This window comes from Mya arenaria, chromosome 3 (assembly GCF_026914265.1).
Source record: "Mya arenaria isolate MELC-2E11 chromosome 3, ASM2691426v1".
Classification (NCBI taxonomy): Eukaryota; Metazoa; Mollusca; class Bivalvia; order Myida; family Myidae; genus Mya; species Mya arenaria.
This window is the reverse complement of record NC_069124.1, coordinates 32009583-32079130: the sequence shown is the minus strand read 5'-3', so window position 1 is coordinate 32079130 and position 69548 is coordinate 32009583. Positions and strand designations below refer to the sequence as shown.

Here is a 69548-nt window from a genome sequence, read left to right as displayed (position 1 = left end):
TCCCAGACAGACCGTACCAAGTTTTGTCAACAGACTTGTTTCATTTGGACGGCAGAGACTATCTACTTACGATTGATCATTATTCAAGATTTTTTGAAGTTGACCATTTGACAAATACACGATCTAGTACGATTGTTCACAAACTGCAGGCACATTTTGCTCGCAATGGAATTTGCGATGTTTTACATAGTGATAATGGGCCTCAATTTTCGAGCTCAGAATTCGCTGATTTTGCAAAATCATGGAATTTCAAACATCAAACGTCTTCACCTCTTCATCCCCAGGGTAACTGCTTGGCTGAACGCGGAGTAGGTATTGCGAAGAAAATTATGAAAAAAGCAAGAGATAGTGGTCAAAATGTATACCTTGCTTTATTAGAATATAGAAATACGCCACTAGATTGTGGATACACCCCTGTTCAACTACTTTGTAGTTGCAGAACCAAATCAGTTTTGCCAATCACAAACAAAGCTCTATTGCCCCAAATAGTGAATGCTAGCAAGGTGAAACAGACGGCTATTCATACAAAATCGAAGCAAAAGCAGCATCACGATTCATCATCAAGGCAATTAAAGCCCATATCCATTAATGACTCTGTTAGAGTTCAAACAGGAAAAATTTGGGTTCCTGCAAAAGTCGCGCAACAAAATGGACCGAGGTCATTCACTGTACAAACACGAGATGGAAAAATTTACCGCCGAAATCGCAAAGTTCTACATAAAACAAATGAAATTGTGTCAGACATCCTGCCTTTAGATTACAACATTTCGGCTAGCTCTCCGATTTCCCCAGATGCGCCCCAGTCGGTCAGCTCAGGTCAAATTCCGACTTCAAGCAATTCAAACAGTGAATCAGGCTCCCCTTATGTAACACGGTCTGGCAGATTTGTGAGAAGGAATGTGCGCAACTATGATCAGAACTGGGTTAACCACTAATCAGCGATCAAATGCTGATAAGCACATTTTCCTTTACCTGTGCTTTGAACAATGTAGGAGCAGTGGTTAACTAGCACGATTTATTGTTTTTACATGTAATGTATACAACTAATCCACATTGGTATAAGCATCTCATTTTGTAATGCAATAACTTATTTTATTCCAGAACGAGGAAGATGTTCTATATCTATGGAACGGACTATAGATAGACTGACCACGTGATTGGCCAGAGCCCGCGGAGCCCGGCACGCTCCAGCGTCAGTCATTAACTATAGCTCGATAGGATAACATGCAACTGTAGATTGTGTATTAAACTGTTAAATAGACATAGCCTTTTGTACTTGCCTTCACCCTTGTGTTGACTTTACATTAGCACTACTACAAATATAAAACAGTAAGAATCGCTATCAAAAAGACTCCCCCGCAAAATTAAAAAAATAATCAAATTTTGTGTACAAGACGAGACATCAAGGTCTGAAAAGCATTGGAAATTACAACATCTTTCTTGTGTGATATTCTAGATCGAGAGAACACGTGCTGTAAAACAGGTTTATATCACATATAATATTACTATAATCCGTGTGTTCATAACAACATACTAACGTTGACAAACAGACGTAAGGGTACATTTTTATTGCCGGATTAGCATTCCATTTTCGGAAACAAAAGTGACAAATGACATGTGTTTATTCAAGCCAGACTCTTGTTTACTACATCGTTAATCAGCCATTTTGACACATTTCTGAAACATGACCTGTGACATCATTTGCACGTGATCAATAGGATATTATTATGGCTTATTCCACACTTGTGGTGAAAAATTGGGTATTCCACAACTTTGTTGTTTTTTTTAAGTTAATGAATACTATTAGTCTATCCTACATTAGATAAGTATGTTACAAATAGATCAGAGAGATAAATAAACATAACTTATAACAAATACCGATTTTTTTATTTTTTTTATTTGAAATTTGTGTTACAGATATTGTTGAATTTTGCGACCTAAAATGGGACAAAACAGTGGTAAGTGTGTTGTATGTATGTATGTGTTTCTTCAGACCTTGCGGTCAAGGATAACCCGTGAAAGTGCAAGCACTTATTTCCAACGGGGTCCTTTGTTTTTTGCTGAAGGGACAGCACGCTGAAGAGACAGTGGTGGGATACAAGGAAGTCCAGGTGCGATACCCTAGCTCTTTTTCGAAGAGACCCCTTGGTTCTTTTACGTGCTTGGTGTAAAGCACCGATACACGGGGTACAACTTTCCTGGGTTAAACCAGTACTGAGTACACCACTTTTCCAAGCACTACCCTTTAAATGCCAAGCGCCAGGCAAGGGAGCTACTTGTACCAATTTTTAACGTCTTTTGGTATGGGCCAGGGATCGAACCCACGACCTCCCGCTCCGTAGGCGGACGCTTAACCACTAGGCCACGGAGACGGTAATCTGTGGACTATTATTCTACCTTTTTTGGCTGAATGTGTGATATAAATCGAATAATTTGATGTAGAAGAAGGGAGTAATCTAAATGCAATTAACCAAATCATTTGAAATGGTTTGAAAAAAAATGGTTTGAAAATACACGTATCGCTCGTTACCAGCGTGTCATGTCAGAAGTAAAAGCTGTCAACACATTAATGAAGCATAAACAACAATCACAGAATTGTTTTTTACATATACTCGGATAAATAGTTATTCTCTTTCAATATGAATAACTTCATTGAAACCTGTGCGGGAATTCACTTCTTTTGCGTCAAAAAGAAAAATCCGATATTTTCGCGTCCTTTCTGTAACGATCGTTCAAGCGGCTATATTTATCCGGTGCAGAATGGTATGCGGTTTAGACCTTATCGCAAAACAAGGTGAGTACACATTTATTGATGACGTATTACACCGACTGTCTTCTGCATGTAAACATGGCCGACGAAGACGATGATAGCTTCAGGTCCAAAACTGTAACGCGTGTGACAGGTAACGAGAGACCGTATATAACCGATGAATACTTGCATTATACGGGAGATGATTTTTTTATCACATGGTATTATGTTGTAGAAGGTCTCTTTTAAAAAATAATGAATTATTCAAGTATTTAGACGCAGCAGTTTATGACAACTTTAACTGACTTTACTGAATCGGACACGAAGTTGGGTAAGGATCGTTACCACTAGACACGAATCTTCGTAGTCCACTCAGAATTGTAACGATCGTTAGTACGAGTGGTAAATATCCCATGTAGGAGTAGCGTAAATTAAATCAGTTTTCATAATGTAAACAAGTTGAATATTTCCGACAACATTATGATTTATTTTAAGATTGAAATGCAATAAAACTTGGTAAACCGTTTATTTAAGAACACTTGTTACCGTGGGACACCAACAAATTATGTCACCTTGTTACATGAGACACTGAAATGGGTAAAATATGATGATCGTTTTGAACAAAGCATCTATAAGATGTTTTTTCTTTTCTTTCGTGCTGTACTGTGGGTGCATTTACATTATTGTGTAAATATCTTCGTTATAAACTTTCAAACTGCAGATAAAACTGTTTAACAGTTCATTATTGATGTTTTTCGTAACACTTGTTACACTTGGAAACCGATAACTTTGAACTCCTGTTACCCTGGACACTAAATGCTGATCGATTGTGACCGTTTTACTTGTATTTAATAAACTTATTAATCTCAGTGGTGGTAATTGTTTGTTTTTTGCCTAGATTAAAGTATTTTGTAATATTATGTGAATGGTTATAGTTTAAAAATAATTGTTTAGACTTTACAGGGTTTCAAAGTGCTTAATTTCCATTATTCATAATCACTGTTACATATGGACCCCATGTTTGTAAATTCTGTGTTACAGCGGACACCAAACATCGACAAAAGTAACATGTGTAACACAAACTTGACAAATTAAGGATTGTTTGTTTGTGCAATGATGCATTCATGTAGATCTATTGGCATTTTTAGGAAACTGTTGGTTTTTGAAACTCGTCTTTTTGACTTTTTAAACAGAAAAAACACAAAGTTTTATGAGAATAAATCTGCGATCTGAAGTGCGGTCTACTAGCAAGGGAAAGACGACTAGTTACAATGGTTCGGAAGAAAAATTGGAAAAGTCATGTACCAGTATGTCGAGTAAAGAAAGAATGAGAAAGTATAGGCAAAGAATGAAAGAACAGCCTGAAGTGTATGAAGCATACAGGCAATTCAAAAATGCAAAAAACAGAGATTATAGAAAGAACCTAGGTGGAAATCAAAAAGCAGCCAATAAAGAGAAAACCAGATTACGTGTACAGAAATGGAGGAAAAAAAAGGCACGCAAATTGAAAGAGGGTGTTGAAATGCCTAATGTAAGGAAAACCCCAAAAGCAAAAACCAGACACCAGTGCCAAAAGTTGAAAGATCAGTGGCGACTGAGTAAACAGAATCAGAGAGCCAGTATGTCGGCACAGAAAAGAAGAATAAATGAAAAAAGGAGAGAGTCATATGCCAAGTTAAAGGTCGTAAAACGACAGAAAGTTAGCATTATGAAGGAAGTTCAAGAAACGGCAAGCAGCTACAAATCACAGGATGCAGAAAGAAAAGCAGTGTACAGAGCGAAGCAATCCATCCCGTCCACTCCTCCAAAATATGCAAAGGTCGTCGCAACACTTGCCACAAGAGCAACACCAAGGAAACGTAAAGCAATGGAAGATTTAGGTCTAGTTGTCATGACTCCATCAAAAAAGAAGAGAATAGATCAGTATGAGGACAACATGAAGAACTTGAGTGAAGAGATGCACAGCACAAGAAAGAAGAGATCCAGATTACATCTACAAAGGAGAAGGCTAATGACAAAATTAATACCTTGGGGTAATTCAAATGGTAGAAGTGAAAGGACTCAGTGTGGAGTCAGCTGGAAATTTTTAGCAAAGGCCTCCAAAATTGAAGGGGTTTGGGAAGCTCCCGATATAAAAAGACAAGATGGACTAAGTGAAGAGACCATAGAAAAAGTGGAAAACTTCTTTAAGTCACCAGGAGTGTCTGTCTGCCTGCCTGACAAGAAACACGTTCAGACTAAAACAATGGAACCAAAGCATGTTTTAGAAAAGAGCCTGCATATGACTTATGAAGAGTTCAAAGAACAAAACCCCCAATGTCAGGTAGGTTTCAGCAAGTTTGCTGCACTGAGACCCAAGTCAGTTAAAACCATGAAAAGCAATTACTTCAACAACTGCCTCTTTGAGTACTGTACTAATATTGAACTGAAAGTCACAGCTGTAAATAACTCAATTCAAGCGAAGTCAAGAGGAGATTTGGCTGTTCTGAACAGGTACAAATTGTCTGAGAAATCACTCTGCTCTAAACCGGAAGGTTCGTGGGTTTACAGCAAAGCTTGCATCATCCGGAACTGTAGAAAGTGTGGCGTGAAAAGACTTGGGAATACCATTAAAAAAGCATTGGCAGGTGAAAAAAGAGCATTGGCAGGTGAAAAAAGTATCAGCTGGCACAGATGGGAAAGTCAGACGTACACTGATACAAAAAAGGGAACAAAGAAGCAAAGAAAGATGCTTCGTTTGAAAACAGAATCCGTCAACATCTTTGATGAAGAAATGATGAATGAAGCTGATGTATTCAGTTTACATCTTCACAATGCAATGTGGCAGCATGAGCAGTTCAGCATCATGTTCCGATGAACTGGGTAGTTCTGTGTATGGACTACGCAGAAAACTACACCTGCACATACCAAGATGAGGCACAAAGTGCTCATTGGTCCCATGAGTAGACTACCTTGTTTTCAATTGTAGCATACTACAGATGCAAGGAGTGCAATGAGATGGCACATGAAAGCCTGATCTTTGTTTCTAATGATAAAATGCACGACTGCCATGGAGTACATCATTTTGTAACTGTAGCCAACAGCCACCTAATCAACAAATGCCAGTTAACAATTGAACATGAAGTTCATTTTTCCGATGGAGCAGCCAGCCAGTTCAAATCAAAGACGCCATTTGCAGATGTAGCTGCAAGCTCCACTGACTACGGATTTCCCTGTGAAAAGCACTTTTTTGGAAGTCGACAAGGAAAAGGTCCTTGCGACGGCGAATTTGGTGTGGTGAAGCGGACTGTCTCACAAGGGGTTCCTGCAAGACAAGCAATAGTTAGTGATGCAAAAGAGTTCCACGACTACGCCAAAGCTAAACTGTCAAAACTGAAAGATGCAAAGGAGGCATCATGCTCTGACCACAAGATGCGGACATTTTTCTATGTTGAAGGATCTGAGGTTGAAAGGCAGCGATTTGATTGCATCAATGCCAAACCAATACCAGAAACAAGAAAACTCCATGCAGTGAAGCCATGTTCCGAGGGCACATTGGGGGTTGCAACCCGAAATTTGAGTTGCTTTTGCCTGTATTGTACTGGTTCACAGTCTTCAGAATCGTCTTGTCAGTCCATAGATCAAGGAGATGACTGGAAGCCTCAGGTAATCAAGAAAACACCTTCTAAGGGAACTGCAAAAACCTCAAAGAAGAGCAAGAAAACTCCCTCAAAGTCAAACAAGAGAAGTGCCAAACCCTCTAAGACAATCAAAAGAAGATATCCAAAGTCCAGTGAGGGAACTGCAAATTCTTCAAAGAAGTCCAAGGCAGCATTCTGTCCCACGGCACAATTAAATATTGAGGTAAATGAGATGACCAGATTAGAATATTTCAGGAAAGTGTTGGTCGAGCTGCAGTCCTTTGATACATTTGAAGAGCTACAAGACAAATGCAAAATACTTCTTAATGACCCAAACTATGAAGAATATAAGATTGAAACAGATGACAGCATCAACATAGTGGATCATCAACTTGCAGCCGATCGATTCGCATACAACATTCTCCCGAAACAGAAACTTCCCCAAGATTTCTGCAGAAGACTTCCAGTTAGAGTTTATGCAGAAGGAAATTGCCTGCCAAGATCATTAAGCGTTGCTTGCTTTGGCCATGAAGATGCGCACGTTGAAATGCAAGTCTGCATTGTAGTAGAAATGTGTACTAATTGTGACGTTTACACAGACAATGAATATCTGAACAAAGGAATTGTGTTGCCACAGAATGAAGCACGCAGCTTATTGAAGAGCTACACAATGTTTTTAGATGAGTATACCCCAGGTGACAAGATAACACGATCTGTTGCTCGTAGAATCTTTGAGGCAGAAGCTATGTCAGTTGTTAAAGATGTTTCGTACATGGGAATTTGGCAATTGTTTTGCAGTGCATCAGTTGCTGGGGTGAAAATTTTGTCAGTTTACCCAGATCTTGGAGACAGGTTGCCAAAGTTATTGTTACACAGGACAATCATGCCCCAGGTGTTTAGGACCTATCAGTCTGAAATCCTGATCATGTGGACTTCTACACGTGAAGACCTTCATCCTGATGGTCATAATTGGATACCAAACCATTTTGTGCCACTTATGCCTCAGACTGGGGATTCAGAGCTTTTAATTGACATTGATGATGTTGATGATGACTATGCAAGCATATCTTTAGATGACAGCCTGATTGATCACATTGTTCAATCTGTACTGCAGTAAGTTTATTGATTAACAGTTTAGAAAAAATTGAAACAAAAGGCTTGCTAATGTTGTTGAAAAGTAAAAAAGAAGGTCACAGGTGCAGGACACAACAAACAGCCACCCCAATAGCACTTAAAATTCTTCTTACTTCATTAACATTGCTGATGGTAATGTATCAGTAATGTGTCAGTAATGCAAGTTTAGATTCTGATAAAAAACAACACTTTTTATATATTGAAATTCATTGATTAAGTGTTGATTGCATTGAGTGAGTTCATTTAACCTAAGCTGCTAGCCTATAGATCTGAATATGCTATAGAAGTACTTTATAAATTTCATAGTAAAATATGAGTCATTTACATAATAAAGTGTGATTTGAGATGATGAGTCTGGTGAATGAACAACAAGAATTAGTTTAATTGCTTTTATTAATGAACTCAGGTTCGGAGAAGATTTTTTAAGTTTTCACAATAACACATATAGAGAAAACCCATCAGCCCCGGGGTGTGGCCAATTTTGACCCCAGGGCCATAATTTGAACAAACTTTGTAGAGGTCCACTAGACGATGAATCATGCCAAATATCTAAGCTCTAAGCCACGTAAGTTCAGAGGAGATGATTTTTGAAGTTTTCACTATAAACATATAGAGAAAACCCATGACCCCCCAGGGGGCGGGGCCAATTTTGACCCCAAGGCCATAATTTGAACAATCTTTGTAGAGGTCCACTAGACGATGAATCATTCCAAATATCTAAGCTCTAGTCCAAGTAAGTTCAGAGGAGAAGATTTTTGAAGTTTTAACTATAAACATATAGAGAATACCCTAACCCCCCGGGGCGGGGCCAATTTTGACCCCAAGGCCATAATTTGAACAATCTTTGTAGAGGTCCACTAGACGATGAATCATGCCAAATATCTAAGCTCTAAGCAACGTAAGTTCAGAGGAGATTTTTTATTTTTTTTACTATAAACATATAGAGAAAACCCATGACCCCCCGGGGGCGGGGCCAATTTTGACCCCAGGGCCATAATTTGAACAATCTTGGTAGAGGACCATTTGGTGATGCTACCTACCAAATATCAACGGCCTAAGCCTTGTGGTTTGGGAGAAGAGGTTTTTCCTTTTGGTTGCCATGGCAACCAGAGTTCTGCATGGAATTGAATTCTTTGAACAACTTTGATAGAAGACCACCCAAGGGACATCCCTATGAAGTTTTATTAATATTGGCCCAGCGGTTAAGGAGGAGATGTCTTTTAAGTAAATTGTTGACGGACGACGCACGACGGACAAAAGGCGATCACAAATTCAATTAGTTAATAATCACTTGGCCACGAATTCCTACATTCTGAATATTCATGAAGTAAATGATCAGGGATCCGACAGAATGAATACATGTTTGACACTTTTTCATTTTATTCCAGTGCAGAACCAGAGCTGCTAGCTGATGCCAAACCTGAGCTACATGTAGCAAAACTGGAGCTGTATCCAGATGCCAAACCCAAGCTATCATCTGCTACACTGTCTAATCCAGACCATTTCACCATTTTTTTCTGAAGAGCCAGTATCAGCCTGAAATCAACATCAGAAAAAAAAATGACAAAAGCTTGTTACTGTTTGTAAGCACAGGCATTTTTTTACATCGAAATCTGAGGGAAAAAAGTGTGCCTTATAACCAGTCTTTTACGTTACTCTATGTCCTTATATGCAGCATTCCATAGTAAACAAACACTTAGTGTGACCTTGACCTTTTAGGTAGGGACACCGGTCTTTCATGCGACACGACGTCTTGGTATGCCAAACACATGTGGCAAGTTATTTTAAAATCTGTTCAGTTATTTTAAAATCTGTTTATACAAGAGAAAGTTACATCCTGGACATCACCACCTAGGCAATTAGGAGTCAGATGGACTCCTCTTAAAGTCTTAGTGTCAAATGCTGGACTTCTGAATATGTGACCTCTACCAGCGTTCTTTGTGGTATCGGACTCATATATCTTTGACAATGGTTTAGAGGTTACAGTCGACCAAATTTTTAAATATTTATGATGTGCTGTTCAAGTTAGTTTTTAGTCTTGCATGGCTGTCACAAAGGTCATTCCTGATATTGTACCATGTGTCAAGGCTAGCGTTGTTTTGTTAGAGCCTTTGCCAGGTCTGAGTCTAGTGCAAGCTCCCATACATATGTAGGTTTGTGCTAGTTCCAGCTATTGAACAACTGTTAGATTCAACATCTGTGAACAGTTTTCATATTTTACATTTTTGAGCTTTGTTGATGCTCAACCCAGCTGTCTTATGACCAACGGGATTTTATGTCACACTGGGGCCAAAACTTCCTACTTATTACTTCTTAATAAATATAGACCATACATGTCTAAGGATTTTCCATTAATAAAACAGTACAGTTGTAAATATTTTGTTGATTTTATTTCGCATGATATAAATAAGATATGAAACATAATAACGACTCAATTACAATTCAACATTTAAGAGTGGTGAGAGTGTATTTATACATAAAACTTTTCAACAAAGACAAAAGGACAAATGAAATTATAAGTTAACCTAAAATTATTTATGGCATTGTTCAAATATTAGTTTAGTGGCGTTTAACCATGTCAGCAGTTAGCTCCCGCTTAAATTATTGCCTCAGCCAATCACCTTTCAGCTTGATCTCACGTTGCACCTAACAGACAATCATTATGCGTTGTAGCCTTTAGTGATAAATTCTAATTTTGGTGAAAGCCTGGTCATTTCAAGTTTTAGCAAAGATTAAAAACATTGGTAAATAAAGTTTTGGTAGGAAGTGAGAATTGGCTAAGTTTACATGTACGCATCACTTTCCATGGTTTAGGTAACACACCATGTGAAGTACAAATATTCACGGCTTGGCTTTATTTACACGCCATGCTTTTCAAGTGCTTCAAATTATACACCCTGTTCTTCAAACTATCCACAGTTGATTCATCTTACATTATTCATGCCACTGGCTCTGATTTAATAAAAGCTTTCAACAATGACCATTTTCAATACCTGCCATATGAAGGCATTTTTTTACTTTGTAACGTACATTTCATCAATGACTGGGCTCAGCCATATTTTATGAACCTATTATACAGTAAAACTGTCGCCAGGGACCGAAACAAAATCTCGAGGGAACCGATGTTTCGAGCGACCCGATTTTCAATTTTCCAGTTTGAAATGAAATATCTTTCAGTGTATTTTAAGTCGTCAAACAGACTGTTTACTAAGACACCGATTCTTTCCTGTCAAGGACGTGAGTGGGCGTGTTGGTGTCTTGGTATAAGTAATGGGTCCTTCATTAGATTTCTCAGGTGTTTGACAATTATTTTCTTTCATTTGGGTGTGACATTTTGAAAGTAAGGAACCCGATCTAGCTATCCCCCCAGTCATGGGTCCTTCACTAGATTGCTCAGGTGTTCGACAATTTGTAAGTTCTTTCTCATTTGCCATATTGCAAAGCAAAGTGACAAGAAGGAATTCTTTTCAGAGATTCCGATGTTGGATCGATATGGTAGTGTTTAATCATATTTTTATTACTCATTTAAATTTCTCACAATCAACTTCTCGTCATTAACTTGTCATAATTATCATCCCAAATGCCCATATCAATTAATATCGGTCATGCGTTAACAGTGATAAACGGTTTTTCACGCCTTATTAAATTGCCTTTTAACTGTCATTGCAATTTTTACAACTTGCGAAAATTTTAACACCTGGCAATTGTTTGTTTACACGCGTTCGGGAAAAAATGTGAAATTATGACCTCGAGGGAGCCATAAGGTTTTGTGCACGATTTGTGTACTTGGGACCGAGGATATTGCTCGACTGCTCGACATAATTAGGTTTCGAGGCAGCGTGGGTATATTTTATATGAAAATAGAAGGAAAAAAGTTCGGGACCTAGCTCAGACCTCGAGGGAACGCCGGTTCTCGAGCGACCGCTTGTTCGAGGGAACGCAGTTTCACTGTAATTGAATTTGGAAACCCTATTTGGTGTTTTCCATTTTTCAACATTTTCCTTAACTGCTCCTTTCAGACTAAACCTGCTAACAAATTAGGAAAAGCGACGACTAAATGCTTTTCCAGTTTTTCCTGCCAGAACCACAAAAATGTGAAACATACTTCTGTTCGAAAGATTGTCCAGCCCCAATATACTTCAGCTGTTTACCATGACACTGCCACCTATTTTCTATACATGCATTTTAGTTTTAGGGCATACCAATAAACCGTGTTCTGTTCGAATTTCATGTCACAGAAGACTTGAAAAAGAAAAACACTTAGTTACAATCGAAGGACCAACTGAAGGAAACCAGCTACCATGGTTCAAATACTGGTAAAAGAAATAAACCGTTAAAAAAAATGTAATGAGAGAGAAGATCAAATTGGATGAGGAAAAACAACAAGAATAATAAACAAAGTACACTCAAGCCATGGATCAGAAACATTCTGTAATTCAAAACCTAGTAGAAGAAAAACTTAAAAAAAAGCATTTCTTCTTACTTCATTATTCTGTTAATGTGTACTTTAATTGCTAGTAGGACTGCGTGTTTTTCATACGTAAAAATATTGACTATCATGATTACTTTGTGATTATCTGTCAACTTGTATTATATATTGTATTATCAAAATAAATACTGGTTAAACCAATACCAGGAAGTAACAATAACATCAAGTGTTGGTCATGGCAACTTAATTGATAAAAAAATACTATAAATCCACACTTTATAATGCTTCTGTTCTTGACGTGAAAAACAACTTCTGCAGCATGAGCCAACAAAAAAGGTTAGTTCTTGGATAAGAAGGAAAAGGGTGGCCATATCAATATGCTATCCTCAAGTGACAGTCCCAGAGATAGAAACCAACAGTACAATTTAATCAGGAAAATGAAAGTTAGACATATCTTTTAAGAAATACAGGGTCAGTTATCCAGATGAACTTAATAAAACTAATAGCAGACAAGGACTCAGGAAAAAATATAGACTTCATTTCATTCAAAAGAACAAAGGATACATCCATATACATTTGCAATGACTGATACTGCTGTTTCTTGGACACAAACATTTTGTGATCCTTCAAGCACCTCAAAGTCACGAGTGAAAATAACAAGACCAGAATGTAAAAGGTTTGAAATTATTTATTTTATTTTTTATATATTATTTATTTTTATTTAAGGATGATTTTTGTCCCCAACAAGGAGACAGAACAAATTCCAGGGTATTTTCCCCCCACTGGAGGATATGGCATGTATGTGCTATTATTTTATATCTGGGAGTAGCAATAACATCAGGTGTTGGCAACGGCAACGCCATCAATCAGAAAAGACTTTATGTACGCACTGTATGTGGATGTGAGAAACTGAAACATGTGGCATCAAAAGGGCAGTCTTTGCCCCTTTTCACCACATATTTGAGTTTCTCACATCATGACATCTACATTAAGTCAACAGAAGTAGCAAACTAGAGCTGTCACAGGAGTGACGAATACCCCCAAATGCCGCCTGGACACAGGAATGGCAAACCATTCCTTTGAAAAGAGGCCATAACTCCAAGGTTACTGCACACTGCATCTTCTTTTATCATGCATGTATTGTTTGTCCGGAAACCGTTTTTCTATTTTCGTAACAGTGCACAAAAACCTTTACTCCACTGGCCCCATTTTCAATCACAAGCATTGTCTTCACAGAGGCTGCCTATACAGCAAGTTTCATCACAATATCTCATGCCCAATTAAAGTTATGAAGCAGAAACCATTTTTCTATTTTTAGTAACAGTGACCTTGACCCCACCAGCCCCAATATCAAACTCATTTCTGTATCTTCTGAAATGTACACCTTTGTACCAAAAATGTTCAAATCTGTCAAGCCTTTCAGGAGTTATCGTCCGGAAACCATTCTTCTATTTTTAGTAACAGTGACCTTGACCCCACCAGCCCCAATATCGAACTTGATCTGTATCTTCTGATGTTACACCTGTGTACCAAAAATTGTTCAAATCCTTTTAGCCTTTCATGAGTTATCGTCCAGAAACCGTTTTTCTATTTTAAGTATCAGTGACCTTGACCTTGGCCCCACCAGCCCCAATATCGAACTTGACCTGTATCTTCTGATGTTACACCTGTGTACCAAAAATTTTTCAAATCTGTCAAGCTTTTCATGAGTTATCGTCCGGAAACCGTTTTTCTATTTTAGTAACAGTGTCCTTGACCTTCGCCCCACCAGCCCCAATATCGAACTTGACCTGTATCTTCTGATGTTACACCTGTGTACCCAAAATTTTTCAAATCTGTCAAGCCTTTCATGAGTTATCGTCCGGAAACCATTTTTCTATTTTTAGTAACAGTGACCTTGACCTTGGCCCCACCAGCCCCAATATCGAACTTGACCTGTATCTTCTGTTGTTACACCTGTGTACCAAAATTTTTTCAAATCTGTCTAGCCTTTCATGAGTTATCGTCCGGAAACCGTTTTTCTATTTTTAGTAACAGTGACCTTGACCTTGGCCCCACCAGCCCCAATATCGAACTTGACCTGTATCTTCTGATGTTACACCTGTGTACCAAAATTTTTTCAAATCTGTCTAGCCTTTCATGAGTTATCGTCCGGAAACCGTTTTTCTATTTTTAGTAACAGTGACCTTGACCTTGGCCCCACCAGCCCCAATATCGAACTTGACCTGTATCTTCTGATGTTACACCTGTGTACCAAAATTTTTTCAAATCTGTCTAGCCTTTCATGAGTTATCGTCCGGAAACCATGAAAACCGACAGACCGACCGACAAGCTCACTCCTATATACCCCCTCAAACTTCGTTTGTGGGGCTTGTACTTCCAAAAGTTTTATTTCGATGATCGAGGAACCAATGCTCTACTTCTTGAAAAACAGATGAGGTAAAAATTAGAATAACATCTAGCAACAAGCAACAGTAAACTGGAACAGTAACAAGATCATGCAAGGTGATAACTGTTTCCACTAACTTGTGTCCCTTATCACAGTCAAATATCTAACACACTGTCAAATTCAAGTGTCCAAATGCATCACATAACTTGGAATTGCACTTAAGTTTTGAACACAAATAGTGTTACAATGCCGTATTCCTAGTTGTCAAACTGCGTCAAAGTGCTGAGGGCTGGTCCTTTCCGGATAAGGTCTTCAGGTCGGATAGTATCCGGTTTACTCTGTCCTCAAGGCTGTCAGTGTTTCCTAAATAGACTGGAAATATACGAGACATATGTCAAGGGACTTATCTCAAGAAATATGTTTACAGAGTTACGGCACAAGCCTGTCAAATGCACTTTGTCATTATAAGGCCAAAAGGTGTTAAAGTAATCTTCTCTATAAAGCTTTAAAGGTTTTAAAGTATATATTAAAACAGGTATTTAAAAAAATATATATATATACATTTTTTTTTGTTTTGTTATTTAACTGGCGCCTATTTAATAGGTAGAGTCGGGTTTACCTCAAACCAAATGTATTTTTTTTATGCCTTAAAAAGAGAACAAAGTTTCATGTTAACAGGTTTTAAGCAAGGTTTTGAACAAGGATGGCATAACAGAAATGCTAAGGAAAAACTATTTGCTTTAAAAACAGCCGAAAGAAGATCGAATCAAGGTTCCATATTAAATCAACAGCCTTGACTAAAACTTAATTTTATCAATTTTACATGTTTTATTTACTTAGTCTTAGCAAATATTTCTCAACGAAAACTAGTCTAAACTAACATTAACAGCTATATTACCGAACTTTTTTGCAAACTAGAACAAGTCAACTCCAACACAGAAAGGAACTTGTATAAGCATTTAAATCTTCTTTGCACGAGATTGACAAATAAGCTCAACACATAACAAACCTATATCTTCTTGGTCACTGATGGCTTCCATGTGTTTCTCGTGCAATGGCCAGACATACTGCTCGAAGTAGCCAGGTACATCTGGTGGGTCGTAGTCCCTGTATCTGGAATTAAACGAAAAAAAACTCATATGGTTGGCTGATCCTTGGGAAAAACTGTTGTTGTTTTTATGATTTTTGATTTCGAAAGTATTACCGACATAACTGAAAAACTATTATAGCCACAGTAATAGAACTGGCTAGAAACATATATTACCTCATTTGCATCACATTTATCATGTTTCTTCATTGATTTTCGACTTTGCCAATTTCGAATAAATTACAAAATATTGTACTTCGAATATAATATGTAAAATTATATAAAAATTCCTTCAATTATTATTTCAACTGCTTATAAGCAATTTGAAGAATATATTTTTCTTAGCTTAACTATTCAGCGGTAAAACATACTGGCGTCTATTCCAACATGTCTCCTTGTCCACCATGAGGAAATACTTCAGGTCAAACAGACTAGATAACGGTCTGAAATAGATTTTATAAGGTAACAACTATATTTACATTTTATGTACATGGATTTCTAAATCCCTAGCCGATTTCATTAGAAATGCATCTTAGGCCTAAAAATAATGTATCTTTGTTTAAGGCAAAGGTCTCAAAAAAAAGATAAGGTACAGTAGGGCCATTTTAAAGTCTGTCAAAGCTGCAAAATTGCAAACAAATCATGACATTTCAATATGTTTAAACTGGATCTGAACTACTTTACATAATGAGCATTCATGCACAAATCAGATCCAATTTTTTTTCATAGGTCTAGAAAAACTGTTGTAGGTGTCCGGCAACCTGACCTTTCCTACGAAAGACGAGTGAAATTATCTCTTCTGAATCTAAGATGCGAGTGAATACCTCCATCCAAATATTGAGAATCCCTCAATGAACACGTAAGCCTGTCCCTCTTCTGTATTCTGTAGCGTCGAGACGAGCGTCTTCACATCATTTACCATCCGGTCCATCTCTAGGGAGCGGTAATCTGAAGAGTTATATATCTAGATTAGAGGTGTAACGATTTGCTCCAATGAATTGAAAAATTGTTTTTTTACTTACAGATTCGATTTTATACGGAAACCCAAATTTTTTATTCCATCTGATACATGCATGCTACAAAATGATGCATTCTAAACATGTCGACTTTTGCTGTAAAGGTATGCAAGACATTCATGACAGAATAGCCATACTGGAAAGTATACAGTCATCGAAATTGGACTTCCAAGATAAACATGCACCAGTGCTTGACATCCAAATCTTTCAACAAGCTCTGATACATAAAATCTAGATTTCAAGTAAGCCCAGAAAACATTTGACCAGTACAGGGCTTACGGGCTTGTGCTTATTTCGAACACTGGGTATACATGCATGGTTCAATGCATGTAGCATTCTTAAACATTGTATGATTTCCAAATAATAAATATTTGAATGCAGGCATTGGCATGGCATGATGGTATCATATCGGACACAATTAAAAGCAGTTGCATGCATTTACAACCCAGAATGACAAGATGTCCATGCAAAGCATTGACAACCACCAAGAATGATAACATAAATGTTCAAACCTTCCCAGTTGTGGTGATTTAGTTTCTCTATGTATATGGGAGCCAGTCTCTGGTCCCCTGGGGGTAGGTAGTAATAGTCTTGACACACATGGTGGCTCCGGGGAATCAGCTGAACCAGTTTACTCGCCACTGTGGACTTGCCGCTGTTTGTAGTCCTATGATAAAAGAGTGTTCAATGTCATTGTAAAGTATACAGTCTACTTTCATAAAGAATACTAAAATACAAGGCTTGTCCCAAAATTTTGTAGAAAAAACAGTCTCAAAGTTCATTGAATATGTTAGAAAAATTGATATTTTGCAATTATTATAATTCAAATAATGGACACACTTATCCTCTTGCCACCATAGGACCTGCTTAGCTCAAAAAAGAAACAAATTGAAGTACTTCAAGACAAGAATACTGCAGAGCAAATGCCAATGCTCGTTTTGGGGGTTTTTTTAAGTATAAAAGGGGCATAACTCAACATTTAGTTAAGCCAGAGTTATGGGCCTTGCTGTACATGTGTGTTTTGTACATACTGTCTTTGACAATATGTTTACTAAGTTTTTAGCGAAAGTAATTTAGTTTTTGCACTAACGTAACGACCATGGCACAAAGGCTATTACAATAACTTGACTATTTTACTTTGAGAAACACACAGGCTAATAAGTGTAAGCATACCCGCTGATCCCAACCACAAGCACTTTTCTACATTGGGTAAACATTGAGGAATCTGTGTTCTGCAAAAGAAAAATAAGCATTTAATGCTGACTTCATGACAAAAAATCATAAAATTTCATAAAAATTTAGTCGCTATAAGAGCTTTATAAAGCTATATAAGACTTATGAAAAAGAAAGTAGAACCATCATTTTGAAATGAATGTGGAAATTAAGGATATAATTTGTAGTATATATATATATATATATATATATATATATATATATATATATATATATCAACGTATCATACGTAATACCGAGTTTTCAAAGGTGACAGTTTTGGATTTTAAGAATATTGTCAAATGGCACATGAAATTGACTTGGTGCTCAGTCTTTAAATATGTGTAAATATATATATAAGACACTTTAAGACAACATACTGAAAACAACAGTGATTTTAGGACAACATTTAGAATAATGTCATGTAAATGAACTGTCAAATACTGAAACACCGGTAGCTGCAATAGAATGTAATTTTTTGTTACAGAGCAAAGGATGCAACACAAAATATTATGTTAGGTAACTGGTTGCAAAGCTCGTAAAGATCTTGGCTTATAAAACAAAAAGTTTAAAACGATGGAATTGTGATTGTTGTGAAAAGTTTTGGATGGATGAGTAAGCAGGGTTTCCGCCAGCCCGGAACGCCTTCCCGTGGAGATGCTAATTACCGACATGTGTTAATTGTACTGACATGCCTTAATCCCGCAGCATGGAGCCTTATCAAAACAGTAATAAATATTGACAATACACAGCTTAGATTTTCGTAAGTTTTTATCAAAAAAGTTATTTAGAAATTAATGTCATTTTCTTGTCAGATCACATCAGTTATGACCCGAGGTGACCATTATGAGAAGTCACGTGATTCCTCACACTGACATTGCAATTGAGTATCAGAAATCAAGAATGCTAATTTAATTTCAACATGTCTAAATGTGAACTCCTGATGCTTCCTATGAGTACAGTTATCTCATTGTTTGTCAAAAGTGGTGGGTATTAACCCAGTTGCCTTCCCAAGTTATCTGAAGCTCTGCTTATTGTATCGATTATTACAATTAGCTTGTGAAACTTCCACAATCCGCTAATTTTGTAAGTTTTGTAAGTCAATCAATGTTAACTTCGAAAATACTTCTGAAATTTTCTTTTTTTTATCACATTCACAATGCATTAGTATAATTGGTGTGCCAAAATTGGCAGAATGAAAAACAAAGCATAAAATGTGACAATATTGTGGGAGTTTATATAGCCTCAGGATTAAATAATTTTATATTACTTTAAAATATTTAGCAAATGTCATCATATTGATTTTTTAAAAATATAAGGACTTGTAAGTTAAGATAGTTCGACGATTTCCATTCCAGTTCAACTGTTAAAACAAGTTCAAATAACTAGTGGCATTTATAAGTAACATAGATTAATTCAAAGAAACTTCTGAGAAATGGTTTGATAAATTACAATGCACTGGCTGGTCTTCCCAATCGTCTGCCTCCTCCGACGAAGAAGAGTTACCCACCCCTGTTTGATTTATTTTGTTCAAGAAAGCCGATAAAAGCTGTTTGTTTAAATGGTCTGTCTGTGTTGTTTCGCGAACTGGTTGATCAGATACGCTTAAAGATTCAATAGTCACACCAGGCGCGTTCTCGTTGGAATTTCTATTGGTGTTTTCAGTGTTTTCTTGTTCCACATCTATTTTAACGTTTTCCGCCATATTAACGTCATGCACCTAAAATGTCGAAGCTTTATGTCAGCATCGGCAAAGGTTATTTACTACTAAACTCAATGCGAATAAATAAATAATATTCTTGTGCGCTGCATATTTTTGTTTGAAAACTCATGCTTTAGTCACTAGATCTTGTATTTTATAAATTAATCGCTCATCCCTTATGGCATAACCTTCGACAAGGTTCTACATAAACTAGACCATTATGGGGTACCGTAAAGAAAAATGTCAACTCCTGCATAGATACACTCGTTCCTCTGAAACCGGAACCCAGCAAATCGTTCTTGATGGTGAAAAATGAAAAATCAGATACAGCCAGTGTTCTCTCCGGCGTACCACAGGGTAGAGTTCTTGGCCCATTGCTATTTCAGCCTACATAAATAACCTCCCTGAGTTGGTACAATCCTCCAGCACGAAGCTATTTGCTGACGACAATATATAAGCTCTTCAAAGTAATCATCAGTGGCCAAAACAGTTGCAGACTTCAAGAGGATCTTTCTGCATTAGAGGATTGGAAGGAATCTTGGCAGATGAGCCTACCCCTTAAAATACTATGTTTTAAGGATAGCACCTCGACGCACAAGTGTCCATATGACACTCAGTACCGGCTCCATGCGGGACACATCCTCAGTGAAGTAGTTGACGCCAGCAAGTATCTATGAGTCACATTGACAAAGAACCTCACCTGGAACCGGCATTACATAGGTGATTCAAAAGGCAAGGTCAATCGGCCACTCGGATTTCTACCGTATGAATATCAAGGAATGCATGCCATGACATCAGTTAAGAAAGCTTCATACAAAGCCGGCCATGGTCCGACCAATCATAGAAAAATCATCAACTTCATACAAAGCCATGGTCCGCGACCAATCCTAGAAAATGCATCAACTGTCTGGGACCCTTACAAACAGGCGCTCACTTTAAACATATTGAGCAGGTACAGCGCAGAGCAGCACGTACGCTTCGTTTTAAACAATGACTTCACGTCAAGAACTCCAGGTTGCGTCTCCAAGATGATCAAATACCTCACCTTCTTTACTATTGAGCCGCGATCGTTGTAAACACGATAGTCTGCATATGATTTTCAAGACGACAATTAGGTACCTCAGGAAGGTCGACTCACGCACCAGAGGTCATCTCAGCCGTACCAGAAGTGTGTCACATGTCAGACATTGCCCAACAAGTTCTTTCGAAGAGCTGTGAATAACTCGAACCTCCTGTCAACTAGAGCGGTAAGAGCTCCTACGCTCGATGCCTTCAGGGCTCTCTTGATTGAGCAGTCTGCCATGCACCTGAACACCAGGGATACACAAATGTGTATATAATTTTAAACATTATTGGTACAATATAGGTTTGCTACCACCACGTACAGTGTCTCGTTGATCTAAGTAAGCCATAGTAATTTAAGACCCCCAGCGCATTATATGGAAGAAAAAAAAGTATAATATAATCAATCTTTAGTATCGTTTGCATGTTATATAGGCATATGTAGATCCTGATATATTTACAAAAATAAACTCATTCGGGGACTGAATCTTTTCGACACCCCTCTCTCTTGAATGCCCAAAGTTATGACCTCAATCTCAATATTGCAATATGCCGCTTCTATAACAATCTAGTCTAAGGTCGGCAGACCTTTTATTACGTGCATTTTCCATCAACAATGACATTAACATGCAATAAATTACTCTCACAATGACCAATTGAGACAACAATCAACCAGCTTGTTCTCGAAGAGATTGCCCTTTAAATATATAGTTAGCACCACTTACCTTAACAATAACATACTGTCATTGATTTAAGTGACAGCTGTGTTGTTTTCCCTTAATGAAGATTGTTTCACTCGTCCATAACGGGTTCAAGCGGGGACACTGGTAATAGGATGTTTGTTTGTTTTCAATGGAGAATGCACCCTTCCCCCGTACCCCCCGGGCCCACACCTCCACAAACATACATGCCTTAAACTGCAGGTGGTACGACGGAAAAAAAACATTGGAATTGAGCATTATTTTAAGGAATGACTAGATATCCGTATTAACATGCATTGGGGTTACATGCAGCCCGTGGATCGAATACAGGGGTTTAATGTTGATGATGACGTAGGGGGGTCTGGACACAGCTTAAGAAATGTCCCCCTCCCCTTCTCCAGAATCGATACATGTATGGTAAAAATGTGAGAAGTGCTATTTTTCTTCTGAAATGTTGCAGTCTGGTGTTCTCTCTCTTCGACGAATTTCTGAGGTGAAGTTGAGCCGATTGAACTCCCCCCACCCCTACCCCGCCAGTCCAGTCCAGAAAACAAATGTTGGTAATTATTACATTTAATCACAAAACAATTTACATAAATAAAAAATAAAGCATCACAACTGTACATAATTATCATTAGAATCATCTTTCAGATACGACATATATAATACAATCCTACAAATTTTTCATCACTGAACATGTGCAACAATTAAGTGAAAATGTACGGCAGAACGCACCGTGTCAATACAGCCTTCGACTTGGGCAAAGTGCACATGTGGCGAACTCTTCTTTGGCCATGCACGGACCCGTAATTCACTTAGAATGTCCCTGTTTCAAGATTATCGTGTTCCATCAAATCTTCAAGCAGATCAAACATATATTTAGCTGTCTGCCGGTGAAATACATCGTCGCCAATGTTCCTCAAGTGTCTCCCCAAAACTCGACAATTCTCTTCGTCACCCATTAATCTTAAAATTCGTCCGCATAAGGTATTACAATTATGGTCATTGTTTTCGCAAGAATTCTCGAAAAAATCATTACTTTCACGAGAAATGTCAACGTTGTTTTCTTCATTGCCTTGACCATCGTTTACATTTAACGGGCGAACTATGTCTAGTTCTATTTGCTCACGAATAAGACTTGCTTCATCGTCAACAATATCTCCTTCATGTCTGCAATCATCGGGCGTTTCACAATAGTCCCCATCACCATCGTCAATTTCTCCAACATCGAATTCGTCCTTAAGCACGTACATCATTTCGTGAACTAGGTCTGCAAATTCTGCACCCGACATCCTGTGTTTACCTAAAAAATACAGGGATCAATATAATAAAGTTCTGTTTCTTTATCCATGTATATATGTGTACATTGTACATGTATCTGATAACAATACCCTGTTCTATTGTGAATAAATGAGGCCTATCATAAATTAACAAACCGTTATTGAAGACGGTATCATAAGCATGTTAAATAAGTCAAACATCTTCTTTTTTGATCGATTTTACTTTTATTTTGTCGACATATACATCTTTACTGTATACTTAGTTATACAGTAGGTGTATACATATATTGTGAGCCAGTCAGACACAAATCAATAAATCAAATGGGATTCACAGTAACCCAAGAAAATGATTATTGTGAACGATTAAACATGTAATCATGTATCAGTTATTACAATAATTAAACAAAGTGTAATTATTTTCCCCTTAATAAGTACCTACTTGTTCTTCCCGAAAGTCCAAGGCAAGATTGTGAAACAAACGGTTATCTAAATAACTTGGTATTTTCCTGTGACGTCAACCTTACAAAAATAGTACTTTTGATTTTTCTATAAATATGGTAGGGGTTGAATCAAGATTAATGGAATGGCGATCCATTTTATTCAGCATTTAGTCGATATAAGACCAGAAAACAGAGTTTCTATATTTGTTGAATGATACCTTTATTCGAACATTGTTTTTAGAAGATAATCACTTAAGTTACATGTATGACATGTTTTGTAATTTCAATATATCTTGAGAGCATCCCTCAACAAAGAGGGCTTACCGTTTCTAAATATAGATACCGGAAGTCATAGATATGTTAGATATGTGACGACTGCTTGTTATTGTCGCCATTTTGCGAAAACGGATTGAGGAGTGTCGACCGAGTGTTTGGGGTTTTTCGCCTCTTCTTTTCTCCTTTTATTCAGCCAAGTGAAATTAACAATGACCGCCACTAGCCCAACATACGGTGGTATGAAAACTATTTCTGGTACTGGCGTTTTAGGCAAAAATTCCAACAATCTCTTCACTGAAATCCACAAAAAATGGGGCCTTCTTCCTGGAAACCAAGGACTAAACAACATCGAACAGAGCTCACAGACGTCTGGCTCTTCTATGACCCCGCTTGAAAGTGTCAGAAAAGAAGCTGAGGTGATAGCCTTTGACATTGTTCAAAACATTGGACTAGAAAACCAGAGAAAATCTCCCAACAGATTCTGTAAAACAATGAGGAAAACGGTGAAAGAAGTTTCGGATAGACATGACATCGTTTTGAAATCTATGGTCAACAAGTTAAATATTGATGATGGGAACATGTTTCAAACATTTATTCATGTGGCTGATGAAATCTTCGAAGATGGACAGATAAACTGGGGAAGAATAATAGTTGTGTATGCTTTTGCAGCAAGATTGACTTCTCATTTCCGAAAACAAAACACAAATCAAGATGACAAAATAGCTCTATTTGTTGGGAAATATGTTGGCAATAAGTTGGGACGTTGGATATTAGATAATCATGGATGGGTAAGGAACTTCTTACCCAAGATCATACAAAGATAGATGTTAAATTGGCTGAATCCATACTGCAGGGGAAATGATGACTTCCTGGTGTTCTTTCCATAGACTTGTTAAAAAATTGCTGGAAATCTAATACTAATTTCAAGTCATACTCATTGAACATATTCTATAAGACTTGTTAAAATGAATAAGGTATATTGTATTAATGATGAAATTTTAAAGAATTGTTATTGTTTTATTTGTGTAAAGACTTGATCTTTGATTTCAGGAAGGCTTTGCTGACTACTTCTCTGATGAAAGCAATGTTGAGGACAAAGTATGGAAGGGCCTTTTGTACACCGCAACTCTGGGTGGACTAGGGGCATTGGCAGCTATCATGGGCAGATAGGGACCAGTCTACACCACCATGTGCAATCTCATCCTTCTGTGTTTCTCATCATGTCTAATTGACACTGCTTCTTTGTTTTAATTTGTCTTTGTTCTAGTGATTTAAAGTTTCCAGTTCTTTTTGTTTAATATGAAGCTTAAATTCATTTGGGATCTTTCTGTAAGATGCCACATTTCAAAGACTTTTTTTGAAAAAGAATGATTCTGAATATATATTTTTCTTTAGATGTTTTGAAAAATAAGAGAGACAATCTGCCTTGAAGTCCTCCACTGTTGTTTTATTTGCAGGTACTATTTCATCCACAGGAACCAATTTTTAAATCTAAGTTGAAGAAAATGTATGAACAGAACTAACTATGATGATGAGGTTTGAAATGTTAGCGGCTTTGGGTTCATTTACATTTAAAATTTGGTATACCAGGTAAATTGAAATTTATCATTGAACTCTATGTCTTTACTTCCTGATGATAACTTCAGCATACCTTTATTCAATTTAATACTGATAGTTGAAACAAATTAAAATTTGACACTATTAAGTTTTATTAGCTATTTGATATCAGATGCATTGTATGATAACAAAACATAATGATAACCAATCCGATATAATCTTGATTCATAGTCAGTATTTAATTTCCTTCTTTCGTCACGCAGAAATCAGCAAATTGGGAGCAAACATCATCTGATCTTAATGTGCCATCTTAATGTGCCATTTTACTTAAGTGATGGCTTTAACCTTATGTTTTGAAATTTGATAAAAAAGTACCTTTCTTTCTCACAGTTGTTGGAGAGCAAAACATTGTATCATACAATTCAGGATTGCATTCTATACACTAGTATACTGTATACACTAAAACATACAAAATATGATTAAGCACACACACACACACACACTTACATATATATGGAGAGGTATAAACACAGGTTTTTACCTTATTTAACGACCATTAACCATAGCCATTTAGCGGCCCCAATCCCCTTGGAAAATAAGCTTTGTTTTCCCCCTAAAATATAAATTTCCCTTCAGTATTTTTAATTAAAAAAGATATATAAATAACAAGAATCTCATTTCATAAAATGATGTTTCTGAGGGACATAATTACTGCTTTATTGATATTTATCCATTTGTCCTCATAATGTTTGAAAAAGGACTTGTACTTTGAGAATGTTACCCCAAAACTGAAAAAATGGGGTTTTCCCTCACAAGAAAAACACCCATAACTGGTTAAACACACTAAAAATGTTTGCACATTAAAAGTTAAACAAGCACATTATACACAAAAAAATCCCGTTTTACTAAAATGCCACAATTTCCCCCCTTTTCAAAGGCCCCAGACCCCTCCGTTCCCCCTTTTCAGAAAAAAAACCTGAAACATCATTTATATGTAAACAAGTTGGAATATTTACAGCTAAAGCACTAAGTAATCAATTTGAAATAAAAACTTCATTTACAAGAGCCAGGGTGGGTCGCACTGAAAACAAAATTTAAGGGAATTTTTAAAAAATTTGCCTCTTACAAAATACTATTTTCATTTATAAGCCAGCATGTTATGCAGTATATTGTAATTAGAAGCAAAGCTGATGTAACTTCCTGAAGAAAGTTGAAGAAAGTAGAGCAGTACAAAATATAAGAAAAACAAATCTTGTTACCGGTATGGAACTAATGACTTTTAAGTATATCCAGTTGATGTTTGTCAATTTCTAAATGCCTGTAAATATTATTATTTTCATGTTAATGCTTGATTAACCTTTTCTTTGCAATATTATTTTTGAGTTTATTTCTTCTGATACAGGCAATATGTAAATAAACTGATTCTGACACGATACGTTATAACTTGATATTTTTCAGGAATATTAATATTGTCAAGCCTGCATGCTTAAGGTTCAAAATTGCAGTTATGTGTGAGTGTGTGCGTAAAAGCGTCAATCCAGAATGTCCAGGCTGTATCTTGAACATGCATTATTTAATTTATTTTTTTAAAAATGCCATGTCAGAAGGTTCAACATGAGGAGGTGACTTGTCATGCATTAGACCCAGGACTATACCACAAAGGTCAAGGTTAGAGGTCAAAGGTTGAAATTGTCTTTGTCCTGGCTGTATCTTGACATCGCATTAGAGTTTTAAAAAAACTTGCCATTAGGGTTCATCATGTTGAGAGGGCGTGTCATGCACAAGAACCAGTTTGAACCTCGAAGATCAAAGTCACCTTTAGAGGTTAAATTTAAAAGTGAGTACTGTTGAAAGAACTGGTCCGGACTAAGACTTATCTGGGCTGAATCTTTATCATGCATTTTCAAAAAACTTTCAAAAGAGGTTCACCATGCCGAGTTGTAGTTTCGCAGGTAAACGTACTGTTCAACCTCAACCCACCTGTAGGCACTCTAGTTTGCGGGGTGAGGACTGAGGGTACTCGTATGAAGGTGAGTACTCAAACCCTGCAGACCTGGGGGTACTCTTAGGTACAATGTTATTCAGTGTTGTAGTTGCACGGAAGAGCATTATGTCTGTGTCAAAGGCTCTTTCAACGGGCTCAACATGTCGCCGATATGCGTCTAGTTTATGCCACAGCGTGACATGTATTGACTAACCATTTGTTCTGTTGAAGGATGCATTAGGATTGATTCATTGCTGAGTTCTGTTGGAGTCTATACATGTTTTATAATTAAATGAAGAGCTGTGTGCCTCGACCAAAGAAACAGAATATGGAGTGCTTCAAAAAAAGGCACACAAATCTTCACATGGTCTCTCTAAATGCAAAATCATGTAATTCCTAGTGGCATCTAAAGGTACATGTATCACCATAGCCTTTACAGATTCATAATCAGAAGCTGCAACTTGACAAGAATTATTCATTTCGAGTGGTGAAGAGAGCGTTCCTGTTTTAGTTCGAACTCACGACCTTCTAGTTGAGAGGAGGCAACTACACAACAAGCCCTTTCTCGTCTGATTTGTGAATTTCAACTTCTTTCAGGATTTGTTGTACCTAAACGGTACTCCTTTATATATCCATGAAATTCGGTTAATGCCACCTACGGGATGTATAGTGGGCATCCTTATGATGTATCTATAAAGGCTATGGTGATACTTTAAGACGCTACCAGGAATTACATGATTTTGCATTTAGAGAGACGTTTAAGAGGGTCACCCTTTAACCATCATCACCACCCAGCCCCTCCCTTCGCACGCCGTAAACCATGCCATTTAGGTTGAGTTCCGGATATCAAGGGTAAGTACGTCGGAATTTATTATACGATTCATATATTTGCACCGCAACTTCCGATTTTCCCTTTATGGTCAGACTACGACGAGGGCATTCACAACGTACAGGGTTTTTTAAAACTCTTTTAAGGTACTAAACACCGGATGATACAATTGCAAGAAGAAAAAAATGTCAGAACTTACTGATGTATCACATCGCTTACGACACATGCATATTTCGCATTTTTTTGCGCATTTTTCCTAGTGTAAATTTAATGGGATTGTCCACCACGTATACATCCTAGTAAGGTAAAAATAGCGTCGATATATTGAATTGCGCTAAATAAACAGACAGCTGATTTAAACTTGGAAACCACTATGCGCTATTTTTAAACAAGGAAACTTTGATGAGACAGCAGGATGAGTGTTGCGTTTATTCTTTTGATTATGTAAAATGATGTATTATCGGCCGCCTAGTAGCTCGTATTGGCAATTCTAGGCTTCTTTTGAGGAAATACTGTATTTACCGATTTTTGAAACATCCTGGTGTCTAGTTCCTTTATTTTTCTTTTTTTTTCCTCTTTAAAAAGACGACCCCGACTAAAGATGCGTTAAGTTCAGATGTAGGACTCAAATAATATACATAGAAAATGCATCCGATGTTGTTAACCCGGCAATAATCCCCAATTATTTCAGAAGACACGTGCATCCCTCTCAAACTCACCCGTGCCGCTTAAACAATCTCCACCCGATACCTCTGTTAACTAGTTTGTGATTATCTAGATGTGGAGTAGGCAAAACGTTGTATTGTAGTATGATTACGTGTTGTTTGCTTACGAAGTGTTGCATATAGCATTTGCACTGTTCGTCCATGTGTCTGTCTCCGGCAGTTCTAACGTTACTTATTGTTTCTGCAACAACTTTGTTAGATATGATTGGATTTCACTCAAACTTCGCAAAAAGTAGAGCACTTCGGGCAGGCCGGCATGCCGCACACAAAAATCGTGCTCTTATCCCAGGGTTAAACTTGCAGGCCGATGTTTTACAATAAAACAACTTATATGAATTGAAGCAAATTTCAAAATAAAATTGTTCAGCACTATTGCAAGATATGTCGCGAACAAAATTCGCGTTCTTATTTCAAAGGTCAATGTCACACTTGAAGGTCAATGTTTTTATTTTATTTTTTAAAGGCAATTCAATTAAACTTTACAAACATGTAGACCGCCATAATAATGTGTTTGTGCATAAGATTCGTGTTCCCATCTCTTCAAAGGTCAAGGCCATACATTGATGTCAACGTTTAACAAATACACTGTGTGCCTCCATTTTAAAGTCCAAGGTTGCACTTGAAGATCGATGTTGTCCAAGACATAGACATCATAGCAATAGTTTGTGTGTCAGTCATGACTGATCACAGTAGTGGAGGTCGCGCATATTATGTGTGCTCTTACATTTATCTCGTTGTCAAGGTCGCACTTTGGTACTGCTGCAAAAAATAAAGATATTATAGCACAACTTTTTTAAATGGCTAATGTACTTTGCGGATCAGAAGGAAATTAGATTTTAATAAAACTACAATTTCACGAAATACCTCAAAATCCATGACATTTGTGCTCTCATTTCAATGGTCAAGGTCGCATCTGGAGGTCAGTGGTTTACCAAATGATGGAAACTCAATCCATTTTACAGACGTGTCGAGTTCCTTAAGAAGGCGCATGTTAAGATAAATAGAATTTTAATCAAACCTTTTAATCAACATAATTTTAAATATGTTATAAACTAAGAGCCACTCATGCGACATTAGTCGCATTCGGAAGCATTTATAACGTGTCTGCGATAGCTCTTTTTTTAATGTAAAGTAATTCACTGCCCAGAGTAAATAATAGTCATAAATTATTAATATATATATCAGCGTATAATAACTTCCTTTTTACTTGATCGGAACAAAACTTGGAACACGCTTTTTGTTTCAGATATTTTTTAAATACACGGAGATAGTGAGCAACTGCTCTGGTCCTCTACAGCACCAGAAAACCCGCAGCAAGACCTCGATCCCCTTACCTTTGAACAAGTCCCCTGACTCACTGTAGCAAGTTCTCTAACTTCATCTTGGGGGGAGAGTCTCCTGATCCCCTACCTCCGAGAGCGTGTTGCACCCATCCACCGCACCCCCTGTGTGTGAAGACTATGAAGTCCGTTGCTTCTTCCCAACTCCCGGGAGCTATTCCCTTGATTGCCATCCAGTGGTCAGACCGGACTGGTTTTTAAATTGCTCGAAGTTGTCACGAGTGTTCCTCATAACCGATCGGATCACTCTCGTCCTTTTAAAAAATGGCCCAATTCAGAACCAATGAAATTCAAATTGCCTCAAAAGAAAATATAAAAAAGGTAGTCGTCCCCTGAGAAATGTTAAAATAATTGCGTATAAAATTAAGAATAAATGGTGCAGATCCACCGATTTTAAAATATTTTAAATATATAGTTGGTCATAACCTTATCTGGTGATGATGTATGAATTCGGCAAAATAAGGCAATGGCGGTAGATTCAAGATGGCGAAAAACAACATAAACAAAAACAACAATATTGACCTTGCAGTTTGTTTACAAGAGAATAATTTTGGGTTGGATGAATATTTAAAATTTCATGCTAAATCTTTTATTATAAATACGTAGCTTATCTGTATTGAAAATGTGATTCTTGAACTCAATATTTATTCTGCATTTTAAATGAATTTGACCACTTTCAATTTCGTATTATGTGTATTCTTTTTGATGGTATCCTGTTACTGCTTGTTGCGAATAAAAATAGTAACTTATCATCGTGCATTTACCAGGCCTCCGTAAGTGTAACAGAGGTATGGGTGTCGCCATCCAGTACTGTACGTCTGTAGTTGGTTTAAACAGCCGTTTCAGAGTCTTTTGACGTTCTTTTGTTTGGGTATTGCACCATATCTGTAATCTGTAATCTGTAATCTTCAGGCCGTAAATTTAGCTTTCGCTATCGTGGCCCCTCTGGTAAATGTCTTCTTTAGTGGTTTCTCAACTGAGTGCGGTTATGTTAACATAAAAACTTTTTTCTATTCCAATGTTCAATATTAAGCATTGATTTAAACTGGTTTATGGACTTGGCAGAAACAGTCTCTTCACTAAGGGAATTCCAGTACATAATCGATCTCTGACTGAATGAATAAAGTCTTGAATTGTGTTTGCTTTTCTTCTTGACAAATTTGAGATGATGTCCTCTTAGGTCTCCAGACGAAAGAGTGAAGAGATGATCCCATTTTAACTCATCGTGGCCATACACAGACTTATAAATCTGGATCATATCCGCCCTATCTCGTCTATATTCCAGAGTTGGAATTCCTAAGGCTTTTAGTCTTTGCTCATATGACAAGTCCGATACATCTTTAACTAATTTGGTGGCGCGTCTCTGAACATCCTCTAGTCTTTTTATGTCCTTCTTTAGGTATGGAGACCATACACAAGAGCCATATTCTACAATTGGTCTAATAATTGACTTATAAAGGTTGAGAAACATATCTTTGTTCATGAACTCAAAGGATCTCCATATCATTCCAGTAACTCTGTGTGCTTTGGAAGCAATTTCTGTGATGTGTTCTTCAAAAGTTAGCCTCGAATCAAAAATCACACCTAAGTCCTTTTCTGAAGCAACTGACTCGACTTTAACGCAGTTTCCATCAATGTCCTGCATAGTGTATCTAGCACAATCATTATTAGACCCAATGTGCATGACCTTGCATTTGCCTGCATTAAAGCTAAGTTTACTTTCAGTGCTCCAGTTACATAAATTGTCAAGATCCTGCTGTAACTTTTCACATTGTTGAGGATCGCTTATGGCCGAATAAATCTTAGTGTCGTCTGCAAAAATCTTCACTATACCCTCCACCACTTGCGGCAAGTCATTTATAAAGCACAAGAACAGCACCGGTCCCAGCACGCTTCCCTGAGGTACCCCACTGACCACGTTTGACCAAGATGAAACGCATGATCCAATACGAACACTTTGGACACGATGTTGTAAGAATGATTTTATCCATTTATGTACTGTACCACAGATACCAAGATTATTCAGTTTCATAGACAGACGATCATGTGCCACCTTATCGAAAGCTTTACTAAAATCCAAGTAAATCACATCAATTGGGTTACCTTCGTCTATCAGTTGAGTCCATTCGTCTAATATTTCAAGAAGTTGAATTGCACAGGACCTGCCACTTCTAAATCCGTATTGGTCATTGGATAAAAGTTTGTTTTGATTCAAGTGGATCATTAATGCATCACGAACTAGCTTTTCACAAAGTTTGCAAATAATACACGTTAAACTCACTGGCCTATAATTGCTAGGATCCTTTTTACTTCCTTTTTTAAAAATGGGTGTGACAATCGCCTTTTTCCAGTCTTCTGGGACTTCTCCTTCTCTCAAGGATTTACTAAATAGTAAGTACAATGGATAACTGATTAAATCACTTGTTTCACCTAAAACTTTTGGGTGAATATTGTCAGGTCCAGGAGATTTATCTGGCTTCAGAGTTTTAAGCACTTTATCCACATGTTCAGGAGTAATATGTAAATCAATAAGCAGGTTCTGAACATTTATATCCCTTTCAATTGAGTCACTAATAGGGTCTGTTCTCACGAATACACTGCTAAAGAAACCATTTAGTACCTCAGACTTCTCTTCATCTGTCACTGCTGTGGTATTGTCACTCTTGTTAAGATCACCTATTTTGTCCTTTGTCTTCCTTTTAGAATTTACATATCTCCAAAACGACTTTGCATTCGTTTTCACTTCAGAAGCAATTTTCTGTTCGTAATTTCTCTTGGCACTTTTAACTTCTCTAGAACATTCATTTCTTGCCTCTGCATACTTATTATAATTTGTCGTAGATCTAGAATATTTGTATTTCTTCCAAGCTTTGTTTTTCTTTATAGTTGCAAGTTTTGTATTTCTGTCTAACCATAATGGACTGTTACATTTCTTGATACTGGACTTTTTCTTTGGTACATGTTTGTCTACACTGTCACATAAAGTATCTCTGAACACAATCCACATTTCGTTTACACTTTTCCCCTCCATCAAATTGTCCCAGTTTACACTAGAAAGATCTTCTCTGATTTTTTCATAATTACCTTTATAGTATTGAAATCTCTCATTCGTCTCATTATGATTCACGTATGAAGCGTCCAGCTCAAAACTTATCATAGAATGGTCACTACATCCCAGAGGGGAATTAATAGTTATTGTCTCTTGGTTGATAACTGAATCTTCATTTGTAAAAACCAAGTCTAAGCAACTGGGTGCTTGGTTATGTCTAAACCGTGTCTCTGACAAAACGTGTTGGTGTAGAAAATTATCCTGTACACAATCTAAAAATTTGGTTCCCGATGCTCCCTCTGAGTACTTACTTTCACATTTTTTCCAATCAATGTCTTTGTAATTAAAGTCTCCCAATAACACATATTGGTCATATTTTAATGAAACAGAGCTGTTTATCAAGTTAATAAGTTTTTGGTCGTTTTCAACACTTGATGTTGGGCTTCTGTAAATCATACCCAGTAGTACACCAGTCAATTGTAACCACGGTCGGGGCAATAGCGGGGACTTTGACTTTCAGTCAAGCCAAGCGGGGGTAAAATCAACGGCCAGCGGGGACGAACTGCTGGTTAAATTCCCGCCAAATGGCCCTGCGCCCCAGTGCAAGACCATAGGAAAGGACCATTCCCCGCTAGTTTTGGCCCGAAAATAAAACCAACATATTTACCTGGCACTGGGGGGCCACTTGGAAGGTAAAAACACTGCCCATTTTCCCGGCTATCCCCGGTATATCCCCGGACCTGGGAGGGCCGTGGTTACAATTGACTGGTGCATAACTGTTACATAACGAAGGTTCCCCTTACAGGCATTATTGTGGCTAGACCGACACTTCAGGATATATACTTTCAAAAAGTTTGAGTTTTTAATCATTTTGACATTTGTTTCGTAACCCTGTTACACAACAACTTTCAAGTGTATACTTGTCCACCTACATTCCAGTCAACGAGTCTTTTGATGATTTTTTTACTATGGCTGACTCATGAGGTCAACCATCCCAGCAAAAAGTAGCATACGGTCCTTACACAAAGAATCGTGGCGGCCTCAACTTTGAAATTATCTCCATTATAAATTTTTTCTATGTAAATATTATTGCCTACTATTAAACACTTATATATATGTGTCAATTGTTTACCAAGTATCCCGATATCTGTAAATCTGGGACAAATCTGACAGGTTGTGTACATGTACAACAGTAATTGTGACCCAAAATATATTATTTATGTGAAAATAACGACCCTTATAATAAATTAAATCCAGTTTAGATCACTGTCGGGAATATATTGAACAATTGTCATTATCATTCAACATCGATGCATTATTACTATCAATTCTTTTGCCCGGTGTTAAATTGTAGTTCTTATACTATTGCTTGGCATCAAATTTTTGTACAAGCCCTTCTTTATATTCATTAATTATTCAGAATTTGAGCGAGTGACCAGGTGCCTTCAATAACTTGTAAGCTAAAACTGTACCGGGTTGTTAAAATAAGGTGTTTAATTCTATACAGGGATGCTGAGTACCTGCTGGATGGAGGAGCAGACCCAAACAAGATCAGCCAGTTTGTTGGAGCATCGCCAATGCACCTGGCTGCAGGACTGGGGCTAAAAACATTGAGCTTGCTCTTACAGTATGGAGGAGACCCTAATGTCAGGTATATCTTTTTAATTTTTGTTCTCATATAATATTATTTATGTTTAAAATCTTTGGAGATCTAGAAGTACTTGTAAACTGCTTATTGGGCCTGCTTAAATTTTGTATTCATATATAGCAGGGCTTGTTCAAAATGCTGATGCCAAATGCAAGTGTAAGAATTGAGGCTTTTTCAGTCTAATTTTGAACTGTTAATGTCTAATTATTTGGATTGATTGAAAACAAAATATTTGTGTAAAATTGGTTTTATCATAAAGACTTTATGATGTTTATACTTTTAAAAAAGGGATATAAAATTACCATACTGCCAGTGATTTTTGTGTTGCCTTTTACCGCTTTCTAAAGGCTGTTTGCAATTTGCGAAATTTAAAATTTTCCCAATTTGATAAAAACAGTTTCCATCAATGAATAAAAAGGCCAAATCAGTCCCAAGTATTTGCCCCAAAAACTGCTCAATTTGATAAAGGCTATCCAGGGGTCAGTGTTTATTAACACCTCACTGATAATGATCTAAGGAAAGCCGCAAAGTCATAAATACTGCTCCGTATCAAATTCCCAACACATGTTTCTGAGAACAGATTTTTAGCAACAAAATCAGGCTGTACTTGCATTTAATCTTGTCTTTACTGTTCAGAGCATTTCATCTGATTTTGTATATTCTTGAAAATTCAAGTTGAATAATTAATGCCATTATATTTCAAAATAGTTTTATAAACTAAGTTGAGAATAAAATTCTTTTTGTGAGACTATAAAATAATCATAATAACTAACAAAGTTTTGTGTATCTATAAAATAAACATATCATTGTTTGCATTGGATTACAAAGAATATAAACATTAACAGAAGCTTTTGAACACTCATAGCTAATACAGATTCTTTAATTGTGTTATGATACTGTCATATATATGTACATGTATATCCCATCCTTAGCCAAAAACAGAACAGAACACAAATTATTTTGTTTTAAACAATTCATACACATATAGTCAATGAAATACGGCAGGTAAAAAATGAACAAGTATAACGAAACATTTGCTCTGTGTATTTCTTTTTTCTTAATTCAAAAGCCTTATACACAAAAACGGTTGTATTTTGTAACTGAAAACAAGAGAGAATATAAAAACATTGTGATTTCATACAATAAAATATCATTGTACATGTATCTATCTCATATATACAATACACATTGCACACAAATTATGCAATCATGCAGACCATAAGCAAATTATCACTTTATGAACAATAGTGTTGTGCAAATTTCAAGATACTCAATTTCATTAAAATGAATAATAACAATATTTATAAGGAAAGATAAAGGGTTATTTTACACACTTAATCAATATGAATGGTTTTCAACAGAATGCGTACAAACACTGACACAATTTTTTTTTTACATGGAATGACTACTTTTGAATACATACAGTTTGAAGTTAAAATCCAAACCAAACTTCGAAATATATTTCTTGAAAAATAAACAAAATCTCTTTTTCAGCAAACTGAAAATCTTGACAAGACTAGCTCTTTTTCAGCAAAATGTACGAATTTGCTATTATAACAGCCATTTTGGAATGATTAGTATTTTCCAAAAGTTGATTTTTATTCCCTTTTTTTTTCAAATACAGTCTAGAGGATGGCACAACTCCGCTACATGTAGCTGCCATGTGGGGGTTCACAGAATGTGTCAGTATGCTACTTGCTAATGGTGGCGATCCATTCCTCAAGGATCAGGTTTGTTTTTCTCACTTCTATCCTGCTCTGCATTCTTTCAGTTGTAAATGTCTGAGTATGTGTCAAGTGATGCATAAAACAGTCATTCAGGGTTTTCTCTAGGGCCAACAAAATTGAGTCGGTTAGGGTTGCATTTTTTCAAAAACAGGTAGGGTAGGTAGTCTTCTTAACCTTTGACAAACTCACCTATGAAACTGAATAACTTTAGTTAGGATTGACATATCTTGACCAAACTTTGTATGTAGGAAGGAATTAAGAATATCTTTCATGGGATTGTGTTTGGGGGCCCTAGGGTGAAGGTTAAGGTCACTGTAAGTGTTACCAAGAATTGAAATATGATTGAAAATAAATAAATTTAGTTAGGGTTGACATATCTTGACTAAACTTGGTATTTAGGAAGAGTTAATGGACCCCTTTCATGGGATTGTGTTTTGGAATTTGATGCCCATGTATCAAATTGATTATTATTTGACTGTATGCAATAAAGAAGGCCACAGTGCAATTGACCAAGTGTAATTAATTTTTCAGTGTTTAATAAAGAAGAGGAATTATATCTAATTATTAATTGTTAATTATATGTTATTAAATGTCTTTGTATCTGAATACATTCAGGATATTTTTGGGACAATTTCCAGGAAGGTTTGAGTGCGTCTGAGCTGGCCTACAGTTATGGGCATGAGGAGACGGCCCAAACCATCGAGTACTATGTCAAACAGATCATTGACACAGATGAGCCAACTATCACGCCCAAATACTCCATTAAACGTTAGTAGATACATCTTTGTTATATTAGTCTTTAGTTACCGATAACTTACATTTTCAAGTAAATGTAACTATTGAAATATAATTCATATACTAGTAGATGGATTAGAAACTGATAAGCTCACTATCATGTCCCAATACTCAATCAAGCATTAGTAGATAGACAGTGGACAAGCATATTCCTTTACAAGTTACACAATGACATGTTTTTGGGTTGTTTTTTTATAAAACAATTTTAACTCAAATTTGACACCAGAATGAATGAATGAATTCTTAAAATTATAAAAATCATTTTGTTGGTCAAACAGGAGATTTACCGGTAATCTGGAAGTTTTGTTTGGTAACAATTGACCGATAATAAGGCTGAAAAAATAATATGTAATGCTGTTAAGCACAAAGAAATCAATAAAAATATGCAAGTATACACATCGCGAAAGTTCAGAAAAAGTGTTGGTCATTCGGACTGACAGCCTCCGATATTTGTGTATTTTTCAGATTGTACAGGTACCGATTTCGTTATTGAATAATATGCTTCAAAGGATAAGATTTTTGTTTGGAACATTTGAAACTATACTTTGAAACATTCCAATGTTCATGACACAAGTTTATCATTGTAGCGTTTCAAAACATCGCATGATCTATACACATTGAATTTACATTATATGGTAATGTATTGCTATGGGAGACAAATGCTGGATGATGTTTGGCTTGCGACATCTTCAGTGCTCCAGCCAGGATTTGAAAAGGGCAGGGTGCGAGGTTAAAAAGGGCACTTTCATTGAGCCTTGATCAGGCACTTGCAAGGGCCAATGTTGAATTCTTATTGTGTATTTGTTGTAATTACTTTCAATCCTAATAGTTAGTTATGAATACCTTAGCTGTTTTCTTTAATTTAGTGTCAAAACTATTTATATTTATTATTTTCATACTTATTTCTGAAAATTGACTCTGTCAAACAAAAGGGCACAGCAGGGTGTAGTAAAGGGCAGCAGGGTGCTGGAAAAGGGCAGCGGGGTGCCCCACCCTGCTATTTAGGCCCAGCTGGAGCACTGATCTTCACTACTGAACATGACATAGTGTTCATGAGCAAATGTTTATTAACAATAATATTGATTGACGCGATTTTTTATTTAACAAAATATTTTTTTCTTACTTTTAAGCGGTGTTTGATAATTTATAAAGATTAAATCATCATTATGTTTTACATCTGGATGTGAAATGTGAATGTGAAACAGACTGACCCAATTAAAAATTTAGTTGGACAGAGTCAAATTTACCTGACAGGCCTTTAAAACTGATGGTTTTCGAGATGTCTGTTCAACACTCAGCAATTGATGCTAACACTACTGATAGGTAAAATAATACTTCGAGATGTGTCACATGGACAATTTGGTTGATGTATTGAAGTTTTGTTATCGCAAATGTAATTTTAAGGTCCCAAATACTTTCAGACAACATGTTATAAGTTTTCACTGTATTTATAATCCAGGGCTGAGTGTAGAAAGTGCTAAGTCTGATAACTCTGAAGAGGAATCCAGCCCATCCCTGTATGACACGCAAGAACTCCAAGACTACCTGCGGGACTTCACACATCGAAGAAACTCAAGCGTGTATAAGCGTCACTTGCAGAGGCAAGTGGACCAGTACTTCGGTGTGGGGCAGGGCACACACCTCATGGATGTAACTTCACCTGGTTGGTTTTCTGTGAATGATTTGTAATTGTATGTTTTGGTATTTAGAGACTCAAGAGTTATATAATTTGTGGTAAATATGAAAATTAAATTAAATAAATTTTCACTTTTGATTTTTTGTTACTAGTGTCGGCGGCTTTTATAAGGTTTTTTTGTTAGGCTTGAAAAGTATGAATTAAACATTTGGTTTAAGCCGTGAATTTCATTAGCATATAAACAGACGTCCTGCATTTGAAAAATAGAAATATCTGATAAAAAATGAGGTTAAATTGGTAAGTTTTGTTAACATATACATCAACATCGGAATATTCAGTGATAGATTTGTCCAAGAAATTTTAGACATTAGTTTAAAGGCCTATTTTTTGTTCAAATACAAAATAAGAAAACTTTTTTTGTAGTTGACTTTAATAGTTAATTTTATTTGCTAAGGAAGTATTGCCACTCCAGTTTGCTCCAAATTTGAAGCCAGGAAAGCTCCCAAACGCCTTCTAAAAAGCCAGTTGGTGCTAGAGCTGCATCCAAACCCCTCTCTGAAAGTGTCGGCCCTTCAGCTCCCAGGTCAATCACATCCCTGATTATTTCAATGATCACATCATGGCATTGTTATGGCATGTATTTTATAATGCTGGACATAGGAATATCACATAAAAAGTATGAACCATATGATTTCAGTGTACAATATATACACTACTGAAAAAAGATATTTACATCACAGACCACCCGTACATAGAGAGGAAGTCAATCCCAGAGATGACTGAGGAACCCTCAAGCACGGACAGTTCTCTCAAACTTCATCTGAGTGCTTCGGACAATGAGCCCTCCACAGACTGTGACAGCTTTGTTACATGCGATGGTGAGGTAGGGACAAGCAGTATGCAAGCTCTTAAATCTTGATCAATATAATAAGTACCTGATTTAAATGAGCCTGAAAACCCGTTAGTTCTTCTCTGTGTAAACCCTGATCGCTGGACTCTGTGTAAGCCCTGATTGCTGTACTCTGTGTAAACCCTGATAGCTTCATAACCTGCATCAGTAGACAAGCCCTCTACTGATTGTCAGTTTTGATACCTGGACGGAGAGCTAGGAACCCTTAACAGGTTGATACTGGGTACTAAGAAGTGTTACTCTTGCGCAAAGGTAATTCCTTCTGGGATTATAAATGTTAAATAATAGATATTTACAGAATTTGTTGTCTTTATGTTTGAAAACCATATACTGTCTGGTGATTTCAGGACGTAGAGACAGTATTACAGAAGACTGAAGACATTTCCCTGAACAAGTCGTTTGACGAGAGTGATGATGAGAGCTACGATGACTACTCCAGCCATTGTCCAAATACAGTCATCAAGAATCCTACTTATGACAGTCAAAACACTACACCAAGAAACACTGGTTTGTATATGTATTTGACATCAAAGAGGACTTAACAAGAGTTTTACTGGCTCAGTAGAAGTTTATATTATTAATTTTGTTTTATTGGTTGAAGAGTAATGTCCGGCAAAAGGCAGTAGCCGGCTATTGTTAGTTTCTACTTCCATGTATTTTTATGCCCCTGAAGGGTGGGCATATTAAAATTGCACCATTAGAACGTAAGTTTGTTTGTCCAGCTGTGCGTCCTGCTCAATTTCTATAATTTTTCTCAATAGAGCCAAACCTGACCGATATACTATTTACTCATTATCTAGGGGTCAAGGTTGTAAGATGTTCTTTCACAACCAATTGTCATCCTTACTAAATCTAGTTTTAAGAACATGACAAGCTCACTAAAGGAAAAAAAATGTTGTTCTCTCAACTTTCAGACAGAAGTGTTCAAGAGAGGCGGTCAGATGGTGCAGACAGGTCGAAGAAGTATTGTCGCAGAGAGCTGCTACAAGTTCCTGATTCACAGGACCTGCTCACAGGTAGGAGTCATAGTTAATTGATTTAAGCCACACCCTCAGTTTTGGTCGGTATATTCAGAGGTTCTGGTGCCATGTTTATGAAAAGTCGCACGTCTGGATTTAGACTCAGAAAAGCACTTTTATTAAATTTATAAGTATTATTTTGATTCCATTCATTTTACATAAGTAAATGTGGATAATTGTACAATTTGAGCTAGTTATTAAATTTTGCAAATTTCATTATCAAACTCACCTAGAAAGAAAGAACAAAATGAAATAAAGATTTGCAGTCTGAACTCAGACTTGAGACGGTTCGTTATCATGCCCTCTGTAATCATAATCTACAGATTTAAAAATAATAGTATTAAAAAAACTTCAATGCTTGTAAATGATTTTCAAACTTTTCAGACGTGTTTTATAATTAATGACATTCATGCCCCAACTTATAGGCCTTTAATGAAGTAAAAAAATGCAAAAGCATGTATGAGTGTGTAAGACAGATATTAAGTAAAGCTGTCATGAATAACATAAGCCATAAATCTTAGACCCTTAACATTTCTAGTTCAAGACTTTGATTTGTTTAATTAGCTGTGAATGAAATATAGACAGTTTCTTAATAATGTACATCACTTCATGTAAATATTTTTGATACAATTATTAATTCAAAAGATGTCTGTCAGACCTGGGACATGGAGTGCTAAAACAACTCACTGTTAATGATATTTTGACCTGAGCATGATAGCTGTATTGTTTTTATCTGCTTTAATCCTGTTTACTTTTTAAAACTGTGTGTGACACCTGCCATATACTCGTGAAACTTGCTCTCAAACTAGGCCAGCTTGAGTGCACCATTATGCCCAAGACATTAACATGCACATGTTCTCACATTGTTTTAAGTAGGGACAATTGTAGATAATGTTGAGCCTAGGATTCGAACTGCACCCTGGATGGGAGAGAATTTGATACCTTCTAAAAACTCATTGTTTTCATTAGACCTAGGATAGTGTATAAACATTAATTTGTGCTACATGTATGTTTCAGATGGGGATAAATGTGAATACTGTAGCGCTGTAGCAACACACCGGAGCCATGAGGGGAGTTTATGTGACACTTGCTACAAATTGGCTCAGGAACTTGATCAGCTTATGTGCTCTGGTATAAACAAGAGAAAAATGTCTTAGTTTAAATTGTTTGACCCAATTTACCCGGAACAGTACTTTAAGACATGCACTGTCTTTTTGCTTTTGCATGTGATACTTAAAATTACAGAGTTTTTGCCATAATGTACTTAGTGACTTTGATCCTAGTTAATATATACTTTCAGGCCCTTTTCTGCCCATGTCATTTTTCAGAATGTCTGTCCTATTTCCAATGCCAAATATATATAGTTCTTCCAAATTTCAAGAAAAAAATCCCAAATGAGATGAAATTGTTATCACAAAAAGCCTTGTTTCTTGACAAGCACCATGCTCCTTATAGAAGGCGCAGAGTTTTAGTGCAGATGGAATTCATTCCGAACTTTTGTACATTTACAATATTAAATGCATTGATCAGCATGTTTGGGTAACATTTAAGGTTAAATACACTAATTTCAAAGAGAAATGTTGCCCAAAATGATGATTTTGTTCATGATTCTTATTCCCAATATTGCTAATTATAACATGACTCTAAAAATCTCAATTTTTGCAGGAACTTAATTTAAAAAGGCATGAAATCTCTTCCGAAAATAGGTTAACCCGAAAATAGGTTAACTGGGTATTACTCATTGTGCAGAACATTTTTCTTAGAAAACCAAATTAATCATTTATAACACTTATTTCAGGTGATTGTGGGGACCTTCCTGACCTGATGACGTCTGTGTTCAACCATGAATCTACAATCTCTAATAGTGAGGCTGGTCTCAGTAGAAAACAGGGTGAGAAAACACCAGCTTACAGGTTTGCTGAAAAAGTCTCTGAGAGGGACAAGAATAAATCTGATAGAAACTGTGCAAGACAGAGTTCTCAAAGTGGTAAACTAAGGAGAGTATTTGAGGAAGACGAATGGAATGTAGATAAATATGAATGGAAACAAAAGCAAGAAAGTGCTCAAAATCATGGAGAAAGTGCTCAAAATCAAGGACAATCCTATTACATCAGTGCAGGCAGAAGTGTATCTCAAGATTGTTTGCCAGATCATTCTCAGGGATCATCAACCAAAAATAATCATCATTTGTCACCAAAGAAAAGCTCATATTCAAGTAGATTTCTGAATGACAATCATAAGCCGGAGAGAATACCAAAAACTCAGGAAAACAAAGCAGTACCAAAGATGAAAAATTCTACACTTATTAATACAAATGGCAGAAGATCAGAGATACAGACTAGCAAAGACTCTGTTAATGATTTATATTCTAAGATGAACCGGCTAAGTATTGACCTTCAGTCCGGAGATGGAATGTTTGGACAAAGTACATTGACTCATGTGACAGAATTGGACGATTTTAGCGATTCCATACTCACTAATGATGAAAGCTTTTTTGATAGGAATATAGATTCTAGGAATATGCAGATCAGTAAGAAAGAATTCCATGCCAGCGATATTAGCTCGTTGAGTGAAGATACTGTTGGTGGCGAGAATGGTAAGATTTCAAGACTGAGACCATCCGAAGATGTCGTTCAAAGCAGATTTCATCCCAGTGATATAAGTTCATTGAGCACTGAAACAGCAAAAAGTTCAGATACCCTGTCAATTAAAGATTTGGGATTTTTGGATGATTACTCACCAACTGCCAATTTAAATGATAGAGAATTTTTAACAGAAGTGGACATGAATGATAATGATAGGAGGTCCAAAAAGGCGGTAGGAAACAACCAAAAGCTGAGTCCAAATATGGATGAGTTGTGGTCTCAAGTTCGAGCTTGCAAGCATGCAAAACAGCAAGTGAAAGACAAGAATAATGTTTTGGATATAGCTTTTTATGGACGCGAATCTGCGTCTACTGCCTGTGGTAGTGTAAATAGCAACGCTTCAACTGTAGACTATATTTACACAGACAAGGAAAACGGCATAACGCTGATAGAGCGCCATCTACCGTCCCTCTGCGGAAGTCAGGGAAGTCGGAAGTCCCTTGATAGTGTAGCAAGTGGAATGACTGTGGGAAGCGATGCAAGACTTCCTGGTCACGTTCCGACCTCTGCGAGGGGTTCGTTTGATTCTCAGGCCACTGAGGTATATAGTTGGAGAGATAACGCAATGATTATACTCTCTGATGACAGTTGTGCTGCCTCGCAGGAGTCAGATGAGCAACCCATCTCACAGGAACTGCTGTCTCTTGATAATGAGGCTGTCAGGTAAACAAATAAATAACGGTAATAAAAAAACAAGCTGGTGGTTTGTTATGAATAAATCTCATATACAAAGATGAAAAATTTAAACATAACTGTAATGTATTAAAACATTTATATATGGAGTTTGACAATCCTTAAAAAAACAAATCATTGTTTATACTTTACATGTATTTTTTTATTTTCCTAGAAAGATATTATGCAAGGTCAGGAAATATTTATTTTTTACTTCATGTGGTCAGATTACCTGGATCGTAAACATAAATTCAGGCTGTATCTCACTTTGTTTAACTCTTACGCTTACCACTTAATATGAAAATTAACTAAGGGTATTCAATATTCAGGTCAAGACTGTGTAGCCATGGAGATGACCCTGGCCCTGTTACCATAACAACAAGACAGCAATATCTACGGAGACTCAGTCAGATAGAGAAGGACCCAGACAAAAAAGTTCTGACAAAAAGAAAACCAGGTATGAAGAATAATCAATCACATATGGAAAATAATTCTAAACAATATCTATGGCTTTGAAGTTGTGTTAGACTGATCCATTATAAAAAGAGGGATAAGATATACTTATATTGACAGTGAAAATAAAAAACCTTAAAGTGACAATCTTATTCAAAATCAATACATATACACATGTTTAACAAACATGAATTTTGAGTGATAAACCTTTAACTTCTTCCTAGATAATGCATTAATGGAAAATATTAATTACTGATAATTATATGGTAACCATGTTGTTATAAGATGAAAACGCAAAAATATTAAATGATTGGTGAGTGATAAAATATTAACTCTGATCTACTATCGTCTCATTAGGCAGAAATACCGTGTTTTCTGCACATTTCTTTCAAATTAAGCTCCTTATCCTTCGTAAGACCCATTGATTTCAACATTTATTTATCCGATTTGGTATATTAAAACAATTGTATTAATTGTGGTAAATCTTATTTGGGAGTAAAAGTGCATCTTTAAGTCATTGACAATACTTTGTCACTGTAAATGGGCTGGTATTCATAAAACATCTCAGGTCATTTCCTAGCTTAAGTCGTTTTCCTAGATTAAGTTTCTCACTGGTCATATGATATAATAATATAAGAATATCAGAAATACTTTATTGACATTGATTTTATTGAATATACATACTTTTATTTCAAAAACATTTTTGATTTGACTATGAAAAATTTAAGAAATATTGACGTGATATATGAGTAATGGGCCAGGTCTCCTGCACAAGGTTTCCTCTGCAAGACTAACAGTCTAGATCATTTTTGAGAAGGATTTTAGTTAATTCATCAGATTAGGTATCCATGCACTATTTTTTTATTTACAAAATATCCATTTAACGGCTAATTGTTTGTTTGATTTACAACTTGCGAAGTTCTGGTTAAGTTTAGTTTACAATTATTTATTTTAAAACCATTAGGAAACAAGTAATAACAATGCTTTATTAATTGCTTTGGCATGATATTACACGAGTGTGGGGCAAACTAAAAACCTTGCATGCTCTCAGTTGGGAATCAAACCCTGGACGCCTTGTTGTGACTGTTCTAGTCAATTTTGCAAAAAGTTTGCTTCAGGTAGGACATCAATATGTTGAATACCAACACCTTCTTTTATTCTTTGCTGAACAGAATACTCAGCCGAACTACGACAAGCCCTATCTGGGTTACAAGATATGACGGGCCTTCGGGATCTTGAAGAGCGAACATTTACTGCATTCCAAAACCCAGACCCTGCGCGACGATGGCGGGAGGGCACGCTTAAGTCATCATTCAATTATCTGCTGTTGGATCCTCGGATAACACAAAATCTGCCTAACAGGGCCTGTAATATGGGTAGGGTGTAATTTATCATGTCTGTTTTGATTCATTCGAGTTAAATGAATGGGAAAAGACTACTTGAGAACAGTTTTGTCAACTTATGTGCCATTTTCTGTTACTGAAATTGTGTGGTCAAAAACGGCAAAAAAAGGCAAATTGTTGGTTTTTAGAAGCCTTGGTCTTGTCTTGCCTTGTCTTACCTGGGGGCTTCCATTAAGAATTTGAAACTGGAAGTATGAAGTTCCTAACCATCAATATTGTAAGTTTTTCACTGAAATTTGGAAGTTAAGTCCCCCAAATAAAATAAATGTTTCTACTATTTTTTCAACTAGTATGTTAAAAATAAAATATTTTCAACCATAACTTCCAAAATTCACAGATTTAGATTATAATGATTAATTTTACTTCAAGACTGAATGAAATTGTGACCCACATAAAATTAATATTGACACAAGGAATTGATATTTTGAACTTCCAAGCTTTCAACATTGGATGTTTTCGTAAAAATATTGGATGTTTTTTGTACTTCCAGGGAATCATTTTTGGGAGTTTTGACCCATTTCTAGGGAGTAATATACTTCCAAACTTCCTTTAATGGAAGCCCTGTTTAAACCTTTTTTTTGCAATATAATGTATGACTTCTGCTATGAGTCCTAAATGAATTATTGAGTTCTAGCACAACCAGATGTAAGTAAAGGAAGGCCCTTCCTTTGTAGAAAAATATAAAGCTGGAAGATAATATAGACACTGAGTAGATATGTGTACCGTAGTGCTTGAAAAGTTTTAAAAATAGTGTCAGCTGAAAAGTGTGTATGTAATGATTTAACCCATAACAAATCTCATTCCCATTTGAAAAATTCCACCTTTATTAATCTTAAAATAAGGGATTCATAAATTCCCTAATATGTTGAAAACATTATCTTGTAATTTTATAGCGTATTTAATTTGTCTATTCACATGCTCATTAAATTATTTCGTGGCTGGTTCTGGCTTAGGATATATTAGGGACTGGGATATCCCAGGCCTAGTTTGAAGGATAATTAAATTTAGTCTAGCTTTTTGATTAATTTGTTTGTGCAAAGAAGTTATAATTGTGCTGAAGATTAAACTTTATTAAAGATAGCTCTATTTAAGTTTATTTTATCTGAAAAAAAAAACAACAGTTATTTCTTCTGCTCAGTTCTAAACACCTATTAACGATATCCCACAGTTCTATAAAAATACCTGCTTCTCTCATTCCAGATGAACTTGACGTATTTAGGACATTCATATCAGCGACTGTATACATTGGAAAAGGCAAGCGAGCTCGTCCGTACTCCCACCTTTATGAGGCCATCAAACAACAGAAGAAACAAACTAACAAGGTAAACAGGGTGTGGCTGACATGATTTTAAGCTTTTTGTTTGCTTCAATTTTCAGTGATATGATTTGTCGGCAGATTCACAGATTTCGATATTTGAAGTCAGGAGAGCCCTCAAAAAGGGAGTTTAAAAAGCTAGTTCTGCTACTGCAGCAGAGTGCTTCACCCCCTTTTATCCACATTCAGTGCACTCCCCAACCTTTTGCCGAAATAGTTTATGCTCTTCAGCTTTTAGGACCAATCACTTTTGTCCGTGTCAGTGTCAGCTTGCACATGTATTTAAGTTGGCAAGCACTTTTATAGGGATTCTGGCTTGTTCACCCTAAATTCTAAATTCAATGACTGTCAGTCAGGTGTCCCAAGTTCATGACCTTTTGGGGTGTGGTTGATGTTTATTGTTATACAATTACATGTAATATAAATATATATATATATGTAATATAAATATACTGCTTTAAGAGCATACTTCCATGATTTGACCAATTTACTTTTGTACTTTGCAGGCCACTGGCAAGCCTTGAAGGTGTCTCATATTATAGACATCTGGGTGTTTGTGTTGTCAAGGGGCTGTCTTATGACATTGCTTCTAGTTTTTACTGGTACTTACTTGACTCAGTTATGTTCTGTGTATTTGCAGGTCAATGAAAAGGTGACTCGGATCCTGGACATTTGGGGCAGTGGTCAGGGGGTTGTGTCTCTTCACTGCTACCAGAGTGTTATACCCGTGGAGGCTTACACACGGGAGGCTGCCATGGTTGATGCTATAGGTGACTTTCTTAATCATACATCTTTTAGTAGATGTTTAATTATTTGGGATAATAGAGTTAAGGATTAGTCCTAAAGCCAGGATTGAAAGCTTTGGTACAGGTGCAGGTTGTTTTTTTCAAGGCCATTTCTAAGGCCGATATTAGGGTATGTTTCCAATTCTTAAAAATATATATTTACTTATATCTTGAAATCAGAAAATCTAAAATGAAATGTAGTTTTCTTGAAATGTTCTTGACCATTAATATATGGTTGAATATATCATATAAGTCTATTCATCTTTCATAGTTATCTTCGAAAAAAAATCCCAAAATTTGTAAAATACAATTCAAAATTCCCAATTCCAAGGGTAAAGGTCATTTCTCAAAATACTGATAAAAAAACAGAGTTGTAAGTTTTTGTTTTAAGCATTATTTGAGCAATATAATATTTGATTATTGAAATTTATGTTACACTTAACATACTCTTTCTCCAAGCTGTCTCAGTTGTATTTGTACAGTTTATTTGATAAAAAAAAGAGATACTTACAGCAAAAAATCAGAACTCTAGTTTATGATACTATACATGCTTTTCAATATTAAATTTTGAAAACTTTTCAGGGATGTGATTGGTTCACAGATTTCTGTGGATTTCTGCAGATCTAATGGCTCCAGGAACTGATTTAAAAACCATTTAATGGTTGATTTTGGTTGTTCCTTTATTGGTTGTTAGTATTGAAACTCCAGTTTGAATCAAATTTTAAGCCTGAAAAGCTAGTTTTGCTTCTGCTGCAGGATGCTTCACCCTCTTTACCCCCATTGGGGTCCTTAAGCTCACAGCAAACCTATTGCCAAAATGGTTTCAGCTGACAAGTCAATCACATCCCTACTTTTAGATTTAAGTCATCATACTTTTTTAGCCTACCTTAACATTTGTATTCTAGTAATATGATTGTACAATATCAGTACATTACTTTCAGGTCTTGACCACCTGACAAACAAGAAACGTGGCGACTACTACGGAGTGTCTGCCACCTACAGTATGAAAATGCGGCGGACCCTGGGAGTGTATCTCCTCAAAAAGGCTCTGCAGATCTTCCTGGCAGAGGGGGAGAGGCAGATATCACCAGTGGACATACTTAAACCAATAACTTGAATTCCTCAAGGCTGCGGAAGTTTTGGATGGAACTTTGTCTCATTTTGAAAATGTGGTGTGTACCTCCTTACGAAGGGTCTACATATTTTCCTGGCGGAGGCAGAGAGGCAGATAATCACGCGTGGATATTATAAACCTATAACATGAAACCCTTTACGGAATAAGTTTGGCATGAAATTTTGCAATATTTTGACGCATTCTGAGAATCTGGGGTGTACCTCCTTGAGAAGGGTCTACAAATCTTCTTGCACAGGGGGAGAGGCAGATATCACCAGTGGACATACTTAAGCCTTGAAGTTAAACCTATAACTTGAAACCCATTACCTCGATAAGTTTTGCATGACATATACAATATTTTTGATTCGTTTTGAGAATCTTGAGGGAATCTGCTTTATGAAGGTTCTACATATTTTCTTGCGGAGGGTGAGATGCAGATATCACCTGTGGACATATATAACCCTACAGGTTGAGAGTTGACACCCGGGGCAAAGAAAACACCATGCTTTACACAAGTTGTGTTTTTACAGAACCTGTGGTTAATTGAAGACTTGAATTTGTCCAACAAAAAAAAGTCCCCCAGATTTTCCCTGCTCCGAGGCAGAGCAAAAACCTTGCTGCTATTTAACACATTTCAAAGGAGAGATAAACTACGCAAACTTTTCCTTGAAAAGGATATTTATACTTATGCTACGCAAAGTCAGCTACTTACATAAAACAAAAGTTGCTCAATATATTTTACTGTTTCAGTATTGCTTGGTCTTAATGCAATATGACATTGTTTCATTCAATGAGGTAAAAATAAGAAAAAAAAATGCCTGGTAAGTAACTTTATGCAGCTATACATATATATATATTTTTTGTGTTATTGTTGCAAACATAACAAAGTGTTTGAATGATATGGCAACAAACAATGATATGGCTTGAAACAACAGACATGAAATAGTTAGTGCTACTGTACGTGATATTCTCATGCATGTACATGTTTGTTTATTAATATTTGCATTTGTTAATGAGTTTTAAATGTTCAATGTATAGTATTCTATTAATTGATTTCATGAAAAAGCATTGTTGATTGTGACTGTCTTATTAAGATTAAGTTTGTTTTTGAGATTGTTATTTTGTTTTAAGGATAAAGTTAATAAGGTATTATCATAACACTAGTGTCATCATTGTGGCAGAGTCATACAAAGCAATTGGCAGAGTTATATGCTAAAGCAATTGGCATAGTCATACAAAGCAATTGGCAGAGTTATGCTAAAGCAATTGGCATAGTCATACAAAGCAATTGGCAGAGTTATGCAAAAGCAATTGGCATAGTCATACAAAGCAATTGGCAGAGTTATGCTAAAGCAATTGGCATAGTCATACAAAGCAATTGGCAGGAACAAACAAAGCAATTGGCAGGAAAAAACAAAGCAATTGGCGAAGTCTTGATAATAATTCAAATAGAATTCAAGACATTTACCAGTGTTCGACACTAACGGGGTCCCGGGATCCCGAGGACACCAATTTTTCAGGAGGGACACCTGAACTTCAAAGTCCGGTATTCCGTCGGGACACTTAAATTTTTGACTGATAAACGCTAAATATCAATAAATAAGTAGCATTTAATTAATTTATTACCTAAATTTGGGCTCCCCTAAATTTCTTGACAGCACATGTCAAAACAATTTTATTAATTATCGGACTCATCAAAGCGAAAGTATAGCTGACTATTTGACTATAGTTACGTCATGAATCTATAAATAAACAGTCATTTCACAAGGCGCATGCAGGTAAACGCTTCCATTTTGTTGTTTACATTTTAAACAATGTCAGAGCTGACAGAGATTTATTATCGGTAAAATACTTATGTGGAATTGTTTTGCTTATGTGTCAGAACCGCCCAAAAAGATGCCAACTCTGGTGATAGCTTTTATGTAATATGATACGACCTTTGAGTATTTACAGTAACATTTACGACACAAAAGAACAGCATCCTATATTCAGCATTCTTTGTTAATTGGCATTCAACTTATCAATATTCTTTGTTAATTTTAAAGACATATATTTTATGCTTTGATAAAAAAAAAAAAAAATAGAAATAAAATTTGCAGGGTTTTATTTATTAATTCAATCAATTTATAAAATTTTATGACTTTTTGGCGCGAAAATTAACATGTATACACAATTTTTGGTCGTCTGCTCGTCCAGTATGCACTACGACTGTTGGGCAGTCTGATTGATTTATCAACAGCTCTACTAAATATTGATTGGAGTTTTCACAAGCCAGATGTAATATTCCTACAGTTTCTTAATGAAAAGCACCGACATTTGACAAGACTCTGAACCATGATGTATTTTACGCGTATTTTCCAAAAATCTTAAACATCAAGTTTTTGTTTACATTGTATCCATCTCTGTTTTTGAAAACAAAAGGGACTTAGACATTCTCCCGCTTTTGAACCCAATCTACCAACTTAGAGACCAAAATATACCTCACTGCCATTCAGTGCTACTAACCTGTCATTACATGCTGCTGAAAACATGTATAATATGGTGGTGTATACTTGCATTACAAATTGAAAAGTAAAAGGATGTTGAATATAATATTAAAACAGGCTCAACAATGAAAATAATGTAAAAAGTGGAAGGGACTCCTAATTTCAGGAAGGGACACCTGATTTCAAATGTTAGTGTCCCTTTGGGATCCCTTGGAAAAATGGTTAGTGTCGACCCCTGCATTTACACAAAATTGTGCGCATGTTTTACCATTGACAGTACACAATGTTGAAAGGGCCATCGTGTTATATTTAATCTGTCAAGGTATGCTCCTTAGTATACTGAGGAAATGGACACGCTTTGCCATTTAAAGATGCCCTTGTTAGTCTCATAATTATTGTCCACAACTTATTGTTTATTCACATCTCATGTGGTTGCAATTTAAAATGCTTCGGCATTGATTAAAACACATTTTCAAAGATCATTTCTTAAAGTTCACAGATTCTCTGAACTGGTACAGAGAAAATGTACTGAGAATTTGTACAGTGTATTATCATAGTACAAGCATTTTGTACTGTTAAACTTTTGATGACTCATTTTTACATTTATTTTCCTGTCAGAGTTTATATGACAAAACCCATAATTTATTTGATCTTCATAAGCAAATGTCTTAAATTTCAAATTAAATTTCAAGTATATTGTAGCATATCATTGTTTTTTTGTAAATTGAAGATTGTACGAGAACTCTGAGGGCTTTAAGGATGTTCAGTTTGTACATGTTTGTATACAAAGTAAAGTGCTCTGATAGTAACATTTTATGACTTTGTCGAGTGTTCTGATTAAGAATGTGATTGTAGTTTTATTCATTTCTTTTATCTTTGCATGATACATAGTTAAATCAGATACCAGTATACCAATGTAATTTTTACTACTTGCAGTGACATGTTCACTAAAATTGTAACTTAAGCAGTGTTTTAGCCAGGTTTTCAGCCAGGTACCTTGATAAACATACCTAGTTTTTTATACATAGTATGTATGCACTGTGCTGTCTGTGGAGTTTTGTGCTGTTCTTCCATGTTTCTTGTTTGTGAATTTTTGTTTTTATGTTATATGTCATTGGCGTTTGCCCAGTGCCATTAGACCAGGTTTATGTTTAAACTTTTTGCAACTTGTTTGTTTATGTAGCTTTTCGCATAAATATTCAAAAGGGCAGAGAGCTGCAAAAATGTCAGAAAAGGGCACACTGTGTCTGGCAGTGAAGAATTTGAACATATTGAATGTCATCAAACAATAGTAGGAATCGTGCTTAATTGAAGTAACAAATATTTCAAGACATAGTGTGAATGACTTTATTGTTATATTTTAAGTTTTAATTAAAACAAAAGAAATTTTTGATTATCGTAAGCATTTGATTCTATGAAGGCAGAGGGTACACATGCTGATCTCCTTGAGGGCTGAAGGGTGCTACCAAAAAAGATCAGTGTGTAGTACCCTCCCATTACTCTAGCTAAAACCCTGCTTAAGCCATATTTCATTAATGATAGTTAGTTGTAGAAATTCTGACAAATAGTTCCTTTATAATGATATTTAAAAGCATTTCTGATAAAAAAAAATACACAATATAAATACATGTGTACTTGTTTGTCATTTTGTTTTTTTGTAAGGCATGTATGTATTTTGATATTTTTGTGTTTGATTGTATTGTACTTGCTTCTGTGATTATATTAGGGATGTGTGATATTATCAATAAGTTGTTTTGAGCAGCACAAGCGTATTGAAATGCATTGACTAAATTTCAATGTATTCTTGTTTTATTCATACTATACAGTAATTGTATTGTGCTTTAAAAAGTTGAACAAATAACCAATTTCCACTCAACAATTATAATTAATATTATATATGTTTATTCATAATAGTCTGGGATGTAACATTTCTGCAGATTTACGCATTTAAGGAACCAAAAATAAAAATTAAGATATTTTTTTAACAAGATGGTTGTTACTGATTTGATGTAAGTGTTGAGGATCCTGTTTGCATCAAATATGAAGCCAGGAGAGCCCTATGAAGAGATTCTAAACATTCAGTTTTACAATGTACTACTGCAGCTCAGGAGGGAGCCTGGGCTCACAGACCCCTTGCTGAAATGGGTTCAGTCCTTCAGCTGATAGATCAATTGCATTGCTGATAGTGTATGATAGTGCTTGTTTTATTCTTTTGTCAAAATTGCATCTATAGGCGTAAAAATGCCAAGTTAGTTAAAGACAAATAATAATATTTTAATCATTATTACTCATTACAAAGAGGAAATAGTATGACCAAGAGAGAAATAATGATTAAAAGAAGATAGTATTTCATAAAGTACTCACAAAAGTCTGCCGAGCCCTAATAGGTATAGAAAAATATCTTATAAACTTTTAAGAAAGCCTTGGCCCAGACTTTTTTTTGCAGGTCAGTGAACTGATAGTTATGGTGGCATATTCCTGCCGCGCATTGTTTCGTGTTACCCACTGAATTTTCTTAATGAATTTCTTGCTATCTAGTTAATATTCGTGAAACGTTTTCGGTTAGATAAATATCACAAAATTAAAAACGGACTTGAAAGTGCCCAGAACTGCCACCTGTTACCTGTCCATGCTGTACAACACTTTCAGTTTATCAAGTTATGTTTTGCAAATTCCACTTAGTAAGTATCATAATAACAGGTTAACTAGATATGATATGTGTTGTCAGTCATCTATTTATAGATTTATACAACTGGTAAGAAAATGATGTGGAAATTAAGTGGTTAACACGAAGCGAGCGAACGATATCAGGTTATCTTATGGCAGCAATATGCCACCATGGACAGCTGTGCATGAACTATGCTGACTTAATGATCAAGGAATAATTAATGCGTGGTGGCAAAGAACATATTCAAGTCTGGTTCAAATTTATTCGGTGCAATAACATAAAAAAATATTTTGTTTTAGAAGGCTAGATAGAACTAGAAATTGTTTTGTTTTAAATAGTGCAGGAGAATACACTTTCTTTTATTTCTTAATTGTGCAATATATTGTTTTTTAAAAGAGTAACTAATAGTTTTAGCGATCAGTTGTTTTATTCTGATTTTTAAAACATTTATTATACCACCGGTAATATGTAAAGATTGTTTTAATGAAGATGCCAAAATTGTTGAATGATAAAATTATTATAAAATTATTATAAAATGACGATAAAAAATGATAATAAAAATGATAAAAAATACTTGTATTATTCAATTTTAAAGGTGCACAATATAGGCTGAAGCAGAAATTTTCTTTTTTTTAAATTTTAATGCATTATCATGTTTTATTTATTTGACTTTAGTGAACAAAACAAAAAAGGCATATGACTTTTTTAATGGGTACAGATAAAAAATATTAGCAGTATATGGAGAGTTTGTGGATACGTAGCTGTTAATTGAAAAAACAACATTTATAAAGGTTTGTATTTTTTAATCTGTACTAAATCCTATGCCTTTTTCAGGTTTAATCATTTAGTTAAATGAGTCAAACATGAAAATGCATAAAAATTGAAAAAATACTTTTTGCATCGACCTATATTGTGCGCCTTTAAGTGTATAAGTTTGTCTTTCCTTTATCCAGAAAGAAGTGTTATTATGTCCTTGCATAATTAGTATTAAAGCATTAGCATATTTTTAGGAAATAAAGATGAGTATGAATTTTCAGTTATAAAAACTAGTATGTACTAGAGACCTATGATGGTTGTGTTGAAACTTTTCATGTCAGATTAATTCAATTGTTCAGAAGAGTAATGTTAATTGTGCTTTTTAGGAATCCTGTTTAGTTGTATAAACGCCATTGTCTTAAGAGTGAGAATGGTCAAGTGGTTTATGTGTCCACTTCTCACCAGAGTTTGTTGGTTCGAGCCCTACCAGGGTGAGAGTTGCCAATTGGTTTATGTGTCTGCTTCTCACCCAAGAGGTTGTAGGTTCGAGCCTCAACAGGGTGTGAGTGGTTAAGTGGTTTATGTGTCTGCTTCTCACTCAAGAGGTTATAGGTTCGAGCCTCACCAGGGTGGGAGTGGTCAAGTGGTTTATGTGTCTGCTTCTCACTCAAGAGGTTATAGGTTCGAGCCTCACCAGGGTGGGAGTGGTCAATGGGTTTATGTGTCCGTTTCTCACCCAAGAGGTTGTAGGTTCGAGCCTCACCAAGGTGAGAGTGGTCAAGTGGTTTATGGATCAGCTTCCAACCCAAGAGGTTGTAGGTTCGAGCCTCACCAAGGTGAGAGTGGTCAAGTGGTTTATGGATCCGCTTCCAACCCAAGAGGTTGTAGGTTCGGGCCTCACCAGGGGTACTTTCTCATTACCTCTCAAAATGGACGACAGTACTGGTTTCTACTCAGAAAACTTAGGACACCAGACTTATTCTATAAGCTAATGGCTTTCGTCAAGTTTGAGCATAAAATAAACTGGTGTAAACTAACACTAGTGCAAGACATAATTTCAAATAGTTTGATATGCTGTTTATTTGTGTTACAATGTAAATGTTCATAAATATTCTTGTCTTGTAGAAAACGTTGTAGCACAATTTCTCATTATGCTTTGTTGTTATGTTTGCTGTCATATTTTTTGTCTTGTTAACATTTAAAAGTTTTATGTATAGAACAATACACTTGTTTTAAGTATGCTTACTGGTTCTCTTGCTTTACCTTCAATTCAGGAAATAGCCTTTAGACAGTAACGATGTCACATAAAAATTCCTTCATTTTTTGTAAAGTGAATAAAAAATTTTAGCCAAACTAAAACTACCAGTATACCGAAGCATTAAAACTGTATATTAGAATTGTTGATTTGGTTTTCAAAGTCGTACCTTACAACAGCATCTTTGAAGCTGAAGCAATAAGTTTCAATAACAGAACCTGAGGCAATAATAACAACAATATTTTTGAAGCTGAGGCAATAGTAACAACAACATTTTTGAAGCTGAGGCAATATTAACAGTAACATTTTTGAAGCTGAGGCAATATTAACAATAACATTTTGAAGCTGAGGCAATATTAACAGTAACATTTTGAAGCTGAGGCAATATTAACAGTAACATTTTGAAGCTGAGGCAATAGTAACAACATCATTTTTGGAGCTGTCTTATACGACTGGTTTCCATGGAATTTCGCTCGTTCCAACACAAAAGCTGATGCAATAGTAACAGAAACATTTTTTGAAGCTGAGACAATAGTGACAGTAGCTTTTTTGAAGCTGATGCAATAGTTACAGTAACATTTTTTGAAGCTGAGACAATAGTGACAGTAGCTTTTTTGAAGCTGAGGCAATAGTTACAGTAGCTTTTTTGAAGCTGATGCAATAGTAACAGAAACATTTTTTGAAGCTGAGACAATAGTGACAGTAGCTTTTTTGAAGCTGAGGCAATAGTTACAGTAGCTTTTTTGAAGCTGAGACAATAGTTACAGTAACATTTTTTGAAGCTGATGCAATAGTAACAGAAACATTTTTTGAAGCTGAGACAATAGTAACAGAAACATTTTTTGAAGCTGAGACAATAGTGACAGTAGCTTTTTTGAAGCTGAGACAATAGTAACAACAACATTTTTTGAAGCTGATGCAATAGTAACAGAAACATTTTTTGAAGCTGAGACAATAGTGACAGTAGCTTTTTTGAAGCTGATGCAATAGTAACAGAAACATTTTTTGAAGCTGAGGCAATAGTAACAGAAACATTTTTTGAAGCTGAGACAATAGTGACAGTAGCTTTTTTGAAGCTGAGACAATAGTAACAACAACATTTTTTGAAGCTGATGCAATAGTAACAGAAACATTTTTTGAAGCTGAGACAATAGTGACAGTAGCTTTTTTGAAGCTGAGACAATAGTAACAGAAACATTTTTTGAAGCTGAGACAATAGTAACAGAAACATTTTTTGAAGCTGATGCAATAGTAACAGAAACATTTTTTGAAGCTGAGACAATAGTGACAGTAGCTTTTTTGAAGCTGAGACAATAGTAACAGAAACATTTTTTGAAGCTGAGACAATAGTGACAGTAGCTTTTTTGAAGCTGAGGCAATAGTAACAGAAACATTTTTTGAAGCTGAGACAATAGTAACAGAAACATTTTTTGAAGCTGAGACAATAGTAACAGTAACATTTTTGAAGCTGAGGCAATAGTTACAGTACCGTAAAAAAAATTAAGCTGAAGCGAGAGAACAGTTATATTTTTAAGCTGAAGCAATAATAACAACAACATTTTTGAAGCTGAGACAATAGTGACAGTAGCTTTTTTGAAGCTGAGACAATAGTAACAGTAACATTTTTGAAGCTGAGGCAATAGTTACAGTACCGTAAAAAAAATTAAGCTGAAGCGAGAGAACAGTTATATTTTTAAGCTGAAGCAATAATAACAACAACATTTTTGAAGCTGAGACAATAGTGACAGTAGCTTTTTTGAAGCTGAGACAATAGTAACAGTAACATTTTTTGAAGCTGAGACAATAGTAACAGTTACATTTTTTGAAGCTGAGACAATAGTGACAGTAGCTTTTTTGAAGCTGAGACAATAGTAACAGAAACATTTTTTGAAGCTGAGACAATAGTAACAGAAACATTTTTTGAAGCTGAGACAATAGTAACAGTAACATTTTTGAAGCTGAGGCAATAGTTACAGTACCGTAAAAAAAATTAAGCTGAAGCGAGAGAACAGTTATATTTTTAAGCTGAAGCAATAATAACAACAACATTTTTGAAGCTGAGACAATAGTGACAGTAGCTTTTTTGAAGCTGAGACAATAGTAACAGTAACATTTTTGAAGCTGAGGCAATAGTTACAGTACCGTAAAAAAAATTAAGCTGAAGCGAGAGAACAGTTATATTTTTAAGCTGAAGCAATAATAACAACAACATTTTTGAAGCTGAGACAATAGTGACAGTAGCTTTTTTGAAGCTGATACAATAGTTACAGTAACATTTTTTGAAGCTGAGGCAATAGTTACAGTAACATTTTTTGAAGCTGAGGCAATAGTAACAGAAACATTTTTTGAAGCTGAGGCAATAGTAACAGTAACATTATTTGAAGCTGAGGCAATATTAACAGTAACATTATTGAACCTCAGGCAATAGTAACAATATCATTTTTGAAGCTTAGGCAATAGTAACAGTAACATTATTGAACCTCAGGCAATAGTAACAATATCATTTTTGAAGCTTAGGCAATAGTAACAAAACATTTTTGAAAAGTAAAAATATGTTTTGTAAATTGCATTTGCATACATTGTGGTATTTTTAATTAAAATACCTGAAATACACATAAAAACTTTCTAAATGTAAGAATCTTTGTTTAGTCCAGAAAAAGTCACATTTTCTTAATGTCTGTGCTTTGTGTTTTATGTTGTTAATAAATACCAATACAATTTAAAACTTGTATCTTTATGCCCTTTTCCCTTCAACTATTGGTCTGGTAGGGATTGTGAAAATTCAAATGGAAGAAGTATTTAGAATACTGTTTTATAAACGGCTGGTATAAATGTCAGTGTGTGTATACCACGTGATAAATTACGTCACATATGCTACACTAGAAAGCAACATTTTGATTAAATGAAGATTTTAAACAAAGATAACTTTTCTTTTACTACACCATTTTAAAATGAAACAAAGGGCAGTCTATGCCGCTTAAAGAGCCCCGCCTTCGTTTTATCACCGGGGTTTGTTAAGGTCATTAATTTCATCAAACACTTCGACATACCTGCTTTCAAAATAATGTTTTGACAGTGCTTCGTCAGACGGCCGTTTTTTAAATGATTTGTCGACGTGTTTTAAGAAACTAAACTCTCAATCAAACTCTGGTTAAAAACCGAAGCCGAGGTTCCATAAGCGACGTAAACTTAGCTATGTTTCATTTAAAACGGCGAAGAAATAGTGCATTTATCTTTGTTTATAGTCTTCATTGAAGCAATATGTTGCACTCCAACGAAGCATGTATGACACAATTTATCACGTGGTTTACATACACTGAATACACTAAACTGCTGTACTTGTTTAACCTTAAATATTTTCTTAATACCTTTTCTCATCAGTTTAAAGTTTCCAACTATTGATCTAGTTATGATGTTAACAATTTGAATACTAGTACTGTATACTGCATATAAACGGCTAGTTTTGATGTTATCAGATAAATGTACAAAACAGTACACCTGGTAAACCTTAAAATAACTCAAGGTTGCATGAGAAAGAGCAAGAACTGGGTCGATAAGTATTAGTTATCTTTCATATTTTTGCTTTCAAAGTAGGACAAACTGTAATATATACAGCAGGCGACAGGACTGGTGGATCACAATCAGGCCGAACTGCAGTATAATTTTGCGGTGTAAATATTGTCCTTTCCGATAACTTGGTTACTTCCCCTGATTTCTAAGGGAGGCTACTCCATTTCCTACTTCCGGGGAATACATTTTGCAAGATGGCCGACGTAGACAATGAGATCACTGGGGCGTGTATGAATAACAATGAGTTGACACCATTTAAGGTCGTCGATTTGAAAAGATACCTTGCGAACCGGAAATTGAATGTATCAGGTCTTAAATGCGAATTGATTGAGAGGATAAAAGGCGCATATAGACTTTCTATAACTGACAAACGCGTGCTGGAGGAGAGAGATCGGGAAGAAAGAGAGAGAAGAGCAACCGAACGCTTTATCCTCCCATGTGGCGAGGGTCTTCCACCGCCATCAACACTGAAGGCATGGAAGTCCACTATTGATCTGTTTCCTGCTGTAGAGGAAAAGGATATATACAACTACATTGTACTGAAAAGAGACTCGAAACGTCAATTGAAGGCGAGGACTTATTATGTGGACGGACATGTACAGAAAGTTGAGGTATGTCAAATAGTGAGTTTATAATAAGTCTGAGGCTGTTTTTTCTGCCATGTTTACTTCATCTAGTTATATAATTAGCTCAAGGGGACTATTTTGACTTGGACATAAAAATAATTTGGTGTGAAAAATGTACTCAACATTTTTATGTAGGCGGGGCTAGCCACAATTAAGGGGGGTGTGGTGGATGCAAGCACATGTATGTGTCGAACCACACTGACTATATACTTATCTTAATTTTAAAAAAAATAATGTATTTTGTACAATTTTCATATGTTCTATGATGTATGTTGTTTATTTATTGTCATTTAAATTAAAATATTATTTATAATTTATTCTTCAGGTCCATCTCATAAGCGAAGAGTGCAGCCACTGTTATGTTCAAGCTTCCGTGCTGCCATCATTTCCAACTGCAGACAAAAGAAAGTCACCAGAGTACCAACCCTGGATCCTTCTGTCGAAAGTGACTGGCTGCATACACTCCGCGTTCTGCAACTGTCCAGCTGGGTAAGTTGAATTAATTTGTGATAAATCAAAGTCTCTGATCTGCATTGATGAAAGGTGTCAAACCCACACACGCTAGGCTATTTTGTCAGTATTATCAAATACTTAAACTTGGGGCATTCTTCAAACTATTTCATATCTTCTTATCAAACTTGGTACACTTGTTACAAGAGACAAAAAAGCACATGTTATAACTGTCATAATTTTGGCTTTCATGGTTAGCTGAGTTTTGCTATTTTTTTCTGAATGAAAGAACAGGCGAGCTTATGTATTGATTCAATGAACTCCCTTCACCGTGTTGGTGTTTACTTATGGCACTGTTTGTGTTTTGTATGTTCATGGCCTACCAGGAAATACTAAGTGTAAAATACTGTGTATTCACCTCCATTTTCAAACTTTAATGTTTTGGAATATACATGTAAGTATAACAAGTAAAAAGGCACACATGTAAATGAATTTTTTTATTTTCATCTAGTGAAGGTGAATGCTGCAACCATATTGGTGCCCTGCTGTATGGACTTGAAGACCTGACGCGTAAAAAAACCCTTGCTCCAACATCCAAACCCTGTGCCTGGAACAACTTCAGCATGCTGTCTGCACCACGGAAACGTAAGCTGTCGCCTAGGAAATATGAAGATCTTATGTTCTCAAAGAAGAAACTGTACAACGTGTCAGTACGTAAAGTTTCTGTAAACAAAAACCATGAACTGAACTCTATCAATGGATGCACTGTTAACATTGACAGATTTAGGCAGAAACTGGTTGGTTCGAAGTTGAATGTAGGCTGGTTAAAAAACTTTGAAATTGAAACAACTGAAAATGAACCAGATCTCCCTGTGTTACATTCTGTGCCATTCAACTACCATGATAGTGTAAACTTGAGGGACAGTTCTAGTAAGACAGTGTTTTTGGATCATTTTGACTCTTTGAAGCAAAGCGCTGAAGAAATTCAATTAACTGAAATCTTAACAAGGGGCCAAAAAAGTGGGAAATGGCAAGAGGCCAGAAAAGAACGCCTAACAGCTTCAAACTTTGGCAGCATCTGTCGTAGGAAAGAATCAACTGAACCTGACGGACTCCTGCGGCAGATGTTGTATTCCAATTTCACAAGCAAGTACACAGAATATGGAATTAAACATGAGAAGGCTGCAAAGAGAATGTATGCGAAAGCAATGCAAACTGACCACAAAGGACTAGCAGTTAAAGACAGTGGTCTAGTTGTATGTGCCGACAGACCCTACCTTGGTGCCAGTACAGATGGGCTTGTGTTCTGTTCACATTGTACAGAAAGTGTTGGTCTGGTTGAGATTAAGTGTCCTGCCTCTAAGAAATGGAGGATGCAAACGCCTGAGGAATGCTGTGAAGACAATGATTTTTTTTGTCAGTTAGAGAATGGCAAGGTGTTACTCAAGGAAACACACAAATATTACTACCAGGTCCAAGGGCAGATGGGAATCACCGGGAGGAAATGGTGTGATTTTGTAGTTTGGACATGTGTAGGTCTTTCTATACAGAGAATTGCATTTTGTGAATCATTTTGGCTGAAAATGTTGTGTCAACTTGACAGATTTTGCCTTGAATCATACATTCCTGAACTGTACGCACAACGTGTTAAAAGGGGAATGAGTCTGTTCAATTGATTTGTACATCGTCTAGTTATGTGTTGTTTATACATGTACATTTGAATGATCAATAATGGCAATTTATGTGAATATCTTGTTTGCTTTCAGTTATTTTCATAACTATATTCAAAATGAAACTCCAAAATGACTGTATTGTTACTATAATTTGAAACCATGAATAAAAAAGTTGTAAATCTAAATTTTGGGCAGTATTTTGAAAGTATGTGTACTTTTGTCAACATATTGTGATTATGCGATGCTGTAAATCTACTTTAATTATTTCCTTGTTTTATGTTTGACCTTTTCTACTTTTCCTTTCCATTTATCTAGTTTTCAGGGATGTATTTCTGAGCTTAATAAATGGACATATGTTTAACCTTTCAAGTGTGTTATTATTGCATTTTGTGTGCAGGATAGTGATAGCGTTTATATTGCCATTGTTTAAAGAAGTAGCTGAGTTTTACTCTAAAACAATTGAAGATGTTCAATTGAATATTGGTTTGCATGTAGCTACTGCACGGCCCATAACTCAAGACTGTCGAGTTGTTCTCCTTTTCTGACTTGCTAATTAAAAACAACAAATGAGTGTTACTTTCTTATGTTTGCAGGGTGCAAAACTTAAAGGGGCTATACACCGTGTGATGAAATATCGAAAAAAAAAAAAGAAACTTGTCAAAAACTGACATAAACTTGGTATCAATGTGTACAATGCATTGAAACTAACTAACTGAAGTACCACATACCGTAGTATACAATTAATTTATTTTCGCATTATTTTTTCCATATTTCTCCATTAATTTTTTTTTACTGGGTATGTATACCTAGTAGAATTCATTCTTATGCGTGATTTGCTAGTTGATGATATCATGGGATATAACCAAGTAAGGTATATTAGCTTAAGCATTCATATGGTTTCGGATAAGCCTTCGTAGCAAAGTGGATACAACACTGGACAGCTATTTTGGTGACACTAGTTCAATCCATAGCTCAATTTTCTTTTACATTTTGGTATTTCTTTACCATTATCATATCAGAAGAGTAAAACATTTTATTAAATAATTTGTCCTGAGATTTGTTACAGAAAAAAACTTTATTGGTGCCAATCTGGTGTACAGTCCCTTTAAACATTGGGACATATTTAGCATGGGGCTAGTTTTTTTAATCTAATGTATCTTAAAGTTAACATTTGTCGGGCATTTCAGTTTGATCTATGGCACTCTTGCCTATTCTTATTTCCACTTAGTTCAATTATGAAACTGATATGAAAATGGTTCATACTGAAAAATCCTTTAAGCAATTCAATACTAATGATTTGAAGTACGTGGTAGATCAATTACACATGGCAAATAAAAAAAAAACTCATTTCAGAGCCAAACTTAATAAGTGATCTTTGACTTTTATTCTTAGAAATGTTACAAATAATAAAACCACAAAATACAAAGCAGATGTTTCACAAACAAAAAATTATATCAATAAATTGATCAGTTAATGCATACATGTTTCAAATCAAATCTTGAAATCCATTCACATGAGCATATTTCCTTATCCATTTTTGTCAAACCTGAATCAAATGTGTAATCTCATATGTTATCATATAACTTGCTCGAAAAAATGATTTTAAAACAAAATTGTAATTTCATTGTTCTAGTTAGAAGTATACAAGTTTTTATCCCTAAATCTAATGCTTGATATATACAAACGCTTTCATTGACACATGAGTTATTATTGAACAAGTGGTGGCCATAGATTTGTCAAATATGTGCATATTTTGAACACTTTAGAAATTCTCCTTGACTGTGTTATAGGAATATTGCCATGCAATATTCGAAAGTTCTTGATTCTCTCCATTTGCCTTTCAACATGTATTCGTAAACTTGCAATATCTTTTGTAAGGAGAACCTCACGTTTAGAGAATTGTTTTCCTTTCTGTTTAAATGGTGGAATAATGAGATGAATGCCTCTTGGAGTAGTAAGGTCTGTAATAGTGAAACCCTTATCAACCATTATGGCGTCTCCTTCTTCAAGCAAGTCCAAGAGTCCACATTTTTCTGTGAGTTTCTTGTCACTGGTACAGCCCACCCAACAGTCAGAAACAAAAGTTACAACACCATTTGGGCTTATACCCACCAAAATCTTATGAGTCATGTGAGACTTGTAATCACTGTACATTAAACTTTTCAAAGAAAGAGAACTGGATGTTTCACTGTAAATTTCAGTGCAGTCGATAATAATTCTAGTGTTAGAATATTTCTCTTTAAATTGTTCAGGCATGTTATTTTTCACTACCTCACGAGATGGCCATTGAACAAGAAAGGATAATTGTACATGTAAATAGTTGATCCATCTTTCAACAATGTCACTACATTGTGAAGTGGATATGCAAAACCTAGTACCTAGATCTTCAAATAACAGACCTAGACGTAGGCGCATCAGCACCATGAAAAATTCATCCAGAACACTTAGAGTTCTTGGCCGTCCTCCATCTGAATCTTTATAGTTAAGTTTCCGCCTTGATGTCCGCACTTCAGCTTCATCCTTGATTTCATCAAACAAAGCTTCAAACACAACTCGATTAGGGATTCCGGTGTAAAAACTGACCAAATCGTCATTGTATTTTACGTCATCATATGTGAGCATAGGTAGCTGACATTGTACACCAAAGTCTCTAGTAGAATGTTCTGTTTGTGAACTGAAGTCTGCTGTTTTTCCCAGGAAACTTTCTTCAGTTTGTACTTCCATCACTGCACAGTTGTTCTCAGTCTGTGTGTCACAACATCTGAAACATATACAAATTGATCATGTACCCATTTACCACATCTTACATGTACAGTCTGGTAACCCTAACCAAATGTTTGTTTTTTTGGCCTTAAACATTTACAAACACTTAAATTTTCCTATTTTTGTTAAAGAATGAAGAAAAATGATCAGAAGTAATTAACTTATCAGATCGATTTCATAGCACAAGAAGCAATATATATATATATTGAACAATACCTAAAGGACTGATTCTGTGGCTGTAGTACTGGTCCCATGCAGTAATCATGCAGGTGGACAGAGGTATCAATGGCATGCCCGGAAGGGGATACAAATGACAGTTGTGGCTGTATACTATCATCATTTGACAGTTCTAGGTCTAAATCGTCATTGACCGTATCACCATCATCATCATCACCTACGTCTTCATCAAGGAGCTGAAATTGCAAATGAAACTGTATAAGATAAATGTTTTAGTACAAAATCTGCCAGGCTATATGGTACACATTTTTCCAGGCTGTATTTGAAAACAATTCTTTAATCATTTCTTAAATTACAAAATTTACAAATAAGTGCTGTGACATTGTTTTTAAGCACCGTTGATATAACATAATTCATTTTGAGGTGCATGTAAGGAAGAACTTAAACTAATATAAGAAATAAAAAATACCGTTGGCTGGAAGGTTTTGGTAGCACCAGTCTCAGTTGGAAACATAGATGGAAGTGTATGCTGGAATGAAGGTCCTCTGAAGCCAACAAAATGCTCACTACACAATCGTCTGTGTTCATTCCACTGGAACGATCTCATGACCGTTTTACATCGCTGCACCCACACACGTTTTAAACGTTTGTTCTGAGGAAAACGGTGCAATGACACTTTTCTCCCATCAATAACCTTTCCTCTGTAAATTCCTTTACAAATACAACAGTACTTAGGGGTTTTCCTGCCCGTTTTCTTTATTAGTTTTGAATCTTTACTTTCCATTTTCACTTGTTGCTGTTTACTTCCTGGTTTGTGTAGTCCCCGGAAGTAAATTTCCGCTTTTTGCGCATGCCCACTTGAAGAGTATTCAGGGAAAGATAATCGAGTTATCGGAAAGGACAGGGCACGTGATATCAAGTTACCATAAACTACCATAATGCACTAGCTGTATTGTGGTTTGAAAGGATATTCTTTCTGCTAAACGATTGAAAAGTATTAAAATTGTGTTGTCAACAGATCATGGCGAAACTGAGTTATACATCAACACCAAGATCCGCTCCGTACATTTACAAGACGTTTGTGGATACTTTACGGGAACTAGCCGAAGATGAACCAGACAGAACAGCGTTTGTATTCTACGACCTTCAGCACGTCCGGTCATCTCTTACTAGAAAAGAGCTACTGGACAAAGCCACCGAATCTGCAAAGAAATTTGTGAAAATGGGCGTGGTAAAGGGGACCCACGTTGGTGTTTGTATGAATAATTCGTTTGAGATGTTGATTCTGCAAACTGGCCTCATGATGGCAGGGGGAATAGCGTTCTACTTTCATACTAATCTGAAAGACGGAAGTGACGTCATCAATATGTTAAACGCACTCAAGGGAGAGTTGTTGATAATGGATGCAAGCCCCGGTGACGTAAACTGGAATATTCTTGACCAGATCTGGCCGACTAGACAAGAAAGATGCTCCATAATTCCTTCTTTAAAAACTATAATGTTCAATGGAAATTGGGATCCAGAAATACAATCGACGTCAAGAAAGAACGTTGCGGCGTTTTTTGCTGAAGATATCCCTGAGGGCGTTACGTTTCCCCAAATTCAACCTGAAGATACACTGGTGTACTTGTGTACGTCCGGATCCACAGGGGTCCCAAAGGTGGTTATGTACACGCATTACAGTACCATGAATTGGACCAAGCAGACAAACGCCCGGCTTGGCATAACCGGCCACAGCGTCTGGTTTTGTGAGCGCACCTTTAGCTGGGCGGTCGGCTACCCTCGGACGTACCTCACGGACGGGACTACCCGTGTTTTCGTAGATACGCGGATGACGGTTGCCGGCAAAGACGTGGGGTTCGTAGCTGATATTATTGAGAAAGAGAGTTGCGACGCTGTAACACTCCCAGGTTACATGGCAGTTGATTTGACAGGTCGGCCAGAACTTGGACCAAAATTTAAGAATGTTAAAATGATTCAGTTATTAGGCGAGCGAGTTCTTAAAGCTTCTGTCGATAAGTTGCAAGATATTTTGAAATGTAATCAGATTATGTCATACTATGGAACGACCGAGCACGGAGCGATTAGCAGTTACATCACAAGCGTAAATTCAGGCGATTTCGAAGATGGCATCGTAGGTAAGATATGGATGCCCAGAAAATGTTCGTACACCTTTGATGGGCCATTAACTCACTGAAACCGTTAATTTGTTGAATACGAAATACAAACGCATACATAATTTATCAATGCGTTCTGATTTTCTTACTTATTTTAAGAGCAAAAAATACAGTCAAATTGCACATTGTCAATATTAATGTGTTTAAAAACGTACCTTCTAAGGGTATACATTCTTTTTACACGGTTTCCAGGAGAACCCTTAGATGGATTAGAGATGAAAGTCGTGGACGATAGTGGGTTGGTAGTCCCGGTCGGAACTTCAGGGGAATTGCTCACCCGTGCGACTTGGAGGTTTGCCGGCTACTGGGGTTTAACGGATCAGCCTTCGGGAGGAGCCGTCGATGCCTTGGGATGGTTCCATACTGGCGACATTGGGCATATGCGCAGCGACGGAAATTTTGTCATCGACGGTCGGCTTAGGGAGATGGTGTCTACAGGATCGATGAAGTTCTTTCCTTGGTCGACTGAGAAGATATTGAAAACTCTCCCCGGAGCGGCTACAGCGTTCGCCGTCGGCGTTCCCGACAAACGTTTAAAGGAGGTCATTTGCGCATGCGTCGTCCCAAAACCGGAATCTGGGCTGACGGCGGAGGATTTAGAAAAGTTTTGCTCGGAGAAGTTTGTGCACGAATCAACGGGACCGGTGGTCGGTCTAAAACCTAAATATCACGTGCTGTTGGATAGCGTGCCTTTACTGGCATCGGGGAAAGTAAACAGGAGAAAAATAGCTGAAATTGCCAAAGAAAAACTCGGACTATCTGCTGCTTAATTTACAATTTTCTATTCAATTAATCTAGAATAAACATCTTAACATTATTCGATTAGCATTACAAGTTCGTGATTGTGAAGTTGAACGTATTTTGTAGTTTTGAAGATATTGCAGGTTTTTTTTAAACTTCTTTAGCTTTACAGACCAAAGAAGCTTATTTGTTCAGATAATGTTATTCCTTTTACCTGATTTTGATTAATAAAAAAGAAAGTGTTTTGTTATTATCAGACGGCTTTCTTCAATATACAGTCAACACACTTCGAAAAAAGCAAATTATTTCCCAAATTATAGAAGAACAAAAACAGTAAGCCACGTAAGAATCGTGTTATAAGATATAACAGACATAAGTAGTTTCGAGAAATCGGCCCATGATCATTTTTATTATCCTGATCAACTTGGTCAATGTCACCATGAATTGACGTACGAACTTTACATCATAATCTTCCCTATCATGAACATCATCGCCGTCGTTGTCGCCACTGCAGCTGTCTTCATTACTGTCTTAGTCATAATCGTTCTTTTACAAAAAATATTTCGTGACAGGTTACCATTCTGTTATCGCGCATCAATTATGGAAAGATAATATAAATATAAGTGACTGATGATGATGATGATGATGATTGTGATAATGATGATGATGATGATGATGATGATGATGGTGGTGGTGATGGTGTTGGTGGTGGTGTGGTGGAGGTGGTGATGATGATGGTGGTGGTGGTGGTGTGGTGGTGGTGGTGGTGGTTGTGATGGTGGTGGTGATGATGATGATGATGATGATGATGATGATGATGATTATGATGATTGTTGTGGTTTATTTTGTGGTGGTGGAGGTGGTGATGATGGTGGTGATGATGATGATGATGATGATGATGATGATGATGATGATGATGATGATGATGCAAAGGAATTCAAGCTCCTTATTTTTGTAGTTAGTTTGTATGCGCTTATTTGTGGACCAATGGGAATCGAGTATTATTAATTTTCGTCTGTTTATACGCCAAAGATCTATCCATCGTCCTTTTTCAGAAATGTACCAATCAAATTCGGATACCTCCTGTTTTCGGGAAATCCGGTGTTACGAAAGTTCCTCTATAATTATATAAAATGTAATTATTTGATATCACTAAAAGGTTAATCCACGAATAGTTTAACTTTCTACTAAAATGTTAGAAAACTCTTCCTCTTTAAGATAACAATTGTATTGTAATTCTATTATTTTTTTTCTCCATCTGATGGTGTGTTCTTTTAGTGGAAACAAAAAGGACCGAAAATTTATTCTTCTTTTTTGAGTTTTTTTGAAAACAGCCGATCGCTTTACTTCAAACAGCATAATGATTTTTTGTTCTTTTATTAGCACTTATTCATAAAATGATATTTGAAATATATTTTGTCCTCTTTTATGTATAAATCGATGTCTCTGAAAGGTAAAATTCCTGTGTATTTGTTTGTTTATTTGAGTTTATCAAGGTCTGCC

At 36.1% G+C, this 69548-nt stretch overlaps 7 protein-coding genes and 1 long non-coding RNA gene across 8 annotated transcripts in view; 5 read left to right on the top strand and 3 right to left on the bottom strand.

Annotated features, from left to right (window-relative positions):
- LOC128229036 (uncharacterized) overlaps window positions 1–1321 on the top strand; it is a 3665-nt gene extending 2344 nt beyond the window's left edge. Inside the window, exon 2 of the mRNA XM_052940679.1 lies at window positions 1102–1321. Within this exon, the coding sequence (XP_052796639.1) occupies window positions 1102–1140 (39 nt within the window). The 3' untranslated portion in view covers window positions 1141–1321. The remainder of the gene's footprint in view (window positions 1–1101) is intronic.
- A 12982-nt stretch (window positions 1322–14303) lies between these two features.
- LOC128226584 (nicotinamide riboside kinase 1-like) lies at window positions 14304–19352 on the bottom strand. Its single transcript, XM_052936536.1, has 7 exons — window positions 19089–19352; window positions 17598–17656; window positions 16937–17091; window positions 16233–16356; window positions 15780–15851; window positions 15331–15434; window positions 14304–14693 (listed from the first exon to the last, which is right to left on the bottom strand). Exons 2-7 carry the CDS (start codon window positions 17639–17641, stop codon window positions 14596–14598), a joined length of 597 nt encoding a protein of 198 aa, XP_052792496.1. The 5' UTR covers window positions 17642–17656; window positions 19089–19352; the 3' UTR covers window positions 14304–14595.
- A 2310-nt stretch (window positions 19353–21662) lies between these two features.
- LOC128228893 (uncharacterized) lies at window positions 21663–22905 on the bottom strand. The gene is made up of 2 exons (XR_008259995.1): window positions 22821–22905; window positions 21663–22404 (listed from the first exon to the last, which is right to left on the bottom strand). It is a non-coding gene; the product is annotated as an uncharacterized LOC128228893 (long non-coding RNA).
- A 285-nt stretch (window positions 22906–23190) lies between these two features.
- LOC128228805 (bcl-2-related protein A1-like) lies at window positions 23191–26087 on the top strand. Its single transcript, XM_052940308.1, has 2 exons — window positions 23191–23885; window positions 24148–26087. The coding sequence occupies exons 1-2, from the start codon at window positions 23307–23309 to the stop codon at window positions 24265–24267; spliced, it is 699 nt and encodes a 232-aa protein (XP_052796268.1). The 5' UTR covers window positions 23191–23306; the 3' UTR covers window positions 24268–26087.
- A 3923-nt stretch (window positions 26088–30010) lies between these two features.
- Window positions 30011–54401, top strand: LOC128229169 (uncharacterized). Its single transcript, XM_052940895.1, has 15 exons — window positions 30011–30086; window positions 34089–34232; window positions 35854–35959; window positions 36595–36724; window positions 38211–38414; window positions 39128–39270; window positions 39645–39804; window positions 40212–40313; window positions 41334–41447; window positions 42115–43624; window positions 43963–44090; window positions 45259–45462; window positions 46690–46811; window positions 47445–47574; window positions 48531–54401. Exons 1-15 carry the CDS (start codon window positions 30016–30018, stop codon window positions 48704–48706), a joined length of 3444 nt encoding a protein of 1147 aa, XP_052796855.1. The 5' UTR covers window positions 30011–30015; the 3' UTR covers window positions 48707–54401.
- Window positions 54402–59632: 5231 nt separating this feature from the next.
- Window positions 59633–62235, top strand: LOC128225950 (uncharacterized). Its single transcript, XM_052935843.1, has 3 exons — window positions 59633–60049; window positions 60390–60553; window positions 61026–62235. Exons 1-3 carry the CDS (start codon window positions 59633–59635, stop codon window positions 62188–62190), a joined length of 1746 nt encoding a protein of 581 aa, XP_052791803.1. The 3' UTR covers window positions 62191–62235.
- A 1321-nt stretch (window positions 62236–63556) lies between these two features.
- On the bottom strand, window positions 63557–65917 carry LOC128226504 (uncharacterized). The gene is made up of 3 exons (XM_052936408.1): window positions 65597–65917; window positions 65167–65363; window positions 63557–64948 (listed from the first exon to the last, which is right to left on the bottom strand). Exons 1-3 carry the CDS (start codon window positions 65909–65911, stop codon window positions 63895–63897), a joined length of 1566 nt encoding a protein of 521 aa, XP_052792368.1. The 5' UTR covers window positions 65912–65917; the 3' UTR covers window positions 63557–63894.
- A 125-nt stretch (window positions 65918–66042) lies between these two features.
- Window positions 66043–68279, top strand: LOC128228346 (3-[(3aS,4S,7aS)-7a-methyl-1,5-dioxo-octahydro-1H-inden-4-yl]propanoyl:CoA ligase-like). Its single transcript, XM_052939607.1, has 2 exons — window positions 66043–67265; window positions 67497–68279. The coding sequence occupies exons 1-2, from the start codon at window positions 66149–66151 to the stop codon at window positions 68072–68074; spliced, it is 1695 nt and encodes a 564-aa protein (XP_052795567.1). The 5' UTR covers window positions 66043–66148; the 3' UTR covers window positions 68075–68279.
- The last annotated feature ends 1269 nt before the right edge of the window (window positions 68280–69548 follow it).

Bases quoted from the DNA above. Each gene is read 5' to 3' on its own strand.
- LOC128226584 (XM_052936536.1), bottom strand. From the start codon at position 17,641: ATGTTTACCCAATGTAGAAAAGTGCTTGTGGTTGGGATCAGCGG. The intron at 17,092-17,597 runs GTATGCTTACAC...CTTTTATCATAG, and splicing joins CTTGTGGTTGGGATCAGCGG to GACTACAAACAGCGGCAAGT. The intron at 14,694-15,330 runs GTTTGTTATGTG...GTATATTTCCAG, and splicing joins CAGTGACCAAGAAGATATAG to TCTATTTAGGAAACACTGAC.
- LOC128228805 (XM_052940308.1), top strand. From the start codon at position 23,307: ATGACCGCCACTAGCCCAACATACGGTGGTATGAAAACTATTTCTGGT. The intron at 23,886-24,147 runs GTAAGGAACTTC...CTTTGATTTCAG, and splicing joins TATTAGATAATCATGGATGG to GAAGGCTTTGCTGACTACTT.
- LOC128229169 (XM_052940895.1), top strand. From the start codon at position 30,016: ATGGCGAAAAACAACATAAACAAAAACAACAATATTGACCTTGCAGTT. The intron at 30,087-34,088 runs GTTGGATGAATA...AATTCTATACAG, and splicing joins TTACAAGAGAATAATTTTGG to GGATGCTGAGTACCTGCTGG. The intron at 40,314-41,333 runs GTAGGAGTCATA...TGTATGTTTCAG, and splicing joins TTCACAGGACCTGCTCACAG to ATGGGGATAAATGTGAATAC.
- LOC128225950 (XM_052935843.1), top strand. From the start codon at position 59,633: ATGGCCGACGTAGACAATGAGATCACTGGGGCGTGTATGAATAACAAT. The intron at 60,050-60,389 runs GTATGTCAAATA...TTTATTCTTCAG, and splicing joins GACATGTACAGAAAGTTGAG to GTCCATCTCATAAGCGAAGA. The intron at 60,554-61,025 runs GTAAGTTGAATT...ATTTTCATCTAG, and splicing joins TTCTGCAACTGTCCAGCTGG to TGAAGGTGAATGCTGCAACC.
- LOC128226504 (XM_052936408.1), bottom strand. From the start codon at position 65,911: ATGGAAAGTAAAGATTCAAAACTAATAAAGAAAACGGGCAGGAAAACC. The intron at 65,364-65,596 runs GTATTTTTTATT...TTGCAATTTCAG, and splicing joins CCAAAACCTTCCAGCCAACG to CTCCTTGATGAAGACGTAGG. The intron at 64,949-65,166 runs GTATTGTTCAAT...TATATGTTTCAG, and splicing joins CCACAGAATCAGTCCTTTAG to ATGTTGTGACACACAGACTG.
- LOC128228346 (XM_052939607.1), top strand. From the start codon at position 66,149: ATGGCGAAACTGAGTTATACATCAACACCAAGATCCGCTCCGTACATT. The intron at 67,266-67,496 runs GTAAGATATGGA...CACGGTTTCCAG, and splicing joins TTTCGAAGATGGCATCGTAG to GAGAACCCTTAGATGGATTA.